This window comes from Maylandia zebra, linkage group LG9 (assembly GCF_041146795.1).
Source record: "Maylandia zebra isolate NMK-2024a linkage group LG9, Mzebra_GT3a, whole genome shotgun sequence".
In the NCBI taxonomy this organism is placed as follows: Eukaryota; Metazoa; Chordata; class Actinopteri; order Cichliformes; family Cichlidae; genus Maylandia; species Maylandia zebra.
Window position 1 is genome coordinate 24,511,985 of NC_135175.1, and position 53,865 is coordinate 24,565,849.

Here is a 53,865-nt window from a genome sequence, read left to right on the forward strand (position 1 = left end):
GGCTGGTGGATTGAAACCCAGGAACCTCCTTGCTGTGAGGAAACGGCGCTAACCAGCCTTTCCCTATGCTGCCGAAAAGATTAAATACACGTTTATTATAGATTAAGGCGGGACATTCCTGATCCCAGGGGGAACATTAATGTGCGATAAAGTTAATCAAATTTGCTCAACCTTTAGCAGCTGCAACATTAAAGTTATATATGAGAAAATCCACAAGTAATTCCCATCCAGTAATATATGAGCAAGGCTTTCATGTGCTACTAAGTACTCTGCTTCTGCATGTCTACTTTCACTTAGAGTCCCAGGATTAAGCCACATCCGTCAGCTGTGTGGATGTGATTCACCCGAGGACACATTCAGGTATATTCTTCAAAAAAACATACTGTGCAGCAGTGCCCTGCAGGGGCCTTCGGGATATTTCTGGCTCCCACTCACTCAGATATGCAACAGCCCAACATGGCCAGTCAAGCTGCAGAGCTGATAATAAAAAAAAAGGAAGTGAAGTCATTATAGTGGAAACTTCTGCAACTCTGAGATAAACTCTGGCGAGGAGTTCGCAGTGTGTAACTCTATTTTAAATCACTGAGGAAAAAATGAGAGAAAAACAATTACTTTCAACTCATTTGAAGATTTTTTACTCACTGCCAAAGCAGGAGTAATGACTTTTAATGAAGATGGTGAAATGAGAGACATAATAACGGGAGCGAGTGTAGCTGCACATTTCGTGCGTTCCACTCTGCTGGAAACTGCCTCGACAGACAGCTGGGTGGGTGATTTACTGAATGTCTTTTGGAAGGCTGGATCATTTTGTACAGGGCTGCAAGCTTTGAGACTGATACCATACTGAATTGAAAATGATACCCATATCGGAGAGCCCTATTGGCTGTCAGGTTACAGGCGCTTGCATCCATGTGATAAGATTAAAAGATTCACACATGTGCTTATAACTGCATGTTCCAGCAGTAGATCACAGTAACAGTTATCTCACCGGAGAGCAGGCGGCATTAAAGAGGCAATTCCTCTTAAAGATTACTAGAGCGACGAGATGTTTGATTTATTGCGAACCTTAGGGCGAGAGACTCTGTGTGTGTTGAATATGTTTTATAGCTGCGTCACACATACAAAGTGGAAAGGCATGGGCATTCCCCCTCTGCTGCCAGCCAAGCAGCTAGCATATTTCCACAGCTGCATATGCCAGTTCAGCTGAAGTGCATAATCTCATTTCACAAAATGTGCTGCACAGTGAAAAAATAAGCATATTCAGTGTGATTAGTTTTCCTCCCCTTTGCATGTACCAGGGCATAAACATGGTTGACTCTCATTTACAGTCAGGTATTTTAACATGGCAGTCTATGGAAATTGACTGCCAGCTTCAAGTGGCCATTCAGGGACAGCATTTTTTTTGCACTTGTGGTTTGGCTTCATTTTTGCTGTAGGAGTTGGAGCTGATTTTAACTGTATGCAGTTTGGTCATTTCACCCAATGGTTCACAACTTGAGGGCAATATTCATACAAATGGTCACCATGAGATGATAAATGTGGCAGGAAATGCTATTTCTGAAGTTTGTATTTACCTGTGAAGCTTTAGCTCCAAAATAGTTAATTGCATGTTTGCTCTACATGCAATAGATCCCTGGTTCAAAAGCAAAAGAAGACACAACCCCAAGCTGAAATGGTCATGAGCCAGCATACTACTGGAGTTGGTCCAGACCCTGGATAAATGTGACAGTTGTGTTAAGAAAGACTAGAATGAATGTCTCTATTTGCTAAAACTACTGATAAATAACATACATTTACAGTCCTGATTTCTTCCTGCATATTTTCTATGTACACATAAAACCGTACCAAGACGTCAGACATGGTGGTGGTGGTGTGGTGGTCTGGGGCTGCTTCAGGACATGGGTGATTTGTTGTAATTAATGGAACCATGAATTTTGCTCTCTAATAGAAGCTCTACCTGAAGGCAAAAGTCCAGCCATCATTGTGTGTCACGGTCCCTGGGTCTCATGCCCTTGCAGAGGCGGAGCCAGACATTTGAAACACCCGGGGCTTAGCCCAAAGAGTAGTATGCATGTGGGATTTTTTTTTTTTTTTTGGGGGGGGGGTGTAGAAATGACTGAAAGATTAATAGGCTCTGTTCAAAAAAGAATGACTTCATATAGGGAAAAATATATATCACATGTGCAGGACACCTTAAACTAGTTTTTTAATTAAGCAGCAAGGCAGAACAAGGTCAGGGCTGCATCAAGACACGAGGACTAAACCCCAATTCAACCAGACCCAGAACTGATCCAGAATTAAAAACAGGACTACAACAGTTCAAAATCAGGACTACTGAGGACTTAACCAAGACAGAACCAGAATCAGAACTAGATGATAGCACTAAAAATCATCATAGACCTGCACTACACTTATTTTTTTAATTCTACCAAAGTACACTATTTAGATTGAGAAAAGTTTATATAATTATTCAGCCTTGTTGTGCAAACAAGCCTGCAGAACTTAATAAATACAGAATTTGAAAAATAACAAACCTAAAAAGAAACACTAGGTACGAGATACATGAGGACCTATGATACGGTGATACTTTTGGTAAACAACCATTTGACTAACATGTGTGTCTCACCTGCTCTTGTTCATCTGTTCTGTCCTCGTTCTCCTCTCTCTCCCTCTTTGTGCTGACAATCATCAAATATACAGTTGAAACCAGATATTTACTCTTCAGATAAAAACACTTTTTTAATTGTAACATCAAATCAGACTAAATGTTTATTTTTTTAGATTGATAAATATAAAAACATATTTGTTAACTTTAAGAGTAAAGAGAGAAACTGTCTGTATTTCTTAATTGCAAATGGCACCAAATTGTATTCAAACTTGAGCCACACTTATGGAGCTCCACAGTTCTGTTCCTGGTGTTTTGGTTGACATCTCTTGATTTTCCCATGTCAAAGAAACAGGCTCTGTGTTTTGCCTTATATGCATCCACAGCTGTGCCAGCAATTTACTCACATGGACTCTACTAACCTATCAGAAGCTTCTTCAGCTCAGAATGGAATCGTCTGGAGTTTTCTTATTAATTAACAATAAATTTAGTGTACATGTACTCCTAAATTTGATGAAAGTGATAAAAATAGCTCTGTCTCTCTTTATTCTGACATTTAACTAATTCAAAATATATTTCAATATTTATCTAAAACAAAAATTTACTCTAAATTGATGTTGTACAGTAAAAATGTTTTATGTTTTCTCCCTAAAGTGTATGTAAATATCTGGTTACAAATGTGAATATCCTGCTGTGTACTGAAATCCCTCTTGTTTTGCATAGAAATATACTGAAAAACATACAAAGCATAATATATAAAATAACATTTACCTGAGTTTTTTCTTTGAAAGAACCCTCTAATGTCCATTCTTATGTTTCAGTACATAACTGAAACCGATTTAGTCGGGGAGGGTAAGAACTGAAAATATGAAATAAACACACGTAAGCTAAGACTCTAAAAAAAATAGCATTTGTTCGGCTTTTCATTTTGCCATTTGTTGATTCACTTGAAGAGCAAGTAACGTAATATTGGTCAAGTGATCAGTTTCATATCAATCTTTCGTGATGCACCGTCATATTTACATTATTTGTACAGTACGAATGATTTGCTTTGGTACCTGGTCAAACTTAAGCTCTCCTTAGTATGGCTGGCTCCGTCTCTCCAACAGCGCACTCACGGGCAGCAGCTGCCCCGCCCCCTCGCTCAGTCGCTTAGTGCCTGAGCTTGGATCATACCAATATCAGGGGGGGATTCACGCACAGTCGTAAATTCCCACAGTGTGCACTATGTGCTTCGAATATTGTGTGTACTTTTTGTTTTATACAGTTGTCAGCCAGGCATCTAACTATGAAAAAATTACACTCCAAAATACCCCGGGCTTCTGACAAAACAACCCGGGCTTAAGCCCCGTAAGCCACCCCCACGCTCCGCCCCTGTGCCCTTGGTTTTGCGTTTTCTGTTAGTTCATTATTCCTTTTGAGTTTTGAGAAATAATTTATGTTCATGTTCTGTGTTATTTTATACTTCTTTATTAATGGTGTTATAGATGACTTCAGATGTATTAGTTCCCTTTAGTGTTCCTGTTCTGTTCTTTCAGTCTTGTGTTTGGTTAGTTTTCTACAGCTGTGCGCCTGTTTTCTCTTCCTTCATTACCTTCTGTGTATTTTGTCTGAGTCTCCATGTGTCCTTTGTCAAGTCATCCCTCTAAGCTGGGGGTTTCCTAGTCCCATATTTATATGTTTAATGATTTCTGGAAACCTTGGATTCCCAGGCTTGCTTTGTTTATTACTAACACAGCATAACATGACAGTTTGGCCCCAAAGCTCAAGCACACTTGGGTTATGCAGGAAAGTAATGATCCAATATACACCACCAAGTCCACCTCTGAAAGGCTCGAAAAGTAAAAAGGAAGGTTTTAGAGTGTAATTAAGTCAAAGTCCAGACTTAAACCAGATTGAGATGCTTTGGCGTGACCTAGAACAGGTCGTTCATGCTCAAAAACCCTCCAATGTGGCTGAATTCAAACAATTCTGCAAAGAAGACTGGGACAAAATTCCTCCACAGTGAAGTGAAAGACTCGCTGCCAGCTACCAAAAAGGCTTAATTGCAGTATTTGCTGCTGAGCGTTGCACAATCAGTTATTAGATTTGGGGGACAATTACTTTTTCACACGGCGCCATGTAGGTTTTGGATAACTAAAAAAATCCTTAATACATGAAATCATCCTTTAAAAGCTGCATTTTGGATTTACTCTGGTTATTTTTGTCTAATTTTCTAATTTGTTTGATAACGTGAAATATTTAAATGTGAGAAATATGCAAAAAAAGTCAAATACTTTTTACAGGGCTGTAAAAAATGATTTGAGATGTTCTATATTCTATAGCAATTTATAATCCAGTCACACTATTAAGCATTAGTGAGGTGATGTCATTTAGAAATACACCTATGTTTACCCATCTGTTACTGTGACACCATGTACACCTATCACTGCAGTACATGGTGTTACCACCCGACTCAGAAGCTGCAACAAAAGTATGGAGACTGACACCAGAGTTTCAAAAAAAATAGGTTTGATTTTAAATTATTTTAAATTACGTAGATTTACATGGATTGACGCACAATAAAAAGTAGCATTCATCTAAAAAGCTCCAGCGCATTTTCTTAACTGCAGCATTATATGTGACTCTGTTTTAGTTTTATGCACAAAAGCCTATTGCATATTCTGAAAAGACAAATAACTGAGTGGTTAAATGAACTGTGTAGAATAAATGGTTAATAAAAGCCAGAGATTTTTAGAGATAAAAACTGATCTAAAATCCTGGCTTCAGCCCAGCATGAGGACAGATGGGTTTATGCAGCCTGCTCTCTACATAAAGCAGAATCTTGTCATGGCTGAAGAAGTGCAGTGATTGCTTTTTATCATTTAGATTCAGTTTAGTTAACAGTCACTTAATCGAATTTTACTTCTCCTGATTTGCCCTCCATTGGGCTCAGCATCCCCCGGGGGTCTGCTGCTAGGCCCCGGCGTTTTTAAATAGAGCGCCGCTGCCCTCTGGTGGATTCAAGTGGTGCTGACCACACTGGGAGCACACTAGGTGCAGATGTTGATTTGGATCTTCCAGATGTTTGATTAAATTAGTCAGGGTTGTGACGTCTACAGCGTCTTAATATCTGCCACCACTGACTCCAGAATCCAAAAATGCACCCAGTAAAATAAATGCATTACCAACCAGATTATGAGTGATACAGGCAACGATTTAAGAATATATTACGTTTCTTCATAATTCAATTCAACAGAAATTGACCCAATCGCAGAAACTTTATTGATTATATACCAGCAGCATTTCATTGCCTCCAAAAACAAAACCCCCCATGAATAATAATTTACAAGAATCTCTGTTTATTATCTGTGCCACGCAATAGACTTCCTGCCCCATCTGTCAAGAAGAAGCCATTGCTGTAACAGACAGCGCACATTGTGTTCTGGCAGTTAATGCATGGACGCAGAAAAATCTTTTCACACTTGCAGGAAACGCATGCGCATAGAGGAAACCAACTGGTTTGTGTCAAGCCGAGGCAGACGGACGTGATCGAGCCAAAAATCACCTGTATTCTGGCATTCATGGTGACACAGTGAGTACACATTTATATTTTTATAACAGAGAGGGCGTCTTAAAAACGACTGAAAGCACGACTGGTTGTGCAGTTTTTCTTCTTCTTCTTCTTTTCTTTTTTGGAAAATAAGGCGGGTAGTTACAGGGTCCAGTGAGGCTGAAGCATTCTTATCTGGATGTTCCTCCAGCAACCAGGAATATTAGAATTAATTTCTAGACAATTTGTGCACACTGTCATCCGTGCTAAAATAAAATCATCGATCATTAAACGAACCTAGATATTAGCAGATCTGCTGCTTCTTTTTGCCTCTAAAGGGAGAGAGAATAATGTGAGTGGACGCGAAATTATCAGTATTTCTGATCATAATGATTGCATTATGTTCCTATAAATGGCTGCTTGCTGTAGGGAGACTGTTTTCCTTGTATCGTGTATCCTCCCGAGGATGCGATTGCTGCGGTCCAGGAGTAACGCCTTGTCGCTATCATTACTGCTCATCCCTCACAGACGGAGAGGGGAGATGAGGGAGAGAGGAGGGGGGGGGACAGGGGGGCGGGGGTTGTTGCTCATCACATTGGGTTTTGTTACATTCAGCATAATCCAGCAAACCCTTGATTAAAAAAATCCACTGGCTTCTCGAGCTGTTTGCATTCATATATTTATATATTTCATGTCGATCGCTGTTGCATTGTGCAAAAGTTGATCGTGAAGTGTTCGCGCATTCCGCAAGACACGTTTATTCACCTCAGGTAGTTTCAATTTAGCAAGCACGGATTTCAGCACGAGATTTCCGTATCATTTAGGCTTGAGTCGCTTTTTTTCCTCCTCTCAATCCTCCTTAGAACTGCGCGCCGGCTGTCAGATCTCTAATCTCTTGCGATTTCTTGGACTGTGATGTTTTGCGTGTGATGCTTCCGCTTAATGCGGTAATGATCTTCCAGTGAAACCTCTCCTACCACCATCACCACCACCCTGCTTTCCGTGCAGCTCTCTCACTGTAGTCTTCTGCTTTCAGCCCATGGGCTCAGAGCGGGAGGAGATGCGTAAGACACAGGTGCAGGTTCATCAAGAAGCAGCTGCCAGTGTCCTCCAAGCGCGCACCAGAATGGGAAACACCCCCACCAACGCCTCAAATGCCTGCTGCTTCTGCTGGTGCTGCTGCTGTAGCTGTTCCTGGTAAGGAGAAACACTCCACTGAATCCCACACATCCACACACAGATTTATACACTGATGACTTAAGTCCTCTCATTAATTACATTTCCTTAAATTTCACGGGTTCATGAGTTTTGCATGAGTTGCTAGCTGTTGTTGTGTGGCCGAGATTAATCCTGAACTCACTCAAATTTGGTCCAGCAGGACTGATTGGTGTCAGCTGTAGCTAATTTCACAGCTAATAAGACTGTGGGTCTTAAGCAAGCAGCGGGCATATGGCATGCGTGTGTACAAGGAGCAAGATGTCAAATGGTGTGGCTACGTACAATTCGGGAGGGAGGGTGTCGTTTGCAGCTGGTTGGGGGCTGCATGCAGTGAAAGAAGATAGTGAAGGGGAGGGTAGTTGCCTTCTTCAGCTAGTGTAGGGCTGGGCATAGGAATGCAAGGTGCTGTTGTTGCTCCTGAGTGAGCTGCTGCTTTGAGTGCCATTGTCTCCACGCATTATTCTATGTCTCTGCCACAGCCCCACTCAAGTGGATCTTGTTTTTGAGCAATTTTAGTATCTCTGTTTTGCTTTCATGTCTCCCACTGATCACCAATTGTTATTTTTACTTCCAAAACACGTGTTTAAGGCACCAAAGTGGCCTTAAACTAAATCACTTTAGTTGCCACAGAAAGGAGTGCGCCACGCTCGAAAAACGCTGAACAACCCTGCCCAGTGAACTGCACTAAAGCGTAGCCAGAATGTACAGTGTTGTATTTTATCTACACCTAAGTAAAACTAAAGAAGAAAAAATACAATTAGAAAACTAAAACAGAATGCAAGCACAACTACACAACTATAGCAATGCATAATAGATAGCAATAAGACTAAAAGGACAGTTCTTTTAAAAGCAATGAAATATGCACAGGAAATGAAACCGGTCTTAAAAAGAAATAAAAATATGCAGCAGTTTCCTTGAATTTCCTGTTCAAGTTAAAAACAAGAATATGACAAACAAAATAAAGCACTCATGCTCTATAATAAGATGGCGAGTATGACAAAATGTGTTACATATAGCCTGTCAAGAGGCATGAGAGAAGGGAGAGGTTCAGCTGATAAGCACCTGATGGGGAAAAAAAACACCCAAACCTTAAAGTGTTCTGGTTTTGTGACTTCACAATGCCAATGTTTACGGTTTTTGGCAATGCTATCACATAGATTTCACAGACTATAATAGCATTTTTGTCATTTATGATCGATTAAACAGAAAAATCTACCGATGTAACACTGAGTTTATTGATTGCTGAGTAAGTGGCCCATGAAAACAACCAGTCATTACAATTATCCAGTGTTTTCACAACTCATTTCCCAACAGAGCTGCAGGATTCTCGAAATGTGATTCAGGATCCCTAGAGCTCTGCAACCAATAAGATTGTTGTATTACTAAAATGGGTATATCTACAGATAGGGACAGTACTGTGCAAAGTCTTGAGCCAGCCCTCATGGCTGTATAGCTTCCTCGGAAAATGGGAATTGGGTGCATGTGTTACTGAAATATGTGCAAACATACATGGAAACACAGTATATAAGACAAAAACTGAGTTTGTACAATTTTGATGAGCTTGACAGTTATTATTTGGTATGAACACCTTTATTCTTCAACACAGCCTGAACTATTTAGACAAGCTTCCTTGTAATTTCTTTAAGTAGTCTTCAGAATAGTTCTCCAGGCTTCTTGAAGGCCATTCAAACCCCACCCTGCTTCAGTAATGTTATGGTCCAGGCTACTGGGAGGCCAATCCATGACTCACAGACAACCACTTTGTGTTTTTTGTTTTGTCCAGGTATGCTTTTACTGCATTAGGAGTGTGTTTGTGATCATTTTAATACTGAAAAATCAAGCCATTGCCATTCAAATGTGATTCAGATGGTGGATCAAATCTGATGGTAATGTTTGGTGTTCATATTTCCATCAGCCTCGATGCCAACGCCTGATGTTCTAAAAGAGGACTTTTTGTGCAGTAGCATGAGCTTAATGTTTTTAACTCTGAAGCTATGGAAACTCCCATATGATTTTGAGCCATCACATCACATGTCTGGAGTATTTTGCTTGAAAAGTTTTAGAATGGAAATAGTGCTGAGCATAAGAGTACAAATGGTAGTGAAGGTGTATATTCAGTTTGTTATTAGGACTATTTTGTCCTCTGTAAGTGGTCCCTGCTCCCAAAAAAGCTTCCACAAACAGCAAATCATGAAGAAAGTGGTCATTACAAGTTCCCAGAGCAAAAGTTTACACCGCCAACTGTCTTGGTTTGTCCAAACAATGATTTTTAATTTGCAGAGACATAAACCAGAAAACGTTAAATCAAATAAAAATCTAATAGTTTCCGTCTGGAATAAAATGAGACGTATGTTGTAGTAACAGCTCAACAACAGATGCACCTCCCTTTTGACTCCAACCTCTCATTCATTTACCAGCACCATCCACACAGCAACCCAGAAAAACATAAACTCAGTGGCCCCGTGACCGGCGCCGGCTCTCGTCGGATGGAGGCCTCAGGGGGGGTTAAACCTGTTTTGGAATTATCAGCTATTTGCTTTTGCTTCCTCTGAGGACAGCCGACCTGTTGTATGCAGAACGTGGTCGCGATAATTCACTCCGCTGGGGATGAGTAATACGTTTTTTATTCTACATCTGTATGACTTTAATTTAATTGTTGCACAGCTTCAAACACCACATTCCCAGGTGGGATGGCTCACAATGGACTCTCACCTGAACCAATTAGCCGACAGCCAGCTGCTACTTCAGGCAGAGAGAAGGTTTTAATTCCACACAGGTGAGACTCACAGGATGAGCTGGACAGTTGACACACTATACTTTTTACAGAAACGTTCCCAGTGGATCAGCCTGAACGTGCTGTAAATGTTCTCTCATTTCAAATGAAGAAGAAACTATAGAATGCATAGTGCTCCTGCTACACTACACTGTAGGAAATCAGTGTTTGCAATAGACTTTTTGACTGAGGATTGCATGAAATTTAAAGTATTTCTGGGTTTTGATATTATCTCAGTCTAGTGTCTACATATAGGGTATGTAGACACCAGCCCATTTTTAATGTGTACCATTTGGGATTGGCTTCTTAGTTTTATTTAAGGGAAGTCATGAGGCTAGACTGTATAATATTAAACCAATGGTTCCTGAGGTTTTTGATTGTTTGCTGCTGGAGAAATTTTAAAGTCCATATAATGCATTTGGGGTATGTCACTTTCCCTATGAATGTAAAGAGTTAGCAGAGTTATAATGTAATATCGAAAGGAGTTATACAAAGAAAAACACTGCTCTTGAGCGCACACCATAAAAACGTGGCCATCACAACCATCACATTGCTTTTGGCCTGTGCATTTTGAGGCCTTAAGGTTAGTGTATTGGTCACCACCATGGTGGCTTTTTGGGAGCCAGAAGTAACTGTATCTGGACAAGAGGGTGGAGTGTTAAGTGATCAGCTAGTTCTAGCAAGCCTGGTTACAAGGCTCTAGCTATATGTGAAAAAGAAGATTTTCACAGGACTACATAGAGTCCTGTTGCTCCTGTGCTTGTGATCGTTGTCCTGTTGGATGAACCAAACGTGGGCCAAGCTTTAGCTGCTCAACAGATGGCCTCACATTTGACTCTAGAATACTTTTGGTATGCAGGGGAGATTGCGGTCAAACCAATGACTGCATAGTGCATAGAGTTGTGTGAAAAGTTTGGATCTACTAATAAGCAGTTTGAATGTCACAGATCCATTGCATACATTGTTTAACTGTCTTCATGATGTGAGAACCTGGCTATCTCAAAACTCTTTAACCTTGAATGACAGTAAAACTGAAGTTATTGTCTTTGACAGCCATATTCCATTGAACCAACTAACTGTTACCCTTTGACCCACTTCCTAGCTACCTCTCCCACGTTGTAAGACTCCCTATTGCCATTCGCTCTTCTGAGACTGTTCAGTCTTTTAAATCTCATTTAAAGACCCATCTTTTTACTCTGGCTTTGATGTAAGATAGTTTGATTATCATTTGGTTGGTTTCTATGTTGTCTTGCGTTGTATTTGTCTTATTTTTATTTCCTAATTTGTGAAGCATTTTGATCAAAACTGTTGTTTTTAAATGTGCTATATAAATACATTTTGATTTGATTTGAAGCCCAAAGTAAAAGGAAAAAAATACTACAGTTTAACTCAGCAAAGCTGAAGCACAAACATCTTGGATGGCTACACCTCACAGACATGACATTAGTGACATTAGTCATCATGACATTAGTCAGATAATCTATTTTCCACAAAAGTACAACCGCAGTGCAGTGCATTGACTTTTGGACAGCTGTGAATCTGCACAGCTAGGCTGCTAATGCCAGTATCCTGAACAATGAGTTTTACATATTAAAAAATACCATATTATAAACGTGCTCTAAATTTGGGCATTTTAACACGGAAGTCTGTGGGTGTTGACTCTATTATGGAGCCAGCCTCAAGTGGCCACTAGAGGAAATGCAGTTTTCGGCTCCAGAGGTTGCTACTTGCATCATCATGTAACATATTTACACAATGTCTGCTTTGAGGCTAGCTGGTACACCTGCAAACAAATTATGAGCAGTCGGCCCTTATTTCTAAATTGTTTAGCCACAAGCAAAATGTTAAAAATGTTCTCTTATTGGCTGTAAGGACAAATACAGTCGTGATGCACGTCACAGCGACTGAGGAACAAATGCATTACTTTTAATCCTGATGGTAATGTCAGCACACTGCATGGCTAATGTAGCTACGGATCCCATTAGTTCTGATCGTAGGCCCAGTGTGACACAAACTCAAACAACAGCAGGTGTTTTCATGTCTCCTTAAGGGCCTCCACATGTATTTTGCCATGCATTGAATTATAACATGTATTTATTCTGTTTGATAACAAATGGTCACATTAGAAGATTTTCCAATTTTGAATGTCTAGCTCAAGCTGCAGGGTGAAAAACTGAAAACCGGGTGACAAACTGCTTTAAAAACATTCATGATCAAAACGTCAAAGCTCTCCGTGTTATTTGTCTTTCAGTTTGACTGTTAGAAACGAAGACGAAACAATACAAAGGTCCACGTTTGAGAGCAGGACGGACAAAACCACTAATTGCGAAGAAAGGTGAGTTCAGCGATACAGAATCTGTGACATTGCTGTGGAAATTCGGTGACATGCCAATGCATCCATTATTCTTTTATTTTCCAGCCCAAAGCCTACTCTGGAAGACACTCGCTCCTGGGCGATGTCATTTGAAAGGGTGATGAAAAGTGCAGCCGGGCGAAGCTGCTTCAGGCAGTTCCTGAGAACAGAGTTCAGCGAGGAGAACATGATGTTCTGGCTCGCCTGCGAGGAGCTCAAAAAGGAGACGAACAAGACTGTGGTGGAGGAGAAAGTCCGCCAGATCTATGAGGACTTCATCTCCATCCTTTCCCCTAAAGAGGTGAGTAAATAATACTTAGAATGATCATATCTAAGTTTATCAACAGAACATCATAAATGTGTTCTCTAGCCTTGATCTTCTCAGATATGTTATGATAAGTTATCATTTTTAAAATATCAAAACATTTTTCATAATCTGCAGATTAGCTTATTGTAAATAAATTTTGGATGAAAGAATAATCAGCTCAGTTTCTTTGTCCCAAGTAGCAACCATATTATCACATATGTTTACTACAGTTCAAATGCTGACAATCAACACATTCTCACTCCTGAGGTGTAATATTGCAGATTGCTTTTGCTGCATTGCAGGCAGCTTTTATGTTCCTTTTTTTTAGCTCTAAGATCGACTTCACCAAAAGTCTCACAGTGGCTGTTTTAGGGTGTAGAGTGTATATAGAGTCAGGGTGTCAAAGTATAACAGCACTGACAACAAGTGGAGTATTATAAATATCATGTTAATGACAGGCTGCAAGAACAGTATTGTTAATAACCCACCAACAGCAAGTGTAGCTACCAGTAACATAAACCAGCCAACAGTCATAAAAAAGGAAAAAAGACTAGCTAGAGACCACTAAACAACATATAAAAGGCATGTGAACTGACAGGTTGAAGTCGCCTTACTAATTTATGGATTATGTCAAAAGAAGGCATGTAAGTAGATATTTTTGAGTCAAAAGTGGTTAAAGCAGTAATTTTACATTTTCAAGCTGGTAGCAGGAAGCCTCGTTGATATATACTCACTGGCTACTCCATTAGTTACATGTTGCTAGTACCAGGCTGGACCCCTTATGCCTTCAGAACTGCCTTCATTCATCATAGCACAGACTCAACAAGGTGCTGGAATCATTCCTCTGAGATTTTTTACATAATGACACAACAGCATCAAACAGTTGCTGTATTGTATTGAGATCTGGTCACCTTGGAATCTATTGCCATGTTCAAAAGACCAGTTTCTAATTTGAACACTGTGGTCATGAAGAGATGGGCGTGGTCAGCATCAATACCCAGGTAGGCTGTGGTGTTTACACGACACTCAGTTGGTATTAAGAGACTGAAAGTGTGCCATGAAAATATCCCACACATTATTAAACCAGAAGCCTGAACTGCTGATAGAAGGCAACAGAAATCTAAATCTTCTTTTGTCCAGTCTTGGTGAGCCTGTGTGAACTGTAGTATCAGTTTCCTGTTCTTAACGGACATCAGATCACTCGGAGTGGTCTTCAGCTGGTGTAGGCCATCTGCTTCAAGATTCAGCATGTTGTTTATTCACTCTTCTGTATATCTTTCTTATAACAAGCAGTTATTTGAGCTTCTGTCGCCTTCTTGCCAGCTTAAAGCAGGCTGACCGTTCTCTGAGCTCTGGCATCAACAAGGCTTTTTCACCCAGAGAACTGAGGCTCACAGGATATTTCCTCTTTTTCTCTCTGCTTAAACTCTAGAGATGGTTGCGTGGAGAAATCTCAGTAGATTGGGGCGATCGTGGCTCAAGAGTTGGGAGTTCGCCTTGTAATCGGAAGGTTGCCGGTTCGAGCCCCGGCTCGGACAGTCTCGGTCGTTGTGTCCTTGGGCAAGACACTTCACCCGTTGCCTACTGGTGGTGGTCAGAGGGCCCGGTGGCGCCAGTGTCCGGCAGCCTCGCCTCTGTCAGTGTGCCCCAGGGTGGCTGTGGCTACAATGTAGCTTGCCATCACCAGTGTGTGAATGGGTGGATGACTGGATATGTAAAGCGCTTTGGGGTCCTTAGGGACTAGTAAAGCGCTATATAAATACAGGCCATTTACCATTTTTAGATCTGCAGTTAAAATATTTAGACCAGTCCAACTGGAACATTCACTTAAATCACATTGTGTTCTGATGCTCAGTTTGAACTTCAGCAGGTCATCTCGACCACGTTGACATGCCTAAATGTATTGAGTTGGTGCCGTGTGATTGGCTAATAAGGCATTTGCAGTAACGAGCAGTTAAACAAGCATCTGAAAGTGTCACGCAGAGTATAAAATCCTCGTGTGGAAGTTGTTTTGTCCTTTTATATGTGCATTTTTTTAAATCCATCATCCGTGCTATTGAACATTCTTCTGTCTCCTCGTCCTCTCCAGGTCAGTCTGGATTCACGCGTCCGAGAAGTGATAAACCGCAATATGCTTGAGCCGACCTCGCACACGTTCGACGATGCTCAGCAGCAGATCTACACGCTGATGCAGAGAGACTCGTACCCCCGCTTTATAAACTCATCTGCGTACGCAGATCTGCTGAAGAGCCTGGAGGAGTCTCAGTCTCCCTCTGAGCCATAGACTCTCCACTGCCACACAATGCTTTCTAGCGCATGCGTCCCACCCGAAGGAGTTTCGTGTTCATGTTGGAGTCCTGCTATTTAAAGAAAGACAGACGTGAAAATGAACACTACTTATCCAGCTGTAACTGCTGTTTATTTACCCACGATTAGCTTACCAAAACCTTTGGAGCAAACAAGAACAAATGCTCGGTTCAGCATCAGTTACTTGTCTAAAACATATCTATATTTTTATATACTCCCTAACGCTTGACATTGCACTTTTCTACCTTGTTTAATGAGGGAACGCATGTATCTGTGAGCACTGCATTTGTATTTAGGTATATTGTGAGCCTTAATGCATATCCAGTTCTTGTAGAAAGTAGTAGTTTTTATTTAACGGTAAAATTAAGAAGAAGGAAAGTGCCTTGGAATAAGATCTTCTACACTAGCACCTTTGGTCTAAAACGAATGGTGCGACAATGACTTCACACGTTGGTGCTTTTAGCTCTTCTCAAAGATCAAAGTTTTTACAACTTGATGAGCTGATACCCAGAAATAGATCTTGTCTTTGTGTTTCAATACTGTGATACTAGTCTATATTTAATTTAAGCAAAACAGGGAAAAACAAACTGAATACATGACCATGACCACTGATATATTTGTGTATTTAAAAATTTGTGTGAAATAACTATATGAATTCTCACATAAATAAAGCACAATCATACGTTGCGTTTCCTGTCATGTGTCATGAACATTCACAGTAGAGTCTATGCTTTCACCTCATTATGTATCGCACATGTAGTACTGTAGTTTTTGCAGTGTGTTAAGAACAGTTTTCAGAAACGACTTACACTTTAGGACAGCCAACAACATATTGGCTGTCCTACTTAATCAGGTAAGAAGGCTGATGAAATCCCAGGTGCTAATATTGTATCTACAATTATGTAAACCCAAATGCAGGAGGAGAGGAATGAAAGAAAGCAGAAGAGAAACTACATGTGTTTAAATGCGAGGGGGGCAGGTGGAAAAGTGAAGGGGGGTGATTTTAAATGCCTGGGATCAACCATCCAAAGCAATAAACAGTGCACGAGAGAAGTGAAAGAGAGTAAAGTCTGGGTGGAACGGGTGGAGACCAGAGTCAGGGGTGATTTGTAAAAGATGGCTAGAGATAAGAGTCAAAGGGAAGGTTTATAATATGCTAGTGCTATGATAGTTTGGAGATTGTGGCTCTGATAAAAAGACGAGAGGCCGAGCTAAAGATTTTCACTGGGAGTGGCCAGAGTGGACAGGAGTAGAAATGAGTATATCAGAGGGAGTTTGGAGACAAAGTCTAGGAGGCAATGCTGAGATGGTTCGGTCATGTGCAGAGGAAGGATAGTGGATATGGTTGACCAAGAATGCTGAATATGCTAGACAGGAGGAAAAGACCTCAGAGAAGATTCATGGATGAGGGGAAAGAGGACATGCAGGGGGTTGGTGTGACAGAGGACGCTGGGATAGGGGGAGATGGAGGCAGATGATTCAATGTGGTGACCACTAAAGGGAGGAAAAAAGAAATCTGAGAAGCTGGCAGCAATAAATATTTGACCTTTTAGCTTGGCGATGTGCCTTAATTAATAATTCATCACCAGACCAGAGCTACATTAATGAAAAAGAAAAACATTTAACAACAGGCCATTTATTGTGAGAGAGTAGGTATTAAACCATGAAATGTAGCCCTAGTTGTTATAATACATACAATTCCTGCAAGAAATGGCTCGTCTCAATGAAAAGTAGCTTCACAATCAAGCAACTACTGTTAGTTACTCTACTGTAACACTGAGGGTTGTGTGTGGCTCCAGGTCAGTATGCAGCATCAGTACAGTCATGCCTCTTGCAGGCTGACAGCCCCGTTCTTATCTATGAGTAGCAGCAGGTTTCTTTTTTTTTTTCCTTTCTTTTATTTTTTAATTAAGTAAGTCAGTGGTCCTCGAGTCCGTGTAGTCTCACGGGAGTCAAGCTCAAAGGACTCTGTTGATGTTGATCAGGTGAGCGGACACACTCGTGTTCATTCGTCGCTGATAGGAGGAAGCTGCTTTTCTATGAATCGCTTGACATCCACCATTTCCTGTAAATACACAAAAAGATGCAAAAAGCATTTCAGACGGAACTCCACGGTCAAATGTGCCTTTTTTTTTTCTTATTCCCACCCTCACCTCTGGACACGCGCTGTGAGGTAGACCACGGTATGACTTGAAGGTAATGTTGGCAGGATTGATGAGACCTTTCATCTTCTCTGCTGTCTGGATGCCGAATGCGTAGGGAACCAGGGGATCGGCATCCCCGTGGCACTGCAGGACATGCATGTCCTTGTTAGCACTGTTGGCAGCCGCCTGAGAATAGAACAGATTAGGATTATTTTTATTATCTGATTATGAGTGAATGTGAGCTGGCTGTGGGATATCCCGGTAGTGTAATCCAATTGAAGGAGTAGTTTGCTAAAAAAATAAATAAATAAATTAAAAATTTGAAGCATTACATGTATATATACAGTGCTTACTAAATGTATTAGACATCAACCCAAAGTAAAATAAAACCCCACTCATATATGTGCTTATTATTAACCGGTCCAAAAGAAAATACTTGCATTCACAACTTTATGAAGTGTCAATTATCAAAAATTTTAAGAACTACAAATTTCAGGTGGATCTGTCTAAAAGCGTAGGTTGCACCCTCAGAAATGTTTCTACCTGAGGGAAGGATTTGTGGAGAGGAAGCCAGCAGCTGAGAGCGACCACACCGGCAAGTTTCTGTTGAGTCGTCAGAGCCGTGTAAAGAGACAACGCTCCACCCTGGGGGAAAAAAAAAACCACACACAAAAAAAACCATCATTCTCACAAAGATACTAAGCCTAACACCAACAGATTACAACTACACATCAACACAACCTCAGCTTGAGGACAGCACTTGATTAATCCACACTTGATTGATTTAAACAGTCCAGTTTTTATAGCAAAACCTAAGTGTGTGTCAGTTTTCATTGGATAAACGACTGAACAGACTTTTAAATCTATGGGATAATTCACAGGTGGGAGCTAACGGCCACATACCCAACTAAATAAAGAATAAACAACTCCCAGTGCAAGTATGACAGCTCCAAGAAAACACAAGTAACTCATCTAAGTCAGAACGTTTGTGACACTACAGGCCTTTCTCACTGTTAGAGGATACAAATACAAAGAATGCGGTTGTAGAGGAAACATGACAAATACACTTCTTCATTAATACACATTTGTCAGTCAAATAAAGGGAATTCACATTTACATACAAGGCTCATTTAGCAGTGTCAAAACATGAGTATGTTTGCATGATTAAAGGCTCTAGTCCTCTTTTGTTCTTTTAAAATAATTTATTTGGAAATAAATTATTTGTATTTTAAGTGCCTAAAGTACATGAAAACAGTGCCTAGTTGTTTTTTCTGCTTTTCTTGCCTAAATTTAAGATGTGCCTGGACACAAAATACATCCATAATTTAAATCAAGTTAATCTTTTCAGTTATCGTGCTGTTTGATATCAAATGAAAGAAACAGATTAGCAAAAAAATAGTCCTGCGCATAAGCATAAGAACAAATTGTTCAATTTTTAGTTCGTTTTTGTATAGATTACACAAACAGTTATTAAGCTTTAGATACGGTACATGTGTTTAACCTATTTTCAGTCTATGTTAGATGGCTGCTGTTGTATTAACTGCTTACAGCATAATAATACACTATATAATAACTGCCTCCTACTATGGCTCCATGGCTTAGTTATGTACACATTCAACTAAAAGGAGACACAAATCCCTTTGGGGTTGCATCAGGAAGGGCATCCGGTGTAAAATATCAGCCAAATCAAACATAAGGAGTGACCCAATGTGGCGACCTTGTGCATGAGGGAGCAACCAAAAGTAGCTTTAATATTTCCTTGATAAGTGCTTACTATTAACGGACCCAAAGACGTGGTTCGTATGATTATACTCACCTTCCTCACTGCACATTTGCAGTTGAAAGAAAACATCACCTAGCATCAAGCGTTTTTTCAAGATTAAAGTTGTACGCAGCGACTGGTGCTGTTACTCCAGGTCGAAGGAGTACATATTTTATTAGAACTGGGTGTAGCTTTTTGTCTGCCTGGATAAATATGACTGAAAAGGAAGTGCTGTTCATATTCTTTTAGTGTTTCTCATGGCTGTGAATTTCTTTCCAACTTAACTTTAAAAATCTGTAAATATCTTGTACTTGAAACAAAAAAAATTAAATGCACAACTTTTCCACGTTTTTTCTCATCAATTTGACACATTTCTCTGGTAAATCTGCTGTTTTCTTCCTATGAAATCACCAGTTTTTCTCTCAATTTTCTCTTATGTAAGTAAACTTAAAAGAAAAATAATTTTCCGCAAGATGTTACCAGCCCTCACCCAGTGATTTTTTTTTTTTTTTTTTTTTTACTTTCAGTGGCAGTAATGCGCCATCATAACACTGCCTGTAAATCACACACAAAAAAAAAACAAGGTTATATAACATATCATTCCTGCACATCCCACACTTACCTGCGAAAATCCGCCCAGGATAATCCTGTGTGAAGGTATCCCATTCTTCACTTCTTGGTCTATCAAAGCTTTAACTGAAATGAAATTAAGGAAACCCCTTATGTTTGAATATGACTAAAGAAAAGGCCTGAAAAGGATCAAAATCCTTCTTTCAACATACTGTTCTCTGACGCTCTCTTAATTCCAGCCTCGTCTTCATTTGCATTCGGGCTCAGCCCATAGATATCAAACCTGTAGAAAGGGAGCAGATACATGTGAGGCTCATCCGACATGCAACAGCCACACTCTCAATTGAAAAATGCTCCTTAACTGCGAGGCTTACCAAGAAGGCATGTTCATCCTCATGTTCAAAGTAACAGGCATGATGGGACTGTAATCAGTGGAAAAGAGTAACATTATGGCTTGCCCTAACTGCCCTACATGTGTCAACAGGTTTATACATTTTCACAGCCTTTAATACAGCATTCAAGTCTACTTAAAGCGCTTACGGACTTTCTGAAACTTTCCCAAAACCTGCTTTTCCTGTTATAACTGCTCTAAATACTTACGCATGTGGACAAATGTATTTCACATGTGGTATCCTGATGCCTGCGAAAGCTTCTGCCCAGCCATGTCTGTCATTTTGGACACAGTTATAGTTAAGGTGAAAGCAAAAGTGTCTTGGGTCCTAATGAACACCAATATTACACACAAGACGTAAACAAATCTCTCTACATACCCAGTGTCGCCAAGGCCATGCAGAAATATAACCTGTCAAAACAAACAACACCTATTCGCACATGCTGGTACAAACTAGGCTCTTTATTGTCTAATAACAGCTGCTTTTTTCACTAACATGTGAATGACCTGTGTCGCCTTGTTAACTCACCGCTGCAGTGGCTTTACGGGCAGCAGGCACAATGGCAGGTAAGGGCGCTGACATGTTATTGCCGCACATGCAGCGCTGAGGCAGCTGTTATGTCGGGAGAAGTTAGCTGTTCTTAGCTAATAACGGTGCCCTCCCCTTTGTTGTCAATCCGTGTCGAGATTTGTCCAACTCTGCCGTTCAAATATAAAACAGCTGAAGGACAAAATACCGACCGACCATGGAGGTCAAAGTATCGCTGCCCCCTGTCCCTGCTGGCAGTCGTCAATTTCTTCTTAGAAGTTGAAATGTGATGTTAAAAACAACCACACCGACGGTTAGGGTTCTACTCGCTAAAGACAGGCACGCTTCGTAGTCCCGCCCCCTCCGCGTTTTGATTGGATGTCGTTAGCGGCCCGATTACAAATGCACATCAGCCATTGGGTGAGCGAAATGTCGATGAGCGACTCTTTGAGGGCTGTTAAATCCTCCACAGCCCACTTCTGTATTTGAAAATTACAGATAATGTGACTGCACAGCTGAAGAAATACAATTCAAAATTTTATAAATAATGCTAATAAAAAAAGAAGAACCTTTACATATTTAAACATAAGCTACTTCCAAGAACAATGATGATCTGCAGAGCTGTGGTAACTAGATTGGATTGTTCCAGAAAACATCCAAAAGAGCCAATACAGATCTGGAAAAAAAATGTTTTTGAGCGATGAAACCGAGGTGAATTTGTACCAGGATGATCACAACACAAAGTGTACCACATTATCTGCCAAGAATGGTGGGGGCAGTGTTATGTGTGGATATGTATGGCTGCCAGTGGAAATGGATCACTAGCGTTTATTGATGATGTAACTGCTGATAGAAGCAGCAGGATGAATTATGAAGTGTACAAATACTCTCTTCGCAGATTCAGCCAAATGCCGCAAAAGTGATTACTGATAACCCAAAGCAAGCTACAAAGGCAACTCAAGAGTTTTGTTTAGGTTTGAGTTTTAAGCAAAGAATACTCTTCGATAGTTAAGTCAGTCAACTGATCTCAACCCAACAGAGCATGCTTTTTGGCTATGAAATGGAACAACTGGATGCAGAAACATCCACAAACAAGTAGCAACTGAAAGTGGCTCTACATGTTTTGACTTGGAAGACTTTTTTTTCACACTGGATGCTATTCCTGATGCAACCCCAAGGTAATTTTTTCCTCCTCCCCAAGTCATTTTTCACTTTTTAGTCGTTGCACATATTGATTGTTTGATTTAAAATCCACAGTGGTGGTGTGCAGAGACAATACTACGGGAAAAGTTGTAAAAAAAAAAATAATGGTGAATGTTGAATATTAGTAAGAATTCTGGCAACGTTTGGCTTTTGCTTGGGACATTTTCAAAATATGTTAATTAATGTTATCGTGAGCCAGACCATTTTGGCTGTTTTCTAAATAATAAAAATTGCATATTAACACGGATTATTTTGGAAAACAGGAGCGCCAAACCTCCCAAATCTTTTATTTTGAAACGTAACAGCGTCAACGAGAAATACTTCCGCTGCCGTCTTTGTCACGTGACCTCTATGCCCTTGGTTTGCTACCTTTGACATGTGAGCGACCGAAACATGTCTTTCCCTAAGAAACCAGGCGGTAAAGCACTGGATGTTTTGCAGAACCTCCCGCGGATAACCTTAGCGAACCTACGGCCTGAACCAGGAGCCCGGCAAACGGTAAGTTTTAATCTCTCGTAAATTTTGTAGCTATCTGTGGCTAACGCAGCTAATGTCAGCTAAAGTAATCCAGCGCAGATAGTTGTTCTCATGAGGTTATGTGCAAGCAAGAGGAGATGGTCCTAAATGCTCCTGTGTCGCAGGAGAAACGCCGGGGCAGAGGGCAGTATGGTGGCAACAGGAGCGGCAGAGGACACAAAGGAGAGCGGCAGAGAGGGAACCGACCTCGGCTGGGCTTCGAGGGGGGGCAGACCCCCTTTTACCTGGCCATACCAAAATACGGATTCAATGAAGGGCACAGGTAAAGGCGTCAAATGCCTTTTATCTGTGAAGCTAATCGATGAGTGCTTGAGGCACGCCGAATTTGCATAAATGACAGATGCACTTGGTTGCCATCAAGCTCGGATCAGAAAACACAAAGCTTTATTTATAACCTGTTTTATCTGTCAGTCAGTACACCTTATCTACACAGCACTACCCACACTGATCTCTTAATACCAGCATTAGAGTCATGCTGTGGTAGGTGGACTGCCATTTGTGAGTGCACACCTGGAGTGACTGGTCTGCCACTGGCACCTTGTTCTGTTCATAGATGAGAGCACAGACTCCACTGAAGAACATCAGGCCCTCATGCCACATTCATGGAGTCTGACAGCCAGAAATGTGCCTGAGCACCCTGCAGGAGGTCATTTTGTAGAGCATGGGCAATGCTGCTCCTCTCCTTCTTGCACAAAAGATCAAATTCTGCCCCATGTAATGTCCCATCCCCTTGTATGTCCTCCACAGTTTTGAAGGGAGGAGATATAAGGAGACTGTGGCGAGTGGCAGAGGAAACCTTCTCGCGATGTCACTTGCATATCTGTCATCTTGGAAGAGCTGGACTACCTGTGCAGCCTGAATGGACTGCAGTTACCATCTCATGCTGCCAGTAGCATTAAACAAAAGTTAGTCATGAGGGATAAGGAGAGAGCAAAGATGCAGGTGCACCTCGAATGAATTCACAGTGGTTTCCACTTCCTAACTAGACAGATTGATATCCCTGAAGTTTAACTCAGTTTGTGTTACGCTGCTATGATCGAGTGTTCCCTTCATTTTTCTGAGCAGTGCATATCGATTTGTACTTCTTCCTCCTCAGTCGCCGTCCGCAGTACCACCCTCTGACGCTAAAACGGCTGCAGTACCTGATCGATCTGGGCCGAGTCGACCCGACTCAGCCTATAGACCTGACCCAGCTCGTCAACGCCAGAGGAGTCACAATCCAGCCCCTGAAGCGCGACTATGGAGTCCAGCTTGTTGACGAGGTTTTTGATCTGTTCATCTGTTTCATAGAGATCAAATTAGGCAAAATTAGGAAGCTTGATTTGTCATCACAGCTGATTTTAAAATCATTTAACAATCATCTGAGGACAAACAGCTACTTCCTGGCGTATTTAGTGTCAACACAGAAACAAGACTTGAGAGACGTGATTATTGATGTTAAATAAATTATAAATGCTATGCTACAAACACCAGAGGATCTCCTTTCCATGGAAATTGAAAGTATAAGGTTTCTTAATGGATAACCTGTTCATTTCCTTTATCTGTTTTATGAGCAGAACATCTTAAATATTGATGAAATGTATTTTCTCTGTCATCAGTAGAGCCTGTGAGCTGAAGACTTTATGCATAGCTGCTGCAAGACAAATAAAACAATTTAAACAGCTTATAGTTTGACCAGCAAAGGTTTTATTCTTTAAGAATGGCTTCAAAATCACTGTGAGGTTATCCAATTGGTTAGAACTGAAGAATTTTAGTAGACATACCAGTAGGTGGCACCACATGACAGTGTTGTCACTGTGACAGTAACAGATTAAGATGCTGGTCTTGACTCCTCAGTATTTTTATTTAGGTTATTATTTTAGCCAGTTCTGACTAAAGCTCACGTGTTTGTCCTGTTCCAGGGCGCTGAGATTTTTGCTGCAAAAATCAACATTGAGGTTCAGAGAGCGACTGAAGGAGCCATAGCTGCTATTGAAAGGAACGGAGGGGTCATCACAACCAGTTTCTACGATCCCATAAGTCTCGGTAACTCATTAATGACTGATCTTATCCACTTGCCCAAGTCGATGTATTTTATTTATTATTTATTTTTAAAAAAAATTTTAAAGTAAAAGGCCTGAAAATGTGCTCTCACTTTTTGCAGATATCCTCATCAAGCCTGTCCCATTTTTTGTCCGTGGGCAGCCGATCCCAAAGCGAATGTTGCCCGGGGAGAATATGCTCCCTTATTACACAAGTGCTGACAACCGGGGTTATTTGGCAGACCCGGACAAAATCCAGCAGGCCCGGCTAGCCCTGGCACAGAAGTATGGTTACATTCTGCCAGATATTTCAAAGGATGAACTGTATCACATGCTGGCCATGAGGAAGGATATACGACAGATCTTCTTTGGCCTTTCTCCAGGCTGGGTTGTTAACATGCCTGAGAAGAAGATCCTGAAACCAACTGATGAAAAACTGATGAAATATTACAGTTCGTAGGTGTTAGGAGAAAAATACTGTTTATTTACAGGGAGCTGGGGGTGTTGAAAGCGTTTTCATTTTGTATGGAAAACTATAGTCTGTGTGTTGCCATTAAACTTTATGTTGAAAAATATATTTTTCACTGTATTATCTTTTATTAATACAGTTAAATGTAGTCGATTTTATGCCACAAACCGTATGAGGAGTACTACTCGGTGGCCAACATCTGACGGCCTCGTGTCCAAGCACGACCGTGGCCCGTGCTGCATGATGGAAGGAACGTGAACTGTAACAGGTGAGGGGGAAATAAGGAAAATAAGATAACTCAAAGAATGAAAACAGGAAACAGATGCCTGGTGATGTGTGTTACTTGTGAAATGGGTTGCCTAGGCCCTAGAAGGGGAGTTTGAAATTAGTCACAGGCAGCTGTATCCTGGTGTGGACGTTCAAAAGATCCCTCCCCCTCCCCCTGTTTTGGAACACAATCACAGGCAAAAAACATACATACAACCTTGCCTCTGTATGCTTTGGAGACATGAAAGCCGAATCAAGACATCATTCATATCTAATAAAACTCAAATGCATCCTGATGAGATTTCTATTTTGCCCCCTGTTCGCACTATAAATTAAGCCTGTGCCGGAGTGTAACCTCACTGGTTACAGCTTCATCGCATCTCTCCTGAGCTCACGATTACGCTCATGTTTATTTTTTTGGAGTCGAAATGGCACACTCCCTATAAATAACTTGGTATTTTGCACAGATATTGTCTTGAGGGAGGCTGCCATAGAATTTTTGCTGTTATAAAAACACTTTATCAAAGGAAGCATATGCCTGTGCGTGTGTGCACCACCACGAGCTTTGTGTTTGTCTTAAACCCACCCCCCACCCCCACTGCCACCTTAGTAAATGCAGGCAGATCTTAATTATGCAAGAATAGAAAAAGGACTGATGCAAAGTTTTCGTTAAGCGTTTAAAAAAAAAAAGATAATTTTTCAGGTGAGCTTCAGTGAAATAGTAAATTTTCACCCCACGAGCCAAAGGTTTCACTTTGATGACTTTCCTTGTGGTTCCCTGAGTGTTTTCCTGAATCCTCAAGTATCCAATACGGCCGGTGGATACATACACAGCCGGCCCTGCCAGGAAAACCTGCCCAAATCCTTAAAGCATAATACTTTAAATAAATCACGCCACAGGAAAGAAACAGCACAATCATTGTTTATGGCAGAACTACAGCTCTTATCTTCAAAGCAGCAGATCCTTTTGAATTTGTATCAGGTCTCAGACGAGCAACAGAGAGAAAAGGAGCGAGCTAAACAATTTTTTTTTGTTATGTGCAAAGAGGCACAAACATCAGCCCTGTGAGCGTGTGGCTGCCTGAAGGTTTGCACAGAAGAATGACAAAGTGGAATCAAGTATTTTCCTCAATCAGCTGGCTAAAAAGATTTGTTTCAGACTGGCGTTTTGTGTCTGGTTTCTGCTCCAAATAATCTAATGTCTGAGTCTAACCATTTCACACTGTTTAATTAAACATTCAGACATTGTTGTCGGTGCTGAGCACGGCAGATCGATTTGATTATCTGCTGCCTTGAATGAGCCGTTTAAGACAGACGCTGTGCATGGCTGTGTCTCGCAAGTCTCAGGCCAGTGTCAGATAATAATCAGGGCTAATTACAGTTAAATGCACGACTCCTTCTCCGCTGTGTGCCGGGCACAGGTGTGAGGCGGAGGTCTGGGATCAAGTTTGGTTTCAAACTGTGGGACCGAGGACATCCAATGTCCAAAGCTCAGCTCTCTGGAAAGTAAAAGATGTCAACTCAGTTGTGCAATTAAGGCTCTTATCAGTGTAGGATACAATTCCTAATTTACAAAGAATGGAGCTGCTTCTGTGACGAGATCATAGCTTCGCCTCATTAGCCAGTCTCAGTCTGAGCAGCTCTGAATGACAGACAAATGAAATGAAGTTAGAAAGCAGTTTAAGGAGGAAGGAGATAGACAGAGGAATTGGAGGCTGTGATTTAATACTGTGAACACAAGAGCACTGTTTAATTTACTCATTAGTGATTTTTTCTTACATTAATTAGTCACTTAGTGCAGAAAATAAAATAAGATTCGAAAATGCCACACACACACACATACACACAAGTCAACTGACAAGCAGAAGGCCTTTAAAAAGGCTTCCTCTAAAACATTAAATAATTTCCTCCTTTGCACTTTTTACAAGACAGTTTGTCCCATAAAAAATTATATTACTGGATTTTTATTCATGCTGTTTGTGCTTTTGCCGTACTCTCAGTTACACGGTGAAGTGCATGTCCTCTTTCATTAAAATCTTCACAATTCTAGATGCTGAAATAGCACTTTTTCTCCTTTTTCGGCACACTTGGGCGACAAAGTCTGCAGTTGCTACTTAAAGTAGTGCAGAAATTCTTCAACTTCCGTGGCCTCGCCTGGACACTCTGAACCACCCGGGCTCCCGAGTTTGTCTGAGCTGTGTTTGAAGTCTGGATGAGCTCTGCTTATTATCTCTGCTCAGAGGTGGGGGCATCATTGTGCTCTGTTAATGAGGCCACATTAAGCCTGTCTACACCAGGGGGCATGTAATCCTCTCAGCTGGCTTGACGTTGGGCCAGCCGGGCAGGGCGCTGTTTACACGGGGAGTGTGGAGGCTGACGCTCGGGACCCTGCAGGCCTCATCTGCTGTTGAATTTGCTCAAACATGCGATTGAGAAGTGAAGCTGGAGGCGGGGGAACCAGACCACTGCATAGAATGGTGTCTGAGACTTGACAGAGTATATCTCAAGCTGGCCTGCTGTGCCCATACAATACTTCAACAATGCAATATAGCTTCTCGCCGCGAAGATCACGGTCACCTGAGACAACACTATCATATCCTCTTCACACCTTCCAGCTATAAAACAATGCAGCTCTTTATGAATGAGGCACTGTAAGGAAAGTCAATGGGATGACAGTGAAGCCGAGGCAGAATACAGTGCTGCAGTGTCAGAGGTCAAGACACGGGCCTCCTGCATTGCACCTCTGTGGCTTTGATCAGATTTCTCCTTTGGACAGAAGCCCGAAGAAAGCGTCTCCATGTCAGCAAACTTAAATCACTTTATATCCATAGTACAAGAAGAGCATGGGTGTTGGAGCACCTTCAGAGACGGAAAACTAGAGCCCACAAGCGGAAAACCACAAAACCAAATGAGTGCATGCTCCACATCTAGTAAATATCCAACCAAGGCATTGTCCAGCGTTTCCAAGAGCCTGCTGGCCTGTCCCTTCATAAGGTAGCCCTCTGGTATTCCTACAGGTCCTGACTGCACAGCTCTACCTGTGCCAGCCTGATCATCACTGATCCAAAGTGGAGAAGGAGAGGAGTGTCCCATATATGAGTTCTGTCCAATACAATGGCACATTGTGATCAGAAAGCCACAGAGAACAATCCCTATTCAGAAAGCATAGTGCCCATTCAGTGGCAGCTCGCTGCTTGTTTGGCTATGATACAATGCACTGATACCCTACTGTCACCTCATAGATTAGGATTCATTAATAAAGCCAAACATAAAGGACTTTTAACACGTTTTCAAACATTTTTCAGCAAAGGAAAGCCCTGCTGGTGGTGGAGTTTGGAGTGGGTTATACAATAAAAGGACACACACACACACAGAGAGGTTGTCTAATATTTAGCCCTCTCAGTTCGCGCTGATAGTCAGCCGAAACTAACATTATTGTATTCACGCTGCGCCATTCAAGGTAATTGATTAAATCCATTAGCGCATTTCACAGCACGTTGGAGCATGCGTCCCGCTCTACCCCGCGGATGTGGATTCAACCTATAATTCTGACAAGCTGTGAAACAAGGACACCCCCACCTCCCCCACCACCAAATCACCAGTTATTCTGACGAGTAATTCGACTTTAAATCTGACATATAACCTCCACATTTGTCATGTTTTTTTTGTTTTTTTTTTAGTTTTTTTATTGGTTTCTTTACCAAAGCTACATACCAGCTTATCAGTTTCGACTCTTAGTTTTATATTTGGTCGCCAATAGTGGGAACACGGTTGAAACAACTCACCTTAATTACGTCTATTATTGAGTTTGCCTGCGTGACACATTATTGATTTTCTTAAAGATCTCCATTTCACCTGATTGACTGCGACGTTAAAACAAAGTCCAAAGCAAAAGCAAATAAAAAACCTCCTATTACGGGCTCATTTCGAGGCTCACTGGAAAGCCCTTTAAAGTGGGGACTTGTGTTTTCAATATGTGTATTCTAGCAGAACTCGCCTTAAGATCAGTGCAAACCCTTGTGTATTAACCCTCTGTACTTTAAACAGCACCGTAGACCATTTACACTTTAAAGTTGCGCGTAAGTGACTCTGCTAAGTAGATAATGCAGAGCAGGTGCAGGTCTCACGGATGCACAGTATATTGCAGACTGGTCAAAGGAGCTTGCAAAGAAAAGCGTCTGGACTTCTTTAAGTTACTTGAAGACGTTTCACCTCTCATCCGAGAAGCTTCTTCAGTTCAAATGGTGGAGAGTCAGGACCGCAGACAGACATATATTGCAGACTCAAAGTTGCAAATGTCTGCATAATGCACCTATTGTCTGTCTAATGCATGCCGTCAGTTGCAAAGACAGACATTCATGGAAACCGTAAAGGGGAAGCTAGCACCTGTAATGGCATCCAATTGCATTACAGAGGGAGCGCGAGCCTCCCGGGTTTCTGGGCTGGTCATTTCTATTCATTTAAAGTCACTTTTATCCCATTGTGTTTGTAAATGACTGCTGCTATCACTATAATGTCATTGCGTGGACTTAATTGGTGGCTATTTCCTTTTTTGTGTGTTATTGTAAAGAAATGCGGTCCTGACAGTTTTCTTCGTTTACAAACTGTATAAAGTGTGAAGGAAAGCTTTAATATTCGCAGCAAATTAAATAAAATCTGTTCGTGTGTGTGTGTTGGAATTAAATTAGGATAAAACTTTGTAAAGAAGGTGGCACAGACAGTTTGAGCTGGAATTGGAGAGCGATGCGCCAACTGCAGTTTCTGTGCGTCTGAATGTCTGAGGATTTCAATCCACTTTTTTTCGGGGAGCCAGTCAGCCTGTCCCACTGTTTATTTCATCTTTTTGCTGAGACCGATAAGGTCGGGCAATTTCTCCTTCTTGCTGTCCCGCATAATGGCTCATCATGGGTCTTTGTGTGGGCCTATCAACGCTTTTCTCTGTGTGCGTGTTCGCAAACATTTGCGAGCAGTAATCGCGTTATAAACGCGCCTTGATCACGTTTGATTCAGTTGTGTAAAATGAACTTTGATAAAGACAGTGGATGGCCGATAAGAGCTGAAAGACACAGTGTAATTAGTAACCAGCCTTGCCTCCTGAAAACTTTTGATGTGGGCTCATCAATTCCTTCCCTGGCCCTCAGGCACTATTGATCAAAAGGCGTGATTTGGTTTTACTAATGGGGGTTTAATAGGTGGGTCAGAGGTAAAAACAACAAGGTGTGTGTGTGTGTGTGTTTGTGTGTCTGTTTTGTCCATTTAAAGAGCGCAAAGCTCACGTGTTTGTATCTGAGTATGTTAACAAGTCTTAAACCTTTTTTGATTATGTAGAAGATATAAAAGTGTCACGTTTTCACCTCACAAACATAAATCCTGTCCCAGTGCAGAACCTCCATTGTGTCATCTACACGTGGATAAAGACACAAATTACGTTGACTTTGAGTTTATTCCGTTTGACAATAAAACGGGTGAAACTTTATTTTTCTAATTAGATTAAAAAAACTGTGGGGTATAGACAGACTCTACACGGACCCCAATCTGAAGTTTCGTAAAATCGTTGATTGGGTCGCCGGGTCACAGACCTGAGAACACACCTGGAATTCACACCTTAAATCCACTCCTCCTGGCCTCCCATTGGAGGAGCGCCCACATATATAACTCTTCATCATCAGGAGGATGACAGCCAGCAACAGAGCCATCTGCAAACATGTACTTCGGTCAGGACCCCGCAGATTTCCAGTTCTGCAGCTCCGTTTCGTGCAGCGAAGAGTTGCCAATCGCAGACGGAGACCAGATGGCCCAGGTGTGTTCCCCGAGTTCAGGGCCTTCCAGCCCGCTTTCGGCGAACTCGGACTCCAGCTGCACCAGCCCCGAACCCAAATCTGCTGCGGCACAGCAGAGGGTCAGGAGGCCCCTGAACGCCTTCATTATCTGGACCAAAGAGGAGCGCCGGCGACTGGCACAGCTCAACCCAGACCTGGAAAACACCGACCTGAGCAAAATACTAGGTAAAATAAGAATCTGTGTCTTTTGTTTCTTAAATAACACAACATGTTTCAGATATGGCCTCAAACCAGGATTTTATTTTATTAGTCAAAGGTCAGTTTTATCAAGCTAGTCAATGTATAGAGCTCTACTGCTGTGTTATTCTGCAGGGAAAGCCTGGAAAGCCATGTCCTTGGCTGAAAAACGTCCCTACATGAAGGAAGCTGAGCGTCTAAGAGTGCAGCACACCATTGACTATCCTAACTACAAGTACAAGCCACGCAGGAGGAAGCAGTTTAAGAAAAGCCCAAAGACTCCAGAAGCATCGACACCTTCATTATGCAGCTCAGGCTTCAGACCTCCCTACAACCTCACCTACCTGCTCCAGAATCACCAGCAGCCTTTCCAAAATGCACACACCTTCCCAAACTCCTCAGCTAACTACACCTCTTGTCACAGCAGCTATGCAAACACCCCTGACTTCCCAGACCAAGGAAAAGAAGCCACAGCCCCAAATAATCCTATCATATACTCAAACCCTCCTGTGTATGCTGCACAGGCTAAAGGGTATTTTGACCCTCAGCAGGGCCACATCCAGGAAGGTTTCTCCAGTCCTGCAGCTCCCATTGGGAATCAGAGGGAGTTCAGGGTCTATGGAGGCCCCCAGTGCCTTCCTGGGCCATCCCTGGAGTTCTACTTAGAAAGGGTTAAGGCTGATATGCTGTATGATCTGGATCGCAGCGAGTTTGAACAGTACCTGGGTCCAAGCCCCCAGAGGCCCGAGTCAGTGGATCCCGGCAGTTACTAAGAGCAAAGCAGCCACATACCCAGACGCTTGCTCTCATGAAACAGTTCAGAATGGCATATTTATTTAAATTATATTATATATCGTAGATCTTGAGTGTGTTGTCCTTCCATGTCATGTCATTAAAAATATAATGGAAATAATAATTAACAAATTCATTTTAATGATCATGTTGTTGTTGAGATCTTAAATTGAAAACGGTGATAGAAAACTATGATTATTTTTAATTAATTTAAACTAAAATAATCAATGTCAGTAACTTGAGGAATGAATCCTGCAGATTTTGTTAAAATCCATGCTGGTAAATAAACTTTGTGCTTTTTGGCATTTTTTAATGTCTTTATTTTATTAAATAAACACAAACATTTTTGGCTTGTACATATTCTCCACTGAGCCTTTTATAATGAAGATCAAATGGTTCAATCAATCAATCTTTATTTATAAAGCACTTTTCATACAAAAATGTAGCACAAAGTGCTTTGCATGGTTAAAAGCAACCCACCCCGCCCTCCAACTCACTCCCCACACTCTCATTAACATAAACGATCATGGATACATACCCCCCACCCACACACACACAAACACACTTAAAGAGTAAAATTGGGCTGGGCACACATGAGCCAGGTGAGGAAACGGTTCAATGATAGTATTATTTGTCCGAGGTTTTAAAGTGGCCACGGTGTTGTTTTGCAACCTTGCAACTTTTTACTGTGAGTTTTCCTCTTTATAATTCTTAATCAGCATTTAAAGGTTAATTAAATGATTAATAATGGTTTATAAAGCACATGTAAGCGTTAGTCACAGCAGAAACTGGTGTACAAGCAGATAACAAACTATTTTAAATATCTGTAACATTAAACTGTGTCAGAGCTATACTGGCCAGCCTCTGGCAGTCTGTTGACACACTGTTTTATCTCTCTCCACATGTCTTTCATGGCTGAGCGAAGGAAGTAGGGTGGGCGGCGGGGCCATAAACTTCCCAACTTCCTGTTTCATTTTAAAACATTTCACAAAGGCTCTAAAAATATGCCCCAAAAATCGACATATCTCCAAACTCATATGACTTTGGCTGCCAAATGTTTACCCATTTAGGAAAATGTTTACTTCCCGTCCCATATTTTGTGTGTCAGAGCCTCGAGGTTGAACTCTGTGCTGGATGAATGTGAGGGGACAGAGGCCTGAAGTCTCCAACAAACAAACAAAAACATGTCCGAGACCACACGATTGAAACCTGAAATCTCCAGAAACGAAAAGTACTTCAATAAGGAGAGCTCTTTAAAAGGAATGGGCCGATAAGGAATGTCTAGACCCCCCAGAGTCTAGACAATGGTGGTGGAGATGAAGATGGAGGCTTAAATGGAGACTGACTGATGAGGGAGAGGCAGAGATGGGGAGGAGGTGGGTTGCATGAAGGCGTCTGCAAGAGAGAATGACAGATGTGCAGTGAGATTTAATGTACGGGAAGTGAAGGCTGATTGCTTTGAAGAAGAAAGATGATACCAGTGATGTCACAATCAGCTTGACAGCATGAGAAAGTGGAAGTGATGTAAAGTTAGATTAGACTTATGCATAAGCTTCATCTGTACGCATGTTACTACTTAGCACTTCTTTTCAGTGTTTCAAAACAATTATCCAACCAAAAATTATGTGTAAACTCTTGTGCTGCACCGCTTTCACATAATAAACATGTAATAGGTCACGAGGCGTCACGTGAGCCTGGTTTGGAGGGAAGAGGGATGAAAATGTTGTGTGGTTGCAGCCGTGGTTCCTCATTAAGCTTGCTACCTGGTCGCTGTAGTTGTTAGACTATTGGATCACTGGCAAAACTTATTATAAGACTTTGACAGATTCTCAAGTGTTAATCATCGTGATTTGACAGGTAACTACTCACTTTGAAGACATTGAAAACATTTATTTACACGTGAAAATAGTCAACTTTTGCAAAATATTATTGCAAAAATAATATAAAGGTATCTATTTATTTTCTGCTGCCTGTAAAGGTCATTGTTGCAGAACGGATTGGAGCCTCTTCCAGCTGTGACAGGAGTGAGACACGTGTAACACGCTGGATGGACTCCCAGTTTATTTATAAAATGCTCCTCGACTCCACTGAAACTGAACTCCAAAGCAAATATATTCTTACCTGCTCCTTGAAAATGTCCTGGCTCTGAAACCTATAGTGTATTTGAGGATGTTTTTGCAGCAAAAAGCTTCAACATAGTACTAAAGGTGGCCCTAACAAGCTAAGTACAACCAATACTTCCTTACTTAAATGTGCCTGGCTAAAAGGGATCTGCATAAGGAAACATCATGAGTCAGTGAAAAGGACAAGAAATCTTAAAAGAGTTGGAAGGAAATGGATGAGCACAGAGGTCGAGGGAAGGACGACCCGTTCTGGAGGAGAGAGCAGAAGAGCTGATTGGGAAAATGAAGATCTAGTGCTAGAGTCCACCCGCCACCTGAATGAGAGGAAGAAATCTGACGTCAGTTCAACTCCCATGACAATATTACAAAACAACACGGCAAGGCGAAATGCAGAAAAACACGGTAGCGCACAAACATTCGGTGCAAGAACGGTCCATTAATGCAACAATAAAATCTACCCTCAGCCCCTATTTTCCCTCTTAAGTTAACTTGAACTTGAAGCTGGTGGTGCAGCTTGTTTTTCTCAAACTTTGGCCCCTCAGCAACAATTAATGAGCAGTTGCAGGAACTTCCTGAAGGAAAAACAACTGGATGATATCAGTGTTTCAGGTGAAAATATCATCAACAATAAACAGCGGTGGAAATGTCAGATGGGCAATTCAGATATCTTTGTTAGTTTTATGAAACTTAAATATTTACAGGCCTCTGTTTTATCAGGTTTCTGATTTATTAGAGTGAAAGTATTTTTTTTTAATCATCTTTAAACCTGAATTAAAGTGAGATCATCACCTACATCGAGCTTTAATTCTCACATGTGGCAAAGACCGCAACGAATATGTGAAGTATTCACAGATTACAAAAGTCTCAGGTCTGAATTTCTGGACCATCTGCAAAATATTTTATGTCATCTTCTTCCCCGGGTATTTTTGCATCTGGATTGCGCCGGTAGGCTTACAGAAGCGTACTGGGAGTTTATCACCGGTGAAAAATGTGAGGAATCTCGAAATGTCAAACATGCTGTAATTCAGCAAAAGCATTCCTCGACCATAAAATAGTATCCGCGTCAGAGATTAAATATGTAATCTCTGCATGTTCAATATTGACACAGAAATAGCTGGGGTTTATATTAAACCTAAAAAGAGATCTGTGTTCACGAACGCGTGGAATTCTTGAGATTTTGTGAGCTATGATTAGCTTTTTTTCTCGTCTCACCTTCTACACGGGGGTCGTCAATAGTTTCCTGCCCTCGGTGCAGTTTGGATTAAGTTGAGGCTGCTTTCTGCAGATAATGCTCATCCGAGTATTATCCTGCAGGGACGTCTGCTCTGTGCGGAGCAGAGTGAGGAAACTCAAACAGGAAGAGCCGTGAAGTGAGACACTCAACAGTTTTTTTTAAATCCTAAAGAAATAATAAAGGCTTCGTCATTTCCCCCCTCTGCAACTGCAACAACATGTAGTCCAATAACATGACATTTCAGGCAGTACAGAAGAGTTTCCAGCTGAATTTAATGTGTTTGTCTGTTCACCTCATTATGGTCCAGTCTAATGAAGCCTAACTGGGCCCATCAGATAACCTCACCAGAGCAGTCCTGATAGAAGGGCTTTTCACCAGCATGTCTAACAGGTTTGCATCCTCAGTAGTTGTGCTCACAGGCAGGATCAAGACCCTGGTCACCTTCAAGTAGACCAGCACACGAGCGGGATTTACTGCAGGCCGGAAGCTGAATGCAAAAATAAAACAATAACGCTACACCTCTAACTATGCCCCTATTGTATTATACTGACAAACGACAAACAACAGAGAGAACATGTTTAAAATATGTCTACATAAAACCAAAACGATCCTCATGAGAGGATATATACTCACCTCCCAGCTTAGTTGGAAGTCCTTTTTCCTACAGAACTAATGGCACAGATTCAGCAAGGTGCTGGAAACACTATTAATGATGATGATAGCGTCGCACAGATGCTGCAGATTTGTCCACTCCACAGTCATGACAATAATCTGCTGTTCTACTGCATTATGCATTGAGATCTGGTGGCTTTGGAGGCTATTTGAGTACGCTGAACTCATTTTCATGTTCAAGAATGAGATCCTTTAAGCTTTGTGACATGGTGTTTTATCCTGCAGGAGGCAGCCATCAGAAGATGGGTACACATTTGTCCAGTTCACTGCTGTCCAGTTTTGGAGAGCCCATGAGTTTTCTGTTCTTGGGCTGACAGGAGTGGCACTCAGTGTGGTCTTCTGCAGCAAGTTGAAATGTGTTATAAACCCATACCTTAATTTTAACAAGTAAATATTTGAGTTACTGTTACCTTCATATCAATTCAAAGTAGTCTGGCCACTTTCTTCTGACATCTGGCATCAAAAAGCAGCTGCAACAAGACATTTTCACCCACAGATCTTCTGCTCACTGGATATTTTCTCTTTTTTGGATCTTTCTCTTTAAACCTTCGAAATGGTTGTGTCTCAAAAACCCCAGTAGATCAGCAGTTTCTGCAATACCAACATGCCACATTCAAAGTGTCTTCAATCATTTTTTTTTCCCATTCTTATGGCTTGTTTCACCTTAAGCGGGTCACCTTGACCGTGTCTATATGACTGAATTTACAAAGCTTCTCCCTTATCTGCCTTTAAATCCCTTGACTGATCCGATATTTGCATTAACACGTGGTTGAACAGGTGTGCTTAATGAAGGGGCTGATGCAAGAAGTAAGTCCGAAGATACCTTTCTGTGGAAAACGGGCCCATATTTGGTTATGATGACCTCCGCCCTGTTTCCAGCCAAGATTCAGACAGCTGACTGGAAAGGCTCAAGCAGACTGAGAAGGGAGCTGCTGGGTGTGGCACTGTAACCTGCTGTGCAGATACAATACACTTAGCAAAGAAACTAATGCCTGTCAACAACACTCAGAGGATGATTAGCACAATCCTCAAACTGACCAGAAGCACGTGTGTTTATTTGTGTCTGGACTGATTTTTATATTTCTGTTAAGGTTTAACACCTCAGATGTGCATCTACTGTTCCTTCCAACTTAAAAACACATCAGATAATGTCATCAGAATGCCATGTACGTCATCTATACCATTTATTTTTTCATGAGAAAATAGCGTCACACCTTCTTCCTCAGTGTCTCCTGATGCTCCATGACTCACTGTGCAAGTATGTCCAGAGGCTTGGTTGCCAAATACACGTGCATGTTTGTGTGCGATGAGAGCGAGACACCAATTAAATGACGCAGAGCTGCCTAATGTCATGCTTTTAATTTTTCTTTTCCTATGCACATTTCATTTTTTGCATTTCCTATTATTTAATACTTTTTTTTCTCTGGAATAATAACAGAGCTGTGAGGAAGAATTACTCTACTTATATTTCCCCTTTTTTTAAGGTCATTTACATTTTGCACATCCATAAACCTTAGTGCTACTACACCAGTCAAACTTCCACAGACCATATATGTAGTTTAGGAGTATGACTGTAACAGGCTTATTGCTGAAACATTAAAGTTTTTGTTTTAAACATGAACATGATGACAAAAATGTGCATTATCAAGGCTGAAATGTAAAGCTGCACATGTCTGCATCCCCTCCTGGAAATGAGCCATTGGAAAATAACATCATTGTTCTTGAGCTATAATTACAGTGCAAACTTTGCTAGCTAGACAAATGTAATATCAGAACGTTAACTGGTTGGATTTATAATTTGCGTTATTGTTTGTTTAAGCATAAAGGAAGTAAAAAAGCATTTTTTTTCATGAGAAGACTTTTATTAGCATTATCCTGCAGAGGTTTTAGCCTTGGAAGTAAAGACTGTTTACTTGTGCACTGTTAGTTAGAAGCCGGTTAGCTGAACATGCTAGGTTGGGGCAGATAAACAGACTTTTCCATTATTTCCACTTTCATTGTTGTTTGTTTATTTTATTTCGCTGATATGGGCATGTCGTGTTTTAGTTGTTTTAAATGTGACATATTTTTCTAACATATGTGCTCCGTGCAAGTGTGTTAAACGTCTAGAAAAATCCTGGTTTGTTCACTTATAGCACTAATATAACACGATTAGCATAATAGATACTAGTGTAGCATTGATCATGTTGTAGTAAAGTAAGATGGCAAATGCTTATGTTTATGTTTTATGCACAAAAAAGCTGCAGAGGGTTGTTGTTTCACATTTACATGTGTTTTGTTTGCAAGCTTTTTTGCACCTGCGTAGTATTTCCACACACTGATAACGCTGTATTGAACCCACTTTAAATCCACCACCTCTGTGCACTTCCTCCACCTCTCTCCAGCTTGTCAAAGGGAACCTGTAAGTTTGTGTTGTGGTGGCGTCTTTAACACCTCCGCTGATTGACTTAGCAGGGTCTAAATCCTAAGAGCTCACCAGGCCCCTCAGCAGGTCGCGGACTGTGTGCACGAGGCAAGTTGGTGGCACCTGACAGCAAAGCATTGTGTGCTAAGCTGCTGCTGTAAAACTGCTTTGGTTATAATGCACTGATATCGCAGTTACAGTGGAGGGAAAGCCTCATTGTCTTCATGGCCAGAACCCCCACAAAGGGTCACAAGGCATATCTGAGAGGTCACGATTAGCAGGAAAGCAAAACATAAACAGTCATTGTAAAAAGAAAGTGCAGTCTCAGTTCTACAGTTTTACATATCAGGACATAATAAAAAGTCTTTACTGCCACATAAAAAAAACTAACCCAAAACGCTGAAGAAGTGTGTGAAAAGCTAAGAACAGCTCATTATTTAATAGCTTGTCGAACCAACTTTAGCAGCAATAAAAAAAAACAAAATTTAGCAGCAATAACACAAAGTAATGGTTTTCTTCATTGGTGTCTCACATCTACTTGGAGGAATTTTAACCCACTTTTCATTGCAACATTGCTTCAGTTCATTGAAGTTAAAGTAGTCATCATTGGGCTGCTCTGTGATCCAGTTTCAGCCACTTGACTCTAGAAATCTTTGGTATTCAGAGGAGTTCATGGTGGATTCGATGACAGCAAGGTTCCCAGGTCTTGCGGTGGCAAAACAAGCCCTAATCATCACCCCTCCACCACTCAGTTTGATAGTTGCTATGAGGTGTTTGTGCTGATATGCTGTGTTTGGTTTTCTCAAAACGTGGTGCTGTGGCTTATGATCAAAGATTTCAACTTTGCTCTTGCTTGTCCAAAGGACTTCTATAAATCACCATTTATAACCCTTCGCAGATTGATGGGTAGCAACAATTAGTTTTCTAAGATCTTTGCTGGTATCTTTCCTCCTTGTCATTGTGTTAACACACACCTGAATGCTCAGGCAATGACCACACTAATACTTTTTCTCTCCGTTTTGGCCGTCAAGGAAAACGCAGCGTTTTGAAAACGCTCTCGGAAAAGCAGATACATTTGAAAACGGCGTTTTCGTGTCGCGGTGTGGACAGCAAACCTGGAACTTTTCGAAAACCATGACACATTTTAGTCATGTGATGCAGTCATGTGACCAATTAAACTAAGCTAGCGGAGGGCATTATACAGCAGTTGTTTGTTTGCTCTCAATTTTGACTCCCTTAAAGATTAATATCAGTCTGTACATGATCAGATAGCTTTTCTTCAAATTCTTTCATTCTCACTTGCTTTTGCAACTTTGTACTTTTGTGTTACTCGCAGCAACAACTCCACCTCATTGTTAGTCCATTTAAAAAACTCGGTGCTTTTCCACGACATTTTGCCGCTTTTGAGCTGGAAAGTAAATAAACGGCAGACAGAAATGAGGCAGGTCGAATCGTCTTGCGTTTCACACATTTGCAGGACTGGAACATAAGCGTTTTTGGACGTTTCAATGTGGACGCACAACTCTATGAAAACAACTGAAAACGCTAGTGTGGACATGGCCTCAGAGACCTGCAAGTGCATCTTATTAACAGCACCTGGCTGCTACACACCCTCTTAAACCAGTAAGGCTGTAATTAGTTTTCAAACGCTGCTTATGAATTTTGGTTTTATTTTGTTGAAAATAAATAACAACAGGGTATAAAATGTCATGTGTTGTTGTTCATCTGAAGTTGTATTTACCTTATTTTAAAAACTGCTAGTGCTAGCTCACTACATCAAGGTATGTAAAACCTTAGACGTGACAGAGGGCGTACTCTCTTTTCAACATGACTGTAGAGTTGATTAGCTTTATAATCTGGTCAGAAACAAAAGGCATGAATCTGGGCTGCAAAATCAGTGTTAATGCTAGTAAATGCAATATTTTCTGCTTTGATCACAACTTTGCTTGACTAATCTGACCACGTAGGTGTCAGAATAACTGCAAAGTGTGGAAAGTTTTCTTTGCAAATATTAGCAGGAAAAAGCTGATTCAACACCCAGAGGCTGGTGAGATGAAGATAAGTCTGAGACAAAATACGTACAAGACAAGCCCAGCATGTCAGAAAAGTGGTCTTGATTCGGGCTTCAGCTCTGGCAGGTAACTCCGAGTAAACAGTTTTCGGTTTGATTGGCAGGTTATTGTTGAGTCTGCGGGGGTGCTGAGGAAGGCCGAGCCTTCTCTCAGGACGTAGCCTCACTTCCCTCGCTCAGAGGCGCTCAGGAGGAGAGCAGCACGCCTTTTAACTTTTTTTTAAATTTGTGCTGTGTTTGTAAAGGCCACATTCCCTGTGCTGGGCTGTGACTTGTGTTATTCTTCCTGTGCTGTTTGCCCTACTCTCAGCTGGAAGGACAGGAAAACCTGATCTGGAAAACTACTTCATGTATGTCATCGGTGATTACAGGACGGCAGCATCCGCCTGTGCCTGGTACTGGCAGCCTCATGCCCAGGTCTTCGGGACTGGGTCAGGCCTGAATAATACCGTCCCATGGGGACGATACTGTGCAACCTTCCTTGCTCAAGGCCTCACTTGTCCTTTCATGCAAGGAACTCTATGTGACCATGCAGCCCTGTTGGCGCTCTTCCTGTGGAGAAACTGGAAAGGAAGCTCCACCAGGCCACCTGAGGTGGCAAGAAACCTCTCCAACTTTCAATTTCTTGCTTTTTTCCGTTTAGTTAAAGCAAGCAGTTACACAAGATAACAGACTCTGCTCAAGCACAAGTCGTGCATTTATAACCTGACTTTGTCAGAGCATTTAACTTCTAAGTAGCAGATCATTTAGGTGCAAATGGCAGCTATGCAAGCAACCAAAACTTAAAAATGACAATTTAATTTCAACAGTAAATTTCATAAAAGCTGATGACTGCAACTAAAAGCAAAGACTGGTTGCTTTACCCCGTTATGCATCATAGCTATCACCATGTGTGCTAATGCTAGCTACCGTGGTTAGCAAAGTGAATCCACACGTGCTACTTCAGTGGTAAAAAAGTCTACAATAGTACTCATTAACTCACTCAAATAAACTAAACCACAGAATTTTCTGGAAAGCGTTAGCACTGTTAGCACAACAAACTGTACAAAAAGCCACTAACTTTGCATACAGCATTAAGAGGTTCCTTTTAGTGACTCACATCAGTCAAAGTTACCATTCCTCTGTTTAATGTCAAAGGGATGACTGTTAAAGAAAAAATAGCCTTCATATAATGAAGAGCTAATAGAGCTCAAAATATTTTTTAAAAATGCACTGTTAAAATAATTAATTTCTACCAGTTTCTAAAAGGTCTTCTTTGCTTATTTTATCCTTCTAGCACGCACTGCCCAAACATACAAGAGTGTTTGCTATCAGATTGGGGCAGTGTCCAAAGCATTTGACACAACTGGTGTATGGATTAATGAGTCAGCTGCAGACAAAAGTGAAGTGAACATAAAAACCCGTGTCGTTCATTGCCTGACAGTGAAACTGCCAACAAGTCATTAGTCAGCAAGTGGAAAATATGTCTGCTAATTCTTTGTCTTGAGACAGCACAACCAAAATGTATAAAATACATTATTTAGTCTAAATGACCCAAAACTCAACAGCAAAGTGTTTACAGAGGTCAGAGGAGAAAGTTTCATATAGATTTCTACAGCACCACAAGTCTTTTTGCACCCAGAGTTATTTCCATCTGGAAAGCTGTCAGACAAACTAATTCTTACTATCACATTGAGAATGTTAACATTGGAGTCTATGGAGTTTGACCCCCTTTGGAGATGGCCTCGACTGGACACTATAATGAAGGTTAACACTTGATTAAACCAAGTGAAATTTATGTGATATTTTTTAGGGTTAACCCTAAAACCTAACCCCCCTAACCTAACCTCTAAAACCATGTTAATGAAAGAGAGGATTGCTTGATAGCTGATAAAATACAATAAAACATGTAACACTCGCTTAAAAAAGTATCAGACGTCAACACCTACCTCAAAACTGTACTTAGGAGCATTGCTTTAGTCAACATGCTTACTTATGTTGCATGAAAAACAACAATAGGATAATGCTTTTAGTTCGTATTACTTTTCACATGAGATCAGGTGGTGTTTCCTTTGATGTTGCAGGGTAAAAAAAAGGAAAAGCACCTTTAGATCAGCCTTATTTCTGGCATGAGACACATATTCTAATGTCTGATCCCCTTTTCATTGCTTCCTCTTTCCTCCGCTGCCGCTTTCCCAGGCAGCGGACCCAGAAGAGCAATGCAGGGGGGATCAGGAATGACAAGGCAGTCCGGCCTCCCATTGTACATGAGCGTTTACTCAGCATGGGAGAGCAAGGACAGTGAGCCTACAGGAATACAATAGCCTCATATTTATTTACTGCTTAGTGGCAGCCTGGGAGACTCCTCCCAACCCCCACAAGTTGCTGATAGCAACTTTACAGTAATAGACCACTAATAAATACATCAGAGGGCAAGTAGAGGCTAGACTCTCTGGCTCTGCCCTGAATGTGGAAGACTTCAGAGTTATAAAATACAGAGTTGTGAAGAAAACTGAGGCATATTTCTCATTGAATTATCTTCTCATTGAATAAATTGTGACTCAAAAAAAGCATGTGTTGGTCTTTGTATTTTTGGAAAGATGATGATGCTGCCGCCTCCACCGCCTTTGTGCGCTTTTTACTGCTGAAAATATGGTAATATAGTCTTAACTTGATTAACCAGTTTATCGTTTGAGGAAGTTTCTTATTTATGCACTTAAACGGACAAAAGGCCTCTGCATGTGCATTTTACTGCAATAGATAGAGAGAGATATAGATAGATGTCTTTTATGTATTTAGTTATGTGCATTTGAAAAAAAGAAGAAAGATTAAAAGGGTTTAAGCTCAATCTAACCTGAAGTGTAATGCATGTGAGTTCCAGGAGAGGGCTCCCCTCTGTTGTGCTGACCTTCCCAATAGGACTCAACAAACCAAATGTAAAACAGAGAAGCAGAGCTGCTGATCTCAGAGAACAAAAAGACATTTTACTTAAATGTGTTTTCCATGAAAACTCTGCATAATTGTGCTGATGTGAATCCAATCCATCATCTTTGGACCGAAGGTGAAAAATCAAAGATCACATTCAGCCGAGCTGCTGTTTTCAAACACAGCCTGACAGATGCTTGACCCTCGCTTACATTTGTCTCTTCCCGTGTTTTAATCTGACTGAAAAATGCCTGTAAATCGACCAAACCAGCTTCCACTATCTGACCTACATGACCGCGACCCGAGCCTAAAAAAAAATTAATTTTGTGAGAGGCATTATGAGAGTGTGATTTATTGGTTGCCTTGTGGGTGTAATTGTGAGAGCAGAGCTGATGCTGAGTGGCTTTGATGCCACGTCCGCTCCCCTCCTCCAATCCCTTAGCTTCAGAGATTAACTCAGTCACTGGATTAAAATCTCAAAATAGAGAAATCCTTTTTAGATGAACAGGTTGATTAAAAATGAGAAAAGATGAGCGCGTGGTTGACCTGTACGGCCGATATTCTCACCTGGGAGTTCTCAAATTAAAGCTTAGCAAGTTTGCTGATTTAAAACCCAAACGTTTCAAGACGCGTCGTTTTTACTTGCAGGTGAAATCCTGTTTGACCTGAAGGCAAATGAAAGGTTTTCTCTTTATCTTTAGGTTAGCCTTATTTATCTCTCACTCAGAGCTGATAATGAATTATGTGCAGAGTTCTGTGGTATCACAACTTTTACTCAAAATAACCGTTTAACCTTTTGAGAAATACACTGGTGAGCTTTCTTTCTAAGAGTAAAATGAACACAAAGCTACATTCACCAGTAGCTTAGCACCAAGGCCAGAAACAAGCAGAAAATTCTTGTCTCTGTCCAAAGGTAGCAAAATGCACCTACGAGCACCTCTAAAGCTCTCGAACAGTGAAAACCATATTTAAAAAAATAGAAGTGAAAGATGAAGTCACGCATTGCTTTGTGAAATCCTGTTTTAATGATATGGCCTTTGAAATTTCACTTTTTCTGGTGCTACAGTGCTGTCTTGAAGTCTTGAACTACCTCTTATGTCTTTATATTTTGCAAAGAAAATGGGAAATAATTGCAATTTATAGAAATATGTGCAAACATTCATGGAAATACAATATAACAGGCAAAAGCTGTGTTTGTACAATTCTAATTAGCTGGAAAGTTAATATGTGGTATGACCAGCTTTATTCTTCAACACAGTCTGAACTCTCTTAGTCAGCTTTCTTGTTATTTATTTAGGTAGTCTTCAGGAATAGTTCTCCAGGCTTTTTAAAGGACATTCAAAGCTCTTCTTTGGATGTTGGCTCCTTTTTGTTCTGTTCTCTGTCAAGATGATTCCAGACTACTGCTTCAATAATGTTGAGGTCTGGAGTCTGAGTCTTTTTTTAATCCAGGTATGCTTTTACTGCAGGGTCAGTTTGTTTGGGATCATTGTCATGCTGAAAAATGACACTGATATTGCATAGCAGATCAAAATCTAACTATTTTCACAAAATCTGCAACACTGCTGGCTTAAATACAGACGTAAACCATGACAGAGCCTCCTCCGTGTTCTGCAGACGGCTGTACAGACTCATGTTGTGCCTCTCTCCTGACCTCCTTCTTGCATTTTAATGATGGTTTAAAACTAACAAAAATTCAAATTTGGATTCATCACGCCATAACCTGCTGCAGCTGATTTTCAGTCCAGTTCTTGTGTAATTTGGCATACCTCAGCCTTTTCTTCCTGTTTCCTTTCTTAAGAATGGGCTTCTTGACAGCCACCCTTCCACTGAAGGGTGTAGAGAAATCCACCAAAGTGCCAGATGCGTCTCACGTGGCCCGCTCTTTTCTGAATTTTTTTCATATTTCTCCAGAGCATGACATTCAGATACTGTTCATATGCTGTAAATAGTTTTTATGCCTACCACTTTTTCCTTCCTTGGTCCTCTTCTTGTCCAGTTTCCACAATTTTCTTAACACCAGACTTGACACCATTCTGAGATATGTCAAGTGTTCGACTCTCAGCTCTTTGAGAATCATTTGTTTGTACAAAAATACAGTTTTATGCCTCTCAAACTGGGTTATCTTTGGCATTTTTCATAGAGTCAACTAAAGAAATTTTTCTTTGCTAAGTTGTGTTAAAATGAAATGAAAAAAAAGAGTGATTACAGTAAAAGGACATGTTCATGCTGCACATATTTTGAAGCATGATCATGCATATAATACAAACTGCATGCCTGCTCAAGCACATTTCAGTTTCAGAAACACTTGAGAGCTCTGATTTTAGGAAAAGCTGCAGGATAACATTGTATGTTTTCATATTGCTGGGTCTGGTGCTAACAGACAAAAGCCTGATGCTTGATATCGTCATCATTGTGTGGCCTGTTTGATTGCGGGAAGCAGGTGTATGTTAACGTGGCCTTTCAGACCAAATTTAGTCATCCACTCACTTCCCCCTGGACCCCAGGTTCCCTTTGCATTTCCTAGCAGAGCACAGCTCAGAGAAACAGTGCAGAGAAAATACACCACATAGCACTGTTTCTTTTTCTTTCTTTACTTTTTCCCCACTGCTCTGCTCCCTTTTCCTACATCTCTCATTGCCCTCATCCTCCATCTCCACAGCTCCCCTCTCTCCTTCCAGACCTAAGCTCTCTTCCTTCCTGCCCTCTCACAGCTTCCTGCTCCGGCTCTTATCACTCCAGAAAACGTGACACAGTCTCAGCCCAGTCAAACCAACGCTAACCTCTGTAATCCCCCTTTTTCCTTGGCCATCACTGCCTTAAATGGAAGTGATCCAGCCCTGGTGGGGACTAGCTGCTTACAAGGGGGTGATAGGATGTCATAGAGGCCCCTTTCACCCACCTGGGCCAAATCTGTTAATGGACTTAATTACTATAAACAATATAGTCCCTACTTCACAGCCTACAGAGGAACAATAAATCTGAAGTGGCCAGGCGTGTTTTTATTTATGTATTTATTTATCTGAGAGGAAGCCGTGGGCACGCAGGGACATTATCAACTCATTCTCCTCCAAGGGGTTTTCCTCTGAGCTGAGGAAATTCTCCGCTTTGATTTACTTTGAGACAAAATCTGGGACGTGGAAGTCAGGGACAGAAGATCTTCCAAGGCCATGGAGTCCACTTTTGGAGGGAAAAATACGAAAAAACATATTTGAGATGACGCATATTTAAATTTGTTTGAAAAACAACATTAATTCGTAGCATTCATCAAAGTAAAAGATTGCACTAACTAACCTATGTATCAGACTAGGTTTGGTATATTTCCTGCATTAAATCTCAGATTCAAGCAGCCTATCCCAGTTTATAGGAGCATCTTGAGTAATCTTATGTGAATTTCTGCATTTGTTATTATTCTGTGACAGTGCTGCCAGATAGGGGCCTGCTAAGGCATGATAGAGTCCTTGTTTTTGTAAGGCCACAAGGCCATCTGATAAGCCTTCATGCTGCACAGCCTGCGACGATAACACATGTTTTGGATGGTATCAGGCCAAAAGAGCTGAACCTGCTGCTGCACAGAATGCAACAATAACTGCAAAGTTCAAAGTCCACTTCATGAGTACTGATCAGAATATGTGGATGCAATTTTTCAACTGCAAATAGAGTCCTCTTGGGTCTCCATTGTTCCACGCGCTGCAGCATGTCAGCGCAGGTAGCAGGCTTTTGTTCGAATGCAGTCAGTGATGATATCAGGGGGGACTTTCCCCGAGTTTCCTGATGCAACTTTTTCCCAGGTTATCTAATCGAAGTATTCACAGGGAGGCTAATCGGCTGACATGCAATGCTAAAATGTGCTTTAGCTTTGTTTTTATGTAACAGCATCTACCACATAGCATCACTGTTAACCTTATGGCGAGTCTTAGCTTACAGATGACGCACATCGGGGCGGTAAATATGACGCTGGTGCATGCAACCGGTTAGCTTAGCTATGCAACTATAAACAAGTGGAACCAGCTAGCCCGATGCTGTATAAAGGTAATAAAATGCATAGTGTGTTTATATGATGTTTCCTTCGCCCACACCAAACCACAGCAAGCTGTGGTTTTAAGTTGACTGGCTGCTGGCTGTGCATGTTACAAATCAATGTGAAGTGTTCACAGGTTGCTCTTCAGTAGGCTACGTAACCCACCGCAAAACCTCGCATTGTGCACACTATCATGTTAAGTTACTGATCTTTAGAGGTCCTAACAGGTGGGTTGTGTTACCTTTGGACCAAGCTAGGGTAGCTGTTTTCTGCCACCAGATGCTGCCAGTGGTTTCATACTCTCTGCACAAGTCTAACCTTTTAACATTCACCAATTTAGGATAGAAAGTGAAGTTTTCAAAGGCTCGCCCAACTGGATGAGTGAACTGGATAGTCAAGGCCAATGTCCACTCCTGTGTTTCCCTCAAATGTTTAAATAAGAGATTAAGAACGTCTGACTCATAGGTTCAAAGTCTAAGATTAAAATGTAGAAAACAGTTTTAGCATCAACTGTTTTTTGGGTTGGTTTTTTTTTTTTACTTGAGAATAACTCCTAATCCTCTGGTTTGGCTGTAAATCCAGTTTGATTTGGGTTTAAGCATTTAAATCAAGTGGTTAGAGTTAGGATAATCCAGTGGCTCATATTTGGGTCTAATTTTGAGTGAATTTTGCTTAAAGATGACATTCGAGTTAAGTGTTTGGCACAAAGACGGCTAGTCCTTTGAAATCATTGGTCGAGAGTAGAACAGTTCACTTGGGGTGAGGTTAAAGTCAGATTTTGATAGTCATTTTAAACTCCAGGTTGTCAGGTTTAGCCATTAAAACATAACTTTAGGTTCAGGTTAACTTTCACCCTTTTACATAATTAGGCATAACCAAATTAAAAAGTTAAGAAAGGGTGTTATCTTTTATTTAAAAGATAAGATCTTGTAATTTCTGAAAACAGTGTTTATTTAGTGTGTGGCTAAAGCTTAACTTAACCTCAAATGGGTCAGAGGGCAAACTGGGGCTGCAGCTCCTCTTTGGTGCCTTATAACCTCAGTGAGCAGATATTGATGATCCAGACCATTGTGTGTAAATGAACAGAGGAGATAATCTTGATCAGGTGATTTCAGACTCTGAGAGGTTTAGTCAAACACCGGAGCTCCTTGAAGTTTAAGATAGGCCAGATATGTGAGATAATGAGCTGGTAAAGTGATCTCATGACGTAGTTTTCACAGTGACGTGCGTGGGTAAAACAGACAGGTTTCACTGTGAAGATGCGTTCCTGGAACATGTTAATATCAGCCCTCTCGATAAGGAACATTTTTAAAAAGGTGAAGGCAAAGTTTTCACACCTGAGGCTGATTTTTATTCCACTGACACCCATCCATCTGCCTCGTGATTGTTAATTAGGAAGACAGGGCATTAATTTGACAGGAGGATTGAGCTTGAGAAGAGAGGGTGGGTGGGTACGCTTTCAACCCGAAGAAACAATTTCACAGAAAATATGTGTGAATCCGATTAAAAGGTGGGCAGACTCTTCCTCTCAGTGACACTTGTTTCTATACAGCGTTAGTGTAAAGGGAACAACGCAGGGAGGAAGCACTCACACACACAGTGCATTTCCTCCATAAAACCACAGCTGTGCAAAAACAACACGAAGCGCATTCCTCTGCCATTTCTGTCGCTTTTGCACAATAAAACACAACAAGGTCTGCACATTATTGTAGCTTCTGGTATGTCTGAAGTAAAGCTGATTGGGAGCTCATTTCTGTGCATAAAATCTGCATCATTGACCGTTCAGCGACAGCATGCTTACATCAGTAACGGACATTTAAAGATCAAAGCTGATGTGGGAAAGCAGTTTCAAGGAGCTCTCAACCGCGGTCCATTAAAGGAGAAGTTGCAAAGTCTGTGAGGAAGTTCCAGGCATGACTTTTGGAGTATTTGTTCTGTAATCTCCAGAAATGTCATTATTATTTCACAGCAAGAGACACACTATGAAAAGTCCCCCATTAAAAAAAAAGTCTTATGATTTTGTTTCCACCACAGCTCAGGATTTTCTCTTATCTTCTGTTTCTGAAGTTCCCTGCGTACCTCTATTGATCCAGATTCCTACTGGCTGCGATGCCACTGATCACACATGCTATTATTGATTGACTTTGGCCACGCTGGACCAACATGGCGTCCTGTTAGCACCTCGGGGGTATCAGCATTGTTGTTCCGCGGTGACGCTTTAGCGCCTCAACAAGGCAAAGGCCACACATGAAAGGATCGGGAGTGTTTGAGCGACTGAGGAATCAATTCACGCTCTGATTGTCATGTACAAAGGCCTCACTGTCTCCTTTCTTCCCTCATTTCCAAAATCTGGAGAGTCTAGAGAGTCCGATCAGTAATTAACTAATCAGCTTTCATTATAAAGACGCTGATTTCAGAGTTTCGATGATATTCTGATTTAGATTTATCGGAGAATGAAAGAGCAGCGTCTTCAAACTGCATCGTCACGTCTCTGCAAAACAGATTAGATGAATTGAGGGACTTCTACTGGCGGTGGGGTCAAATGCAGGTCAAGTTGCAGGGAGTAGTATTTATGTGGCCGGTGGCTGTCAGGAAAACAATAATGTGGCCTGAACATAATCTATCATTTGTTTTTTCACCAATAGTTACAAAGCAGTTCCTTATTTTGCCACACAAAGACTACAGTCAGTGTGGGGTTTATGTAAGTGTTGAAAATGACAAACAGCTCTTTGGGTGTTTGGGTATTGTTGGCACAGGAGTGGACTAGTTATTGTTTCGGAGCATTTCTGGATTCAATTAATCCGGAAAAATTCTTTATTATACAGATAAACTTCTTTTTATCGTGTGGTTCAAGTTTGTAATAAGTGGATGAAAAATAAAGGTTATTTCAGGTACACGGTCATGTGCCAAGGACAAAAAGAAAAGACGGACCCAAAATAGACGAATCTTATCAGTTTGGGAATGGTCATAGCACCAGTGGAAACAATGCAGTGGCAAGATGGGAGCTGAGCTTGACCCTAATAATGCGACTGGTCTGTCATGAAAACCTGGAGAACAGGAAGCCTGCCGTACCCCCTGTCTTCTTGGATAAAGTCATAAAAATGATAAACACTGGTTTCAATTAGACTCGGTCGGGACAATGAGCTGCACCGCTGGTGGGGAGGATTTGGGCTGGGCCAGTAAAAGTGAAGAGATGAAAGCGTCCGCTCTCCCGTGTGGCTGACCCAGCTTTTTCGTCTCAGTGAGGAAACCTGGGTTTTCCCTTTCCCCTCTTGCTAATTGTAATTCATCCATCAATCATGACATTTTATTAATAGATTTTTCTGGGATAACAAAGTGGGAATGCAGTACTTTAAAAATAAGGAAACGTCACCCGGAGAGCAAAGGGTGCCTTGAAGTTAAATGTATGTAAGTACAATAAACTGCTCGCTAGGGCATGCTTAAGTGTCTGGTTTTAATAGAAAATACAGGAGAACTTTATAATAATCAGCTCGCCGGGTTAATGATGTGTCGATCTTCAGATAAAAGTGTTTCTTCAAGAGCTGTAACATCAGTTGCAGCTTTTATATTTGTACTGTTCACATGTTGGAAACCAGTTAGATCGTCATGCTGTGCATTACAGCAATGAATCGCTGTGGCTTCCTAAGATGTCGGCATGGAGATTCATCTTAGCATCCTGACTTTTTGGTGTTAGTAGTGTGGATGAGGTCATCACTGACACGTTCTTGTCTGCAGTTAAGGCTCTGTCCACAAGTACATGGCGCAGGTATTTCTGAAAACTCTGTGTTTTTTGGCCTTTCGTCCACATTTTCAGAAACTCACAGAAAACAAGAGGGTTTTCTCTCACAATGTCAACGGTTTGTGCTATGTTTAAGGAGTTCTCTTTCCAACATGTATTTGTTTCAAGCGATGGATGGATGAACCACGATTAAAACACTATAAATGAACTGCAAGTATTTCTAGATGCAGTTCAACAAGATGTTTTTATTCCTGGGGAGAAGATCAGGTAAGGAGACCAAATATGAAACTAACAATACAATTAACAATATATGTAAGGGTGTGTCTTGGTTAAAAGAGCAATAATTAAGGAAATGTTGTTGATAAATTGTAAGAAAATGGACTGTAGTTTAGCTTAGCTTCTATGTTTGAACAGAGAAGCTAGTTCAGAAGCAAAGGATAACTCCTCTGGTTACAGAAATATTTTTTAGAAGCCAACAGGAAACTGAGTCTTTGGCTTCTTTTACTTGTGTCTTTGGTAAACATTTTCCTGGTGCATTTATGGTCTAAAGTCTTTTGAAACAACGCATGATGTTTATTTTGTCAAATTACAGTTAAACTGAAGATTTAGAAGATAAACCGTCCACTACGTGATTGACAAGTCACTCCATTATGACTGTGCAGTGTCCCTCAGTCCCTTGCTTGTCAAATTTGATGACAGCCAACATGAAACCCATTGATATAAAGTTCATCAACCTTGATGCTAAAGGATATCCAGTGAGTTAAAGTGATGCACGGGTCTGCGTGTGGTAAGAGTTACAGTATTTTTCCCTTTTCTTTGCGTGTAAAGGTACCATGTAGAAAGGTGAATTTTACCACTTTTGCCAGGATGATGCATTCATTTACTAGTCTTCCCACGTTTGCAGCCCCTCCTCCAAAGACTCATAAAATATCCTTGATATTACAGCGTTGCATTGCTGCATCCTCTAAGTGGCCTGAGTGAAACTTCAGCTCTATGGATGTTCTCAGGAAAGAGACTTTGATTATTTTACTTGTTGCTTCCGCTTTATTGTTGGCTGACCCCTGGCAGTGCGCAAACCCAGAGGTCACCTCAACTTGTGGCGAACAGTTTCCAAACATCCTCGTGTTAGCATGACTAAAAGCATATTTAAGATTTGTCTTGGACGCAGACTTCAGTTTTGTAAAACATACAGAGAAAGAGGGCGAGACGAGAAGATAAGGCGGATGTGCTCATCTCCAAACTGAGCGGCAGAGACAAACAAGAAATAGTTTTATCATTAGAGCATCTTCATGAGGCAGGAGGTGGGTGGAGGCAGGGTGGCGAAGATATCAAAATGTCCCCTTTTCTAAACGTGGAATGAACTGGCCAATAAACACAAAAAGGGGCTGAGTAGATTCCCACCTGATTCCCAGCAGATCCCTGACAGATTAACGCCTCCAGAACAATGAGACGAGAGCGTAGACGGCTTCCTCTGTGTCCCCCCTCTTGTCTGGGGCAGACAACATCCCTGCGCTACCCTTTCAGTGTGGTTAGAGTGTGTGCTCACGGGCAAGGAAACTTTCCCAGCAATCCCCAGAGGGAGGGGGAAGACTATACCACCAATAACACACAAAACATCTGTGTGTGCATGTGACAGAGACGCAACATTTAAGACAACGTGATCGTTTTCTCTCTCTCTCTCTCTTTTTTTGCGTCATTTGCCATAATTTCAAGTCCCCAATTTCTGTAACCAACAGTCTTGCTTAGCGGATTCTGGAAAAAACATGAACCAACACAGACTCTCACATCCTTCATGTGCGCATAATTTAACCACCATAGCCTGTGGATGATCTCTCATATCTACTATCTCACATGCGGGGTGATTTTCAGGCTACTACAGAGCAACCAGCAGCACAGCACGAGCTTTGAATAAGTGGAACTGCGCTTTTTATTGACACAGTCCCGTGTCTGGTCCTCAGCAGGCTTCTGTAGTTTGACAGGTGACAAGAGGAAGGACTAAAGTTGAAATGTTCCAGCTTCAGGAAAAAGTGTGATTTCTATTTACAGATTCAATCTCTGACTTTTGTCTCCACCTTTCTCCCTCACACACCTGTTACGTGCTTGCTTCCTTAACCCCCACACTCCCTCTTTAGCTAAAGAGCTCTTCCCCCCCCCCCCATCCTGAAACACCTCCTGCACCCCCGAGCAGGTGTTGGAGGAAGTCATAGCCTAATCAGACAATCTAAACAGTCGCTATCACGCAGCTGATAACAACAGGTGTCTGTACACTAGTGAAGAGGTCCAACGCTGAATGGCTTCCAATTTATTTTCTATCTTTAACAAAGCTTCAATAACCAGACACTAAACATTTACAGCCCGAAAGTGTGATACACGATCGAAACCAACTCTAATTTCAGTATTATTTCTTTCCTGTTACATGATCTATTACATTGTTTAATCACTGGACAGAAATTTAAATTAGAACAACATTTTTAAAGCCGGTCCACAATAATGAAAATAATTTGTTGTTTTGCTGGTGGAGACTAAACTCCTGAGTGTAAAAGACTGCTTTTCCCCTAAACTCACACTTTATTACATCCCAATAAAGTAATGCATAATTCCTGAGACCAAAGAAAATCTAAAAAATTAAAATAAAGAATATAAACAGATTAGAGGCATAGACTGTATATAAAAGATGGCCATATCCACCTACACTACCAGCTGGTTAGTGAAATAATTTCTGTGATTTCTTGAATATTTTGGCCATGACCATCTTTCTCGTTTGTGACACTGTATGGTAGTACTCACATTAAACACACCCTCCATTATCATCTATTTTAGATGGGATTCTAACCCTAACCATAATTTACAACCTCAACATCATGTGGTGATTAATAAGACTTGAAACTAGTGGTTGAAAC

At 41.2% G+C, this 53,865-nt stretch overlaps 4 protein-coding genes and 1 long non-coding RNA gene across 6 annotated transcripts; 3 read left to right on the forward strand and 2 right to left on the reverse strand.

The window, feature by feature from the left end:
• Nucleotides 1-2,418: 2,418 nt before the first annotated feature.
• LOC143420517 (uncharacterized) lies at nucleotides 2,419-3,975 on the reverse strand. The gene is made up of 3 exons (XR_013100349.1): nucleotides 3,664-3,975; nucleotides 3,377-3,464; nucleotides 2,419-2,678 (listed from the first exon to the last, which is right to left on the reverse strand). It is a non-coding gene; the product is annotated as an uncharacterized LOC143420517 (long non-coding RNA).
• Nucleotides 3,976-6,076: 2,101 nt separating this feature from the next.
• LOC101478679 (regulator of G protein signaling 20) lies at nucleotides 6,077-15,782 on the forward strand. Of its 2 annotated transcripts, none has more exons than XM_004552006.3 (5): nucleotides 6,077-6,179; nucleotides 7,174-7,334; nucleotides 12,380-12,463; nucleotides 12,548-12,782; nucleotides 14,878-15,782. In XM_004552006.3, the coding sequence occupies exons 2-5, from the start codon at nucleotides 7,177-7,179 to the stop codon at nucleotides 15,070-15,072; spliced, it is 672 nt and encodes a 223-aa protein (XP_004552063.1). In that variant the 5' UTR covers nucleotides 6,077-6,179; nucleotides 7,174-7,176; the 3' UTR covers nucleotides 15,073-15,782. The 2 variants fall into 2 exon arrangements, with proteins under 2 accessions (XP_004552063.1, XP_076744328.1); XM_076888213.1 differs by lacking the exon at nucleotides 6,077-6,179 and adding an exon at nucleotides 7,052-7,084.
• A 933-nt stretch (nucleotides 15,783-16,715) lies between these two features.
• On the reverse strand, nucleotides 16,716-20,857 carry LOC101478396 (lysophospholipase 1). The gene is made up of 9 exons (XM_004552005.5): nucleotides 20,492-20,857; nucleotides 20,342-20,373; nucleotides 20,172-20,237; nucleotides 19,946-19,993; nucleotides 19,784-19,854; nucleotides 19,624-19,697; nucleotides 17,783-17,884; nucleotides 17,249-17,425; nucleotides 16,716-17,160 (listed from the first exon to the last, which is right to left on the reverse strand). The coding sequence occupies exons 1-9, from the start codon at nucleotides 20,558-20,560 to the stop codon at nucleotides 17,101-17,103; spliced, it is 699 nt and encodes a 232-aa protein (XP_004552062.1). The 5' UTR covers nucleotides 20,561-20,857; the 3' UTR covers nucleotides 16,716-17,100.
• A 1,156-nt stretch (nucleotides 20,858-22,013) lies between these two features.
• mrpl15 (mitochondrial ribosomal protein L15) lies at nucleotides 22,014-24,827 on the forward strand. The gene is made up of 5 exons (XM_004552004.3): nucleotides 22,014-22,192; nucleotides 22,336-22,493; nucleotides 23,328-23,493; nucleotides 24,133-24,256; nucleotides 24,375-24,827. Exons 1-5 carry the CDS (start codon nucleotides 22,088-22,090, stop codon nucleotides 24,710-24,712), a joined length of 891 nt encoding a protein of 296 aa, XP_004552061.1. The 5' UTR covers nucleotides 22,014-22,087; the 3' UTR covers nucleotides 24,713-24,827.
• A 5,852-nt stretch (nucleotides 24,828-30,679) lies between these two features.
• sox32 (SRY-box transcription factor 32) lies at nucleotides 30,680-32,103 on the forward strand. Its single transcript, XM_004552003.3, has 2 exons — nucleotides 30,680-30,993; nucleotides 31,141-32,103. The coding sequence occupies exons 1-2, from the start codon at nucleotides 30,693-30,695 to the stop codon at nucleotides 31,776-31,778; spliced, it is 939 nt and encodes a 312-aa protein (XP_004552060.1). The 5' UTR covers nucleotides 30,680-30,692; the 3' UTR covers nucleotides 31,779-32,103.
• Nucleotides 32,104-53,865: the final 21,762 nt, after the last annotated feature.

Coding starts and splice junctions, on each gene's coding strand:
- LOC101478679 (XM_076888213.1), top strand. Junction 7,335..12,379: donor TGCTGCTGTAGCTGTTCCTG/GTAAGGAGAAAC, acceptor TTTGTCTTTCAG/TTTGACTGTTAGAAACGAAG. Junction 12,783..14,877: donor CCATCCTTTCCCCTAAAGAG/GTGAGTAAATAA, acceptor CGTCCTCTCCAG/GTCAGTCTGGATTCACGCGT.
- LOC101478396 (XM_004552005.5), bottom strand. CDS start 20,560: ATGTGCGGCAATAACATGTCAGCGCCCTTACCTGCCATTGTGCCTGCT. Junction 19,855..19,945: donor AGGATGAACATGCCTTCTTG/GTAAGCCTCGCA, acceptor CCCTTTCTACAG/GTTTGATATCTATGGGCTGA. Junction 17,426..17,782: donor TCCACAAATCCTTCCCTCAG/GTAGAAACATTT, acceptor TTCTATTCTCAG/GCGGCTGCCAACAGTGCTAA.
- mrpl15 (XM_004552004.3), top strand. CDS start 22,088: ATGTCTTTCCCTAAGAAACCAGGCGGTAAAGCACTGGATGTTTTGCAG. Junction 22,494..23,327: donor GGATTCAATGAAGGGCACAG/GTAAAGGCGTCA, acceptor CTTCCTCCTCAG/TCGCCGTCCGCAGTACCACC. Junction 23,494..24,132: donor GAGTCCAGCTTGTTGACGAG/GTTTTTGATCTG, acceptor GTCCTGTTCCAG/GGCGCTGAGATTTTTGCTGC.
- sox32 (XM_004552003.3), top strand. CDS start 30,693: ATGTACTTCGGTCAGGACCCCGCAGATTTCCAGTTCTGCAGCTCCGTT. Junction 30,994..31,140: donor CGACCTGAGCAAAATACTAG/GTAAAATAAGAA, acceptor GTTATTCTGCAG/GGAAAGCCTGGAAAGCCATG.